The following is a 72089-nucleotide window of genomic DNA, read 5'->3' as shown; positions in this document are numbered from 1 at the left end:
TAGTCTTCCCTGGAGACCAGCTCACCCTCTCTCAGGACTCCTTTGGCCTCTGGGCCCTCCTGGTGCATCTGCCCCAGGCTTGGGGCTGCTGCTACGCCCTCCCCAGACTCCCCTATAAAGGACCTTGCTTGGAAGCTCCTGTCGTCTGACTAATGACTGAGCCACCCACCTCCCATCCTTGTAACGTATCTCCTGCCCCTTTCACCCTGAAGAATTTAGCACCTGACAATCCCTTTGTCCAGCATTATTCTTTTCCTGCTTTGGTGATTTAACATACAAATAATCACGCTACAAATGCCGCATCCTCCCTCCTCCACGGAGCCTTTCCTCTTTCCTAACTTATCATAAGCATAATTTCAAACCTCCCCTATTCTGCCCACCACCTCCTGTATTTCAAGTCCGCTTCCTCAAGCAGCTGGTCTCCGGCAATCTTTCTACCCACCCCCGTGGGCTTGGTACTTGAGTCTACAACCCGGGCCTGTCCCTTACCTCCCCCAGGTCCCCATCTTGATCCCATGTGGACCACTGTGCATACCCCTCACCTGCACCTGCATGCCCTGCCACCGGTCTTCTCCAACCAGACTTGGGCCGACTTGCACAACTGAACAAGTGTAAGGAGAACACACGACTGTGCTGCTTGCTTCAATTTGTGATCAGTAGGCTCCAGGGGGCCTGGGGCGCTGTCAGCACTCACACCTGTGGTGCCTGCTCTCTCCACTGCTAGACACTATGCTGAGGAATCTCGTCTCTAACGTAGGATGGCTGCTCACCAATCCTCATCTCGGCCGACGGCCTTGTTTCTATTCAACTGAGAAAACTGCAATAGTGGGGAAAGAATGTCCACGGCTCCCACCACACATCCGTCTGCCTTCGGCATGTGTGCATGTGATGTTCCCTCCCCTGTCACCGTGATAGCTGCGCTCTAAGGCCAGCCTCCCCTGTGTGTTTGATCCCATCTCTCCTCATCTGCTCAAGGATGACACTTCAGCAGTTGGCCCTTCTCTCTCTTGCAGCTTCAATTTTTCTCACTCTACTGCACCTATTCCATCAGCATGCAAACATACTGTTGTTTTCTTCTGTTTTAAAAATCTCCCAACGATGCTTCCTTCTCTAGCTGTCCCATTTCTCGTTCCCTAGAGCAGAGTTCCTTAAGCAACGTGTCTGTGCCTGCTGTGCGTTTGCATCTCCTCCATCCTCCTATGAAATTGCCCCCAACTCTCACCAACGCTGCTCTAATTCAGGCCACCAGTGTCACCCACGCTGCAAAAGCCAATGTCGGTTTTCAGCCTCAATCCTCTTAATTATCGTCAGTGTGTTACACTGGTTGTCACCTTCTCCTCCTGAAACACTTCCTCATCAGGGCTCCCTGGACCACATGCTACCTGGTTTCCAGCCACATCTTGACCCCCCCTTCTCAGTGTCCGCCTTGGGTCCCTCTCACCTTGCCTCTAAGTGCCAGGGCCCCAGGGCTCAGATTCTAGACCTCTTCTCCGTCTCCTCCCACTGCCTGGGTTGGGTCATCGAGCCTCTGGTTTTCAACACCATCAATGTTGAAAATGTCACCCGGATTTGTAACAGCAGTTCAGGCCCCTGCTCCGAACTCAACTCACACATCACGCTGCCCAGTAGGCATCCCCGCACCGATGTCTAATGGACCTCAGAGATCTAATGTGCACCAAACTGTGCTCCTGATCTTCCGAAACCCGTTCTTCCCACTTTTGTCCCAGGACCAGTTGACGCAAAATCATCCTTTCAATTGAAAAGCTAAAAACACTGGAGTCACCCTTGACCTTTCCCGCCTCCTTGCCCCATGTCCAATCCGTTAGCAAATGCAGTCACAGCCCTTTAACATAGAGGGAAACCACCCATTTCCCCACACATGGCCAGACATTGCTCCAACCCACCAGGCCCACACGGCCCACCCCTCCCTTTCTCTGTGATCGCCCCTGTTCTCAGCCCGTTAACACTGCTCCGGCCACACGGCCACCTCCCTGCTCCTGGGTCACCCACCCCTGGCATTCTCCTGTCTGCAGACCAGGAATGCACCTGCTATCTCCCCTGCCTGAAAGGCCTTGCTCCAAAGCCTGCTCAGCTCCTAGAAGGCTTTGCCTGAATCCCACCATCTGGGAGGACTTCTCCGACGTCCTACCTAAAACGCCCACCCTCTCCACAGTTCCCTCCTCTGCCCTGTCTCCCACCAGGCGCTGCTCCCTCCCTAGCATAAAACTGTGTATTTATTTACTCACCTTGCTTTTTGTCTTGGATGCTGTGCTTTTGTTTCCTGCTACATCCCCAGAGCCCACAACAGTGCCTGACACACAGCAGGTGCACAAAGTAGCGGCTGAATGAAGAAGTGGTGTCCACTGCATATCAACACATCCAGACTAGAGCGCGTGGCTTACACCGCCTCTAGCCCCCGCCCCCACTCCACACACACACACACACACACACACACCTGTTTTGTTGCCCATGATTCCCCAACCAGAGCTGGAAACCTGGCATTCATCCTCGACCCCTCCCTTCCCTGTGACCCCAGACCCCACCTGCACAGGCCTGGCTGCGCCACGTTCAACACACGCCCCAGCCCAGCTCCCGAATCCCCCCCTCCCTCCCTCCCTCCTCCGCACCCCACATCTCCGCTGCACCCACTCCAGTGAAATCCTCTCTGGGGACCACGTCTGGCTGGTCTCTTGGAGCCTCCTGCACCACCACTCCCAGCTCAGCTCTTGCCACTTTGGCCTCCGTCCGTCCCCACCCCTTTCTTGAGCACCTGCCACAGGCCAGCACGCCTTCTCCCAGAATGCCTTTCCTGGCTCTTCGCCCCACCAGCTTTTCTTCCCTCGGGTCTCGGCTGACTCTCCCGAAGGAACCCTCTCTGAGCACCACGACCACGCCAGCTAAGGCAACTCGCACCCACTCACCCACTGTTCCCAGCACCTGTATCACTTCCCTCCAAGCACATATTAACTGCAATCACTTCATTTATCTACATGCGTCCCCACTGAACCTGTGACATCCCTAAAGGCAGAGACAGAATAAGGAATAAGCAAACACTAGGCCCCCAAATGCATGAAGCACTGGGCAGAAGCGAGTTTGGAACTGCGCTGTCCCCCTGCCCCCGAGAACAGCTGTTGTACAGAAGCAGTGATGGGGCCCGGTAAGAGCCCCTAAAGCAGCTGGCCGCAAGACTGGCTTCCTGCTCTTCCCAGCCTGCCCTCGATCTTGCCCTGGAGTAATTTTTCTATCGGTTTCGTGGGAATGAGGGGAGTCCTCTCCATCAGGCAGCACCATCCCAGACAATACCATGTGAAAGGGCTTAAGAAGCAAGAAATAACTCATCCCAAAATATCCTGTACTTGGTTTCCAGCTGCTCTGAACAGCTGGATGCTTTTTCTGAGCCAGATAGCTTCTGTCTCTACGCTAATAAGATGGGGAGAAACCACACACAATGAGATGTGTGAAATAGGGTCACTGTTAATTCCCTTGGGAAGATAAACGCCGTCGGCGTTCTCCAGGCAGGCTTTCAGCAAAAAGTTTTCAACTCTGCGCTGAGCATCGGGCTGGGTACCATGATCAAACACTCATGCCTAAAGTGACCCCCATCCTGGAATTTATAAACTAGATGTGCTGAGAAAAATGACTCACGTTAGACAATTAGCCAACAATATGATGGAACGGAATTAAGCACTAAATAGCGTCATTCAGGTTCAGAGAGGATTGAGGGCTCCTGGAGGAGCTTCAGGCTCTGCTTTGAAGGAAGGGAAAGTTGGAGAAAAGGCAGGCAGTCCGGAGGGGGAAGACATCTGCAAAGGCGCAGAGCTGGGCAGGAGCCTGGGTGATGCGGCTGGCCGGACCGAGTTAGAAGGGAGGATTTAGAACCAGCTACCTGGGTGTGAGTCTCCAGGTACCACGTCCACAGTGACAGACAAAGATATTACCTGCAACCCCTCCTTCCTACCTCCGAGAGCCTAGAGGGAGGGGCCCGAGGGAGGCTGTGCTGGCAGAAAGCACAGCAGGAGATGCAAGGCCCCAGGGGACGGGCCACCAGCCCACCGCTTAGAGGCCAGGCTGAGATTGAGAACCACTCAGCCTGGGAAACCAGTGACGGTGCCTCGGCTTGGATATAACAGAACACACACTTTGTGGAAACACATTTCTTTTCTCGTACTGAATATGAGGCCACATGCTGGCCACAGCAGCTGTTCGCTGGGCAAGTCAAACAGGTCACAAAGGGCATCCCCCCAGGACAGAAAAGGCATCCAGTGCTCCTTCAGGAAGGACAGCTATGATGCCCTAGAGTCACACCTTCCTGCTCATGGCTTTTGTACAGTCTTGTTTCTGGAAACAAAGAGTTTGGTAACTTTCTGTGGCAAAACTTTGTTCCCTCCCAAATACTGCCATCTGTATCTAGAGTGTGAGAAACCCCCAGTCTGTCAAGCGTTTTGCTAGTCTCCACGTAGGAAAGCATGACCTTCCAGAAACGAGGCGTGTTGCAGTCTGGAGCAGGTGGGGTTAACAGGGAACACCCCGCCAGAGCCAGCAGAGCAATGGAAAGTGGCTGGACACCCAGCTCTCCCCTCTTCTGAAGGTGCTCTGGACCCCACAGAAGACTCAGTCCCAACACAGCCTGCTACGTGCTGCGGGGTCCCCACTGTGGGACATGCCAAGTGTGGCCACCCCTAGTGAAGACAGTACTGGATTTGGAAACTCGGATCTGAGCTCAGGGCCCGGCGCACCCCGTGTACCAGCTAACAGCCCCGAACCAGCACTGCGCAACCCCATCCTGGAGGCTAAGTCCTCCCCTGTGAAGGCAGAGGATGGGCTACTTCAGTGTTTCTCACTCTCAGCTCATTGCAGGACCACCTGGGATGCTGTATGAATGCAGGTTCCCAGGTGCTGCAAGACATTCACTGGGCCTCAGGCACAGGCCTGGGGTTGGTATCTTTCACAGGGACCCAGAACGAATCCCACATCTGAGGGACCACCAGTCTCTGAGGCCCCTCCGATCCCAGCACCCCCTGACCTGGTGATGCAGTAGCCCACGCAGGTAAAGGAGAAAAAGCGGTTTCTGTTGTAAAGGCCTCCGGGCCCTTCACAGCCCGTGGCCAAGCAGACTTACTGGATTCTTGTCGCCTTGGGCCACGCGGCCGTGTTGGGGCTGGTGTCCTGCTGTCTCCCGAAGGGTCTGTGAGCAGCTCAAGGGCACAGGACATGCCCTGTTCAGTCTCTCCCGAGGCACCCAGCACAGAGCCCTGTGGGTCAGGCGCACAACGGAATCCTAAGGATGCCTTGCGTCCTTTCTGTTCGTTCCATCGCCTCCTGTAACCCAGAAGACACTTGAATTAGGATCAGAATTGGGAAGACAAATGCTTGCAACTTCAACCTGGGCCTCTGTCCAGGGCCCACAGGGCCGGGGACTCCCGGCGTGCGGGTCACGATTCAGCCCAGCATCCTGAGCCACCTCCTGGGAAGAAAACAGGCATCTCCCCAGCAGAGAGCTGGCTGCAGCGCCCCCCGCCCCCCGGGGCTCCTCTCTGCAGCCCTGTGGTCGTTTCTAGCTCAGCCTCCCCACCAGTCAGCGCTGGTCCTGGGAGAGGAATGTTTACGATTCCCGGCCTGGGGGTAAGAAGCGACTCCAAGCAACCTGCCGCCCAGGGAACTGATCCTACCAGGTTAACTCTCCACCTTCTTAGAGCCGCAGGCACCCCGATGCTTCATGACCTGTGCAACTCCAAGGCAAGGCTCCCTTCTAATGAGCTAAGCGATGTGGGGAGGCCCCCGCTAAGCACCCCAATGATGCCTTTGTCCCAAGAAGGGGGACGCCCTGAACGCCAGGTCTGCCCACGGGGCAAGGCTATGAAGAAGCGGGATGGACAGGGCCGGCGGGGCTTCTGCGCCTGGTGGCGGCCCGCACGGACAGAGGGCTGCCCTCCCTCCTCCCTGTCTCACAATGGACAACTTACAGGAAGTGTCTCCTTTACGTCAAAGGCCCCGCGGCTAGAAGGGTCCCACCCTCTGCCCACTTACGCAACTGCCACCTCAATCATCATACCCTGCTTTCCCACAGAAAAAGTGACATTTTCTGCAAAAAGTCTCCTTTCCTGGGCCTTTGAAACCACCCCAGCAAGCCGAGGCAGAGGGCGCGTGAGTGCGTGTTCCGGACGCGGGGAGCGACGGGAAAAGAACCAGCCCCCACCTCTTCCTCCTTAAATAGCTCCGCCTTCCCCTTCCGGCCAGCAAGCCGTCTGCGTCTGCGGGAAACGGATCTCCGCTAATTAACCCCATTACCTCCGCCTCAGCGAGCAAAGGCGCCTCTGGGAGATAAAACACCGCGATAGTTCGCGAGGCCGGCAACTGGGCCCACCAGGAGGGCACGCTTACCTCACCACGTGCGCCTCACCACATGCGCCTCACCACGTGCGCGGCCCCTATGCCCAGCGACCCGCTGCCCAGTGCGCGCGGGCACGGGCCCGCTTGCTCTGATCTGCATTTCAGCCCCATCTCCCTGCCCTCGGCCCCCTTCTCACTCTTTAATTTGGGCTTTAATTTGTCGCGCTCCCTGTGCTTCTCTCACCAGCCTGTGTCTGTGCACATTTCTGCTTTTTCCTACATTTCTCCATTTTTGTGATCCAGAGGGAGCAGGAGAGGAAGCAGGTGTGTTGGGGGGCTGTGGCGGGTGGGAGGGGCCTCCATGAAGGGCAAACCCAGGGCGAGGGGGCGGGACGAGGAGGTTGCTCACCGCACAGGCTGCGGATTTCAGGGATAGGGCGGCCCCTGTGAGTCTTCGCTGATAGGGGACAGCAAGTAACAGAAGAAAACCAAGGGGAAAATTCTCCCGAAAAACAAACCGCAATGGGCCCTGGGCCCCTGGCAGGAAATGACGGAGGAATGAGATGCCACAACTGCTCGTCCCCAGCCTGCCGCTCATCCACCCCAACTTCTACCCGGTTCCAACTTTCCCTCCTCGCCCCCTCTGACCACACAGGAGCCTGGACAGCTGACCAGAGAGGCCAGTTTCGGGCAAGTCGCATACCTCCCGGGGCCTCTGTTTCTCCTTCTGTAACGTCCCATCTGCACGGAGGGAACTGAGCGGACTCGCTGGATTCAGAGCAACCAGAGTGGGGCGGATCTCGCCGCCTTGAGGAACAGCGAGGGGCGTGGGGAGGTTGGTAGAGAAAGTATTTGGAATCGGAGGTTCTGAACGGGCACAGCTCCCACCGGTAGGGGAGCACGGCAATCTCTGCCCCATCCAGCATCTGCCCACAGCTCCAGTCTTCGAGCCTGTCCACCCCCAGGCCCAGCATCGTCCCTACCGCCCCTACCTTCTTCTGGCTCCGACAGAACCTGCTAAGCTGTCAGATGCTCCTCACCCTCTCCTCCCCTGCTTCCCCAGCCTCTGGCTCTGGCTTCCTAGTCGGAAGGGGTGATTAATGAAAAGGCCACGTGGGCGATGCATTACTAGATTAAACTCAGTAAACAGCAGCACCTGCTAGATTGAAGAATCCTGACCAGCATCTGGGTCACAACTGGGTCCCCACGGGGGTTCAGCTGGCATGAGGAACGGCCCAGGCGGAGGGCAAGGAGCAGCTGAGTCATCAAACCCCAGAAGATTTGAGCCGAACAGGGTTTCAGAGGTCACCTGGTCCATCCCGCTAACTGACTCAAATCCCCCTGCAACACATCACGTCACCAAGACTCCGCCTGGAGCTCCTCGGATGCGGGCGACCTCGTTTCTCCCAAGGTTCTCTACTCCATGGTTGTAATTTGTTAGAAAAATAAACTCAAGCCTGCCTCACTTTAACCACTATCCAGCCCAATTCATTCATTCACTCATTCATTCATTCAGCAATTATGTGCAGATCACCTTGCATGTGCCAGGCACTGGTACACAATGCCAGGCGCTGGTCCATGATGCCAGAGGTGCCGTGGGGAATAAGACATAGTGCGTCCTCCTGCAGAGACACAAACCAGCAAACAGCCCTCACATTCTAGAGCCCGGCTGGATGTGCAGGGACCTGTGGGGACACATAGGAGAGATGCCACCGGGGTGTTTTTGTGGGTTACGGGGGTGCAGGTCAAGAAAGGCTTTCTGGAAGAGGCAGCACCTCAGCTGGAACTGATCTAACAGCAAGTCCAAGGGCGGATAAGTGGTAGGAATGAGGTGGGGAGAGGTCCGGACAAGGGTCCTTCAGGGAACCTGTAAGCTGTAGGAGGTGACCCCGGACAGACGAGGGTGGTGACAGCGGGTGGAGAGGAAGGTGCACTCGAGCCCTTGGGACCAGCTCCCAGGTTTTGTTCCTGGCCTGGGTCCCAAGGCCTGCCCTCTTCTACCCCGATCCCAGCCCTCTGCACGCACGTGACCCCTCCATTCGCCTTGGCTCCAGCCGGGGCCTCACGCCCTCCCACCCAGCCCCACCCCCATCACACGCAGCTGCTCCTCCGTCTGGCGTCAGGTCACCGTTCTCAGTGGCTGCAGGACACCGCAAAGCACCCCTCCCTCCTCAGGGGCAGCCTGTGGGCAGGCGTCCTAGAGGTCTTCCCGAGCCCACCAGCAGGGACTCAGAAATAACACCCCAGGAGCCCTGGTCTTGGCAATGGGAGGCAGGGAAGAGTCCAGCTCCACATGAGAGCTCCCTGGCTCATGACACCCCCCAGGCCTCCTCTTCTCCAAATGCAGCACCTCTGCTCCCCAGCTTCACACCACCCCTTCTCCACTATGATCACCAGCCTCTGAATGAGATTTTAAATAGAAACTACCATTTTTATAAACTATTGTACAGCCCAAAGTGGAGTATTATTCAGTCATGAAAAAGAGTGAAGCACTGATTCATGCTACAGTGTGGATGAACCTTGAAAACATTACGCTAAGGGACAGAAGCCAGACACAAAGGCCACAACTTGTAGCATTCCGTTTAAACGGAACGTCCAGAATAGGCAAACCCATAGAGGCAGGAGGTATATTAGGGGTTGCCAGGGGCTGGGGAAGCAGGGGAGTGACTGCTGACCGGTGTGGGTGTGTCCGGGGTGATGGAATGTTCTGGAACTACATGGAGGGGGTGGTAGCGCAACATTGTGAATGTGCTTAGTGCCACTGAACTGGGCACTTGACTATGATTAAAATGGTAAATGTTATATTTTGTGTTTTTCCACAATGTAAAACCCTACCAGTTGTCTAACACCCTGTGCTGCCCGGCAGGTACCCGCTCACCCCCCGAGCCTGGCGCCCGTCCCCCTGGTCAGACGAGGGAGCTGAGGTTCCGCCCGGCCCAGCCGGAGCAGGACCTGGGGGTGCGCCGGGTCTCCGCACCCCACGCCCACACCCAGGCCGGGGCCAGCCGCCCGAGCAGCTCGGGGAGGGTGGGGTGAAGCGCCGCGGACACGACGCCGGTGAGGACCAAGGTGCGCCGGGGCGGGCCGGGCTGTGCGGCGCGTGTGCGAGGGGGCAGCCTTCGCAGCGGAAACCAGAACCGAGAAGACGACACAGCGCCTCACCTTCTGCGGGCTGGACGCGGGGCCTGGCGCCCCCGAGGCTGTGGAGCCGCAGACACCGCCCCTCTTCCCGCCTTCGGCACCGGGGGCTCCGTTACTAGCTGACGGGCTACAGGCAGCTCTCAGGACCAGCCGGACAGCGGCAGGAGGCGAGCGGAGAGAGAATCACGGAGGACGGAAGTCCCGGACGGAGCAAGACCGCCCGCCAGCCGGAGAGACCAGGAGGCGACGGGCGGCGGGCGGCAGGCGGCAGGCGGGGGGCGGAGCGAAGCAAGTGCGGCCGCGCGGTACCGCCCAGGCTGGGGGTGGGGTCGTGACCCCCGGGACACACAGAGGGGGTTCCCCTGCGCCTGCCGGGGGACCGTGACACGCAGGCCTCAAGTCAACGGGAGTCACGTCCTCAGTCTCTGGGGACCAGGGCAGAGTAATCAGCGAGCACGCGAAGGGCTTTTCTGATTTATTCAACAGCAGGCCGGAACCGGAACCGAGGCTTGGGACCCGTGGGATGTGCTCCTGCAGCCGGAGGGGCCGGACCAACCCAGGCGGTCGTGTCTGGACGCCCGCCCTGCCCCTGTGCTTGGAACTCGGGTCTTGGGGTGAAAGGCAAGGGGTGCGGGGCTGACCCCGGGGGACCACCGGGCAGAGGACAGGCCGCCGTGTGGAGGAGGGAGCGAGGGCGCTGCCCCGCCACTGACCGGCCTGGTTACAGCCTCGCGGGTGTGAAGGGCGGCACAGAACGTGGGGGGCGGTCCATCTCCTCCTCGGCCAGGGAACCTTGGCTTTGGTGAGGGGCCTTTCCCATAACTGTGGCCTGACCTCGGTCTGAGTGACACAGGCTGGGACCTGGGACCCTCTGCTGCAGTGCTTGCACCTGGACACACCTCTCCTGGAGCAACAAAATACACAGAAACTCTATGGGACTAAAGAGACCAAAAAACCCAACTGCCACTCTTGAGGAGCCGGGAGCAAAAGCGGGGTACTGCGCATGCCCCCTGCACTCAGCACCACCAGAGGGGTGGGCGGAACACCCAAGCCACCCCTCCAGCCCCACCCCTGGACACACCCCTACCCCCACCCCTGGACACACCCCTACCCTCACCCCATGTAAGGAACCAGCTCCCCTCCCCCACCGAGGGAGCGAGCAAGCATGGGAGCCTGTTGTTTGTTCTCCCGCCACGCTGCTGCAGCAGGGGCCCCAGTAAAGCCTTGCCTGAATTTCTTGTCTGGCCTCTAGTCAATTTCTATTGACTGGGGAAGGCCTGGAACCCTGGTCGGTATCATGAGGACACCTGTCTCCTGCCCCAAGGAGGCCTACCCTACGGGTCCCACCTACAGAGAGGTTAGCTGAGACACCAAGCCCACACAACAGGAGCGCCAGAGCTAACAGTCAGACGGAGGACAGTCTGACACCTGCAGCCAGGCCTCCCCACCGCACGGCGACGCCTGCAGACTTCTGCCTGAGACCACTCCTGACCACCGGTCCCCGACCGAGTCGGCTTCTCCCCAAACCAGAGTAAAGGAAGAGCCGTGCGCAGCCTGCGAGGCTGGCGTGTGCGGTGGCGTTGGCGGTGTCCACCGGCAAGTTTCTGCCTCAAACTCACAGCTGAGCCCCCATCCCCTGGGCCCAGAGCCACCACCCACTAACACGTTTTGAAAATCTCCTTTGAAAGAAGCCACCCAACAGGAACCACTCATGTCTCTCCTCCAAATTTAGGGACCGTGTGGGTTTTTCAACCAGAAGCTGTGGTTCAAAAACCCGAGTTGCAGGTTTTGAAAGAAGATGCAATGCCAGCTGTCCAGATTTCGTACCCTGAATAGCCTCCCTCAGACAGCGCAGACGTCTGTCTCAGGACTTTGTCAGCTGCCGCTCTGCGGAGAGCACTACCCTGAATCCTAGAAGGTCTCCCCTATCCAGACAGATCCAGGAGGCGTTCAACCAGTCTGTGCCCCACTTTTCCCATCTACAAATGGATGAGAAGAAGCAGACAGGCCACACAAACCCCTGCTCTCTACTCTAGCTGTGCAGGCCTGGTCAAAGCACTCAACTCTCAGAACCTGTTTCCCCATAAAATACAGAAAATAACCATTGTTTACTTTTTCACTTTGTGTCTGCCCAGCATCCTTCCTCCCTTATTCTAGAAACATCATTTTTGCTTTCCTTTTAGGGTCTGAGAGGTCCATTCCTTCCGAAACTTATAGGGCTGGTCTTGTGACCCTGGTCTGACCCATCAACATGCTCCATCCCTCTGGCCAGAGTGACCAGTTCGGGGACAGTCACATGCACAGAGCTCAATTTCAGGACATTTTGCTGGAAATGCTGAGAAGGGAGGTCCTCTCTCTTCTGGGATCATCTGCACTGAGGATGACCTCAGCCTGGGGCTGTGTGAGGCCACCTGAGGGAAGAGCTCATCTGATGGTGAAGCCAACCCGCGTCGGAGCCACGACAGGAGAGGTGGGATAGATGAGGGAAAAGAGACCACGTCCCGAAGGCATCATTTGCATCCCTGGAACCAGCTGTGCTCGATGCCAGTCCTCACTCCACTTTTTGTTACATGAACGGACTGAATTGGGTTTTTGACGCTAAAATAGAAGTGGTGCCTGTATAATGGGATTGCTGTGAGGCTTGGTTGGATAATATAAGCGAAGCAGTTAGCCCAGTGCCCGACACATAGTAAGCCCTCAGTAAATAATGATAGCTTTTATGGGGAGCAAATGAGATGATGGATGTAAAAACACTCAGAAAGGCATAACATGTTCTATAAAAGTCAGGTACCTGTGATGTGTTCTCCTGTTCTCTAGTGACCTACACCTCCCATGAGGCTTTATTGCCCACTCTCTCATTCTCTAAATATTTCACGCGCCCAATGAGACTGTGAGCACCTCTTGGTAGGGACTGAGCTTCATATTCTGTTTTAGCCACCAAAGAGTCTAACACAGTTGTCATACACGCCAGGGCATGGCAGACCAGTCAACATCACAGGCATGAGTGCCTGAGCCCGTGACTCCAAATGCTGCGGGGGGAGCTGACTTCACCCCTCTGGGTCCCAGTTGTCTGCTATGCAAAGTGGGACCAATGCTACCCATCTCATTTAGTTGTCATGAAGATGAAATTCATTAATGAAGCATGTATAACGGTGCCTGTCACATAGTGATCCCTACGAAATGTCTAAGTAAACGCTTCCCAGTTATTTTATTATTGTGGTTCAAAAGCATTTACTGAATATTCAAAGGATATTCAACCCTTTCCTTAATATTGTGATGAAGAAGACAAGCCCCCTGCCTTTGGTATAATAACAGCTATCATTTTTAGGGGCATACTCTCTGCCTACATCTGTTTTTCCTCATGCTCTAATCATGCACTTTAAAGTTGGAAGGAGCCAAATGAGACTTCTCACTTCGCAGATGAGAACAGAGAGGTCCAGAAAGGCTACATGATTTATCCAAGTTGGCACAGCTTGCTAGAAAGCGTGAGGAGGAGAATCTAGATCCCCTGACTCTAGACCCACCATGCCCTACTCACTATACCACACTGCCTAAGGAGATGGTACATGAGCATATGGCCAAAACACATAAATGCAAACAACCGCAGCTTCACAGAGATTCTTTCTTTCCATTAACAAATATTTATTTAGCGCTGAAATATGTACAACTGCCAAAAAATTAGGGAAGTGGACTAGAGCAAAGCAGAACCATTCCCCATCCTGTTGTTCTTGTAAAACAGGTAGGTAGTTACCTTTCACTCATTCATTTGGCAAATATTTACGCATCTACGATTTGCCAGGCATGGGGAATAGATACAGTGTCAACATGAAGAACACAGTTCTTGCCCCCCCAGAGGTTAAAATATCATGGATTCGGTTACATCCTAAGGGCTGAGTGATGTGTATTAATGGTATGAATGAATCATTAAAGGTACCAATAAATCAATGGGTGGCTGATTAAATGGACGGATGGATGGTCTTCTCCAAGGACACACATCTCTGAGCTTTGAGCATAGGACATTGCACAATTGTCTTCCCTCGATTATTTTCCCCAAAAGATTTGACATGGAGCATGAGAGATTGAATTGGGAAACTTAGGGGATGAAAGGAACCTAAGAGATCAGAATACCCAACTCCCTAACTTTATAGATGAGAAAATTGGCACTCACAGAGATGCAGGTCACATTTATGCCCAATTCTGTGACCACCTTTCAAAATACAGCCATCCAGCAGCATGGATTCCTAGTCCTGAAGCAGAAGCACGTCCTGGGAAAGTTACGTTTCATCCCCAGAACTCCTCCTTCACCCGGAGAAGCCATGCTTCAAAAAGGCCTCCTCTAGAATGTGCTTTGCAGGGTTGATCAGGCCTTTGTCCCATCAGGAGAGTAAGTCCTGGCTAAGGACTCAAAGGTCCTCAGAGGGGTCTTAGAGCACCAATTTGTAAGGCTGCTAATGAAGCCCACCTGCTCGTAACAGGAGTCCGCCTCTTCCTGGGATTACTGCTAAGTAATTGTTCTTGAGGGAAACATCTGCTGTTCCTATCCCATCGACGGTCGTCTTCTCTCGTCTGCCTCACCCCTAGTGCTGGTCCCATCACGGCTGGGCTGCTGTGCTGTGTTGCACAGGACGTGGCTCCCGTCCCTACGCTACTCCCCTCCCCCTCTGCCCAGCTTTAGTCTCTGTTGCTTTTTGTCTACTTTTTGTGTTGATCTGGGAAGCATCTGTTCTAACCCAAAAGTACTGGACCTTCTCTCCTAATCTCCTAGACTCTATGGAAACTTCAATACCTGTGGCTCCCTTGCCTGGGCAAACCTCCAAAGTGCACCCGCACTGGCTTTGGAAATTATACTCGTCTTTTTGGTTTTCAGCGAAATCGCCTCATGACCGAAAGAATTGCACACTGAGACTTGAAGGTGATGGTTTTAGCCACAGTAACCACTATCAGACAGGAGGCAAAGGCTCTATGCTTGAAATTTGGTTGCAAACCACCAAGGCTATGTAGGATTCCTGAACGCATTTAACTGCTGGAAGGCAATGAAATCCCTCATACCCTCCCTGTGGAAGCAAAACATCAAATGACACAGGTTAAGAAATGCAAACCCAGCCACCTGCTGTGCTCTTCAAATATTTCTAACGATTTTTCTGATGCTTTGAACTGATTTAACTGAAAGTGCGTTTGGCCCCTAAACACTTATGCCTTTGATTTTTAAACTGGGGTGTAATTTAATTCTTGGAGGCCCAACTCTCCTGTACTTCCCAGTGCAAGGCTGGAGGCCACAAACGTCTGAATCTAGCAATATTTTTTTCCTCAGGACAAAAATTATGGTTTATTTCTGTCCAAAGAACATGACCTAAGTCAGGGAGGACAATGAGCCAAAGTGCAAAGGCCCAGGGACAGAAAGAAATTAGGTTGAACCTGAAGAAACCAGGTATGGGGACGAGGAGGGATTTGACTGCTAAGCAGGAAATGTGTCCTCGTCCAAACCTCTGGGCCCCGCTTTCTGCAAGAGACTCCCGTTCCCAGACCGTGATGGGTAGCCTCAGGGACACTGAGAAAGGTGACAAGACTGGGGATGATTAAGGAAGACGATTAAAAAATTAGCCCACCCCCCTGCACTTGTTTTCATCCTGAACCAGAAGACGAGCTGCCACAACCGGACTGGAGGCATGATCCGACCCACCAGGCGGTGGCCCACTGGGATCAGCACCCCGCAGGGACGGCAGGCACACGCCAGGCTGCTCAGAAGAAATGGAAGCAAATGCTGAGAGAAGAGGGGCCGCCACCTCGAACATGTCACGTCCAGCCTCTGGTGCCAGGATCACTCTATGAGCTCCGTTTATTTGCACTGAAGAGCCAGCACGTTTGTTCTCAAAGCAAGAGCTTCCCTACAACCGCATCCAGAGCCCGTGTCCTTAAACGTTCACAGTATTTTTATCGAACGTTAGGAAAGCCCCTGGTAATTTGCAGCAATTTAGTATGCTTGCTTTGCTTTCAGAAAATCCACAGCAATTCAATAAACACCCAGTCACTGTGGCTGTTAATGCACACACAAGATCTCCCCACAGCTGCCCGCCAGCTGTCACTCCAGCAGGGCCACCGTCACAGCCTCCCCGTTCTCATGACCCTCACCCGACCCTCTCTTCCAGCCACTGCGAAGGTCAGCCCCAGGGAACCGCGTCCTCCACAGCCTGTGCTCCCCACCTCTCCGGGGCGCTGGGCACAGCCGGGCGAGGTGGGCCCGCCGTGAACCCCAACTCGGCCTCGTTCGGCTGTGCGGGGCCATCTGTTGCGTTGTCAGGGCTGCGCGAGGCCCGCGAAGAAGGACCCACCTCTCCATCTGCTCTCGGCAGCACCCGCTGGTTGGGACTTGCCGAGCCTGGTCCCAGAGGCACGTGTACAAAGGCGAAATCTGGGTTCTGCCGCCAAAGCCCGCTTCCTCTGCTAGTTCCCGGAGTTAATCGCTGGTCTTTCAATTGCAGATAACCTCGCCTTTCCCTGTTTTTCCCGCTTGACCTGAGTTTCTGGGTATAACCACGGAGATTCTCCCTGAATACACGTTCTGCTCGTTACTCTTTATCGAAGAAAGCTCTGGAACAAACTCTCCAGCAAGATCCACAGGTGTCATCCTGTCTGTGAGATGACAGTTCTGGTAGAGACCTACCGCTTCTCTGAGTCAAGACACATCTCTCAGGCCTTATCCCCACGTCCTTAGTATTGGACCTGACATACAATAAGCACTTAATAAATATGTATTGACTCTGATAAATGAAAGCCTTCATTGCTGAGCACCACTGTCTAATTACTAAACAGTGGAGCACAAAAGGCTCAGTGGCCTTGCGTCTCGTCCCTTCAGTGAATCCAGACCAAACACGTTCCTGGCGACTCCAAGCAGCCTTTAGTATCTCTCGACTCAGTGAAACTCAGTATTGTCTCCAAAATAAGACTACAGGGGTGGACACTCCCTGAGAGTGGCTGGGCCCATATGAGGCCACATGTCCCCCATCAGGCACCAGTAACAATTACCCCCTGACAGTGGATAGCTGCCCACAGCCACCAGGTGAACAGAAGCAGGCGGCTGGCCGTGGCCACCTCAGACGTCCATCCTCATCGCCGCTTCTGCCAGGTCCCCTCCTCTGACAAACGTGCTACAGCTGAGTCCCGTGCGGGTCCCCCACCTCCAGCACCCCTGAGCGCAGCGGCAATGGCTGGTCCTCACGCACACGCAGAGCCGCGTCCCTGCTCTCAAACGCAGGCGCCCCCCCAGCACTAAAGGTTGGGTAGCACCCTCTGATGGAACCACCCCAACCCGTGGGGCACGTGAACCACAAAGGCTGCTTCGGGGGCACTGCCCTGCGTCCTCCCCATCACAGACCTTCCAGGCTGGGAACCCTTGCAGCCCAAATAGCCATCAGCAAGGAACCAGGTCCCGTTCTGAGCTGTGTCCCGTTGCGGGTGCGGCTGCAGATACACGTTGCGATTGGTGCCTGTGAGGTGCGCCAGTGTCCCGATGGCCCCTACACTGTGCCCACAAGCACAGCCTCCTCCCCCCACACCATCTGCGAGTGACTTTGGCCCCAGTGAGCACCGTGCCAAGAAGCGGATGGGACACGAATTCTAAACGGCGCTTCCTGCATCCACGGCCTAGATCAGAAGTCCATAAAAAGGCACGTTTGATAAATTCATCCAAAAATCACAGGCAACCAGGAACGGGGTGAGGACAAACCCTCACAGACTTCCGGATTCACTAAATATTTAAAGTTGCACACAGATGTAAAGGGCAGGGTTAGTTACTTTGCAGGTTGATCAATCATCAACGCCAGCCCTTGACCAACTCATCTGATTCCCTCTATGGCAACCACACTGCTGCCACCCCGGCTCTTAACACTTTATCTGCACGGCTCCCGGGCACACCAGAGGCTGCATGAGGCGACTCTCCAACGGAACTGCTATTTGCTTTAAGGAATCATTCTGCCCACCCGCATTGTACTCAATTGCCCCCTCCCCCAAATTAGAAGGAATTTCTCTTAAAGAAGAGAAATAGAATAATAACTGTCTACTTCTTTCTTTCTCACTTCAAATAGGAGATTTACTTTCAAAAACCCCATTAACAGTTTGATGTGTTTGTTTGCTGAGAAACTGCTGCCCAGTTAAAAGCACCAGCAGGTCACTCTGGCTTGCAGCTTCCGGCAGCTGGATGGCTTCCCGATAAGGCAGAGCTCCCGTCCCTGCGGCAGTGGTGTGGCTGGAATTGATCCCGGCCGGGCAGCCATTACCTTTCCGCGTGCTGGGTGGCAGGAGGGCTCGCATCACTTGTCAGTCTCCAGGATAACGGTGAATAGCTGTTAAGTGCCTGCAGGGAAGCTGGACACGGTACCAGAGACAAAAACAAGGACACTGCCCTCAAGTCGCTTCCGCCCAGATGGGACAAGGCCATGAATCTGCCCCTGACTTGGACTCCAGCCTCATCTGGTTCTGGCTTCCACTGGGCCGCCAGTTTTCTCCTACAACATCACAGTAGGACTTAACTCGTTTGCTGCGAATGATTATTTGGTTTGGGCTGAAACCTATCTTTACATTGACCTGGGGGAAGAAGTTGGTGGAGAGTTGTTCTGGGCAAATAAGTGGTATAAATAAGAATTGCACAGGAGAACCAAGCTGACGTAATGACTGAGCAGCAGGCGCCCACGTGACGACAAGTCATGTCCTAACCCTACAGTCAAGGTCTGTGAGGCCCTGTGCACGTCCAAGCCCAGAGCGGGAGTCCGTGTTCCCATTTGAGCTGGAAAGGGCATTTTAGATCTAACATGGTGATTTTACAGATATGGAAATTGAGGCCCCGTGAGTAAAAACACTTTCCTAGAATGTCTGTGTTTCATTACCAGCGCTTAATGTCCAATCACAGAAATAAGGCGTTGAGCCTTTGGAAGCCATTGCGAGATGGGTCTCACACACACTCACACTCACACACACACACACCACCACCACCACACCTTTCCCCTGGGCCCATAACTTAAGCAACACCCCCAGCTGTGTGTCGCCTGCCCTAGACGTGCTCACCCTCTGGTGAACGTGATCGGCCCAGAGAGCAATTACAGGAAGGCATGTTCACATGTATGGCGTGGGCTCCGAGGGACTCAGTCCACGTAGAGGCCCCAGGAGGTGACCAGGAACGCTGATGGTGGGAGCCCTCCCGACACAGCTGGCCAGGCCTTGGCCAGACGTCCTGACCACTGCCACCCCGCCGTGACCTTTCCCCTGGACGGCAGAGCTGGCCCTGACCTGGCCCCTCTGCTTCCCTCTTCCCCTCCCCACCCCCCTTCTCACTCATCCTGGGTGAGGAGTCAGAGAACTTTGGAAACAGCAATCGGATGACATCACTCTCCTCCCTAAGTATCAGTGTCCTGCCATCGCCCTTGGAATACCTCCTCACATGGCCTCCAAGGCTCTTCACTTCCTCCCGACGTCCTTGCCTTCCTGGCCTCCCTGGGCTCCAGGCCCCTCTCATTCCTTAAGCACCTGGGGGGTGGGGTTTGGGGCCTTGGCACGGTCTGTTTATTCTGCCCAGAACACTGTCTTCTAAGAACATACATCCGACCACCCTACTACCCCGTCACGCTCCCCTGTGTCATCTTCCTTTGTAGCACACAGCACTCTAAGTTACCTCATGACTTTGCTTATATGTTGTCGTCTGTTCCCTGGAAAGAGCTTCTGGCAGCCTGAGGAAGGGCAGGGAGAGAGCGCGCGGCCCCAGCAGAGTCAGGCTAAGTGCCGAAGCCCACCTTCTCAGACCAGAAATGGCCATCCAGATGGGGGCGGAGGCCCGGGCCCCGCCGCTGCTCCTCCAGGCCGGCTGCCCTCCCATCCCGACCCTTCAGGCGGCCTCATTTTTGGTGGGACCACCTACCCACTGAGGCAGAGGGAGGAGACTCAGGCCTACCCGTTCCATCTCCAGCTTCCCAGCGTCTGGAAAGTTGGGGTCCAGAGGCAACAGGGGCCTGTCTGTGTGGGTCTTCTCAGCGTCTCCCTGAGAGTCTCCACAGCCAAGGTCATGCACGAATGTGGGTGCTGTCAATTCTCATTAATGAACTGAAAATTCGTAAAGATACTCACAAATGAAGTCCACTAAATCAGACGAGTCATTCTGGCCTTCCCTTCAGTTAGGTTAATTTAGGAAGATTTATAATAAGTGGCTTCTCTCATCCTCTGAGTAAATTCCATAATAATTTCTGACTCATTGACTGATGGACTTTGTGCTTCAAGTCAGCACAGATTTGCAGGAACTCTGAAACAACTGAGGCATTGGAGGTGAAGAGAAAAGATGGATGAGAAATTCATGAAGCCCAGTGAAGATCCGTTCACAGAAGTGCACACAAGGCGGGCCCACCGGGCGCTGGGGCTCAGCTGCAGCCCGGACCCCTCGCTTCCCAGCGGCAGAGCAGAGAGCGGCCTCTACGCCAGGCCAGCCGCCCTCACTGCTTCCTGGAGGCCCCTCTGGCTGGCAGGTGGCGGCCTCAGAGTTGGCAGGAACCGCCGTCTGCATTTCCCTTAGCCAGGAATTACAACACACTTTTCTCTTTCTCAAAAAAAGAGGGAGGAGGCCTATTATTTCCTCATTGATCTTTTCTGTTCATCACCCTTAATTCCTCAATTTCAACCCTGCTGCCTTTTACTTGTTTTTGGAGGTTCCTACAAATCTTTGGTGACTCGTGGCACAGGGCAAAGCAGTCAATGATTTCCTCTGGGTTGTTTGGCTTTGTTGTTTAATAGCAAGACTAACTTTCTTACCAAAGAGTGAAGCTTAACCTTTTCTTCTGAACTCTTTAAACAGAATTTTTTTTAATGACATGTTTCACTGATTGAGTCTTTCAGTCAGTCCTTTACCGTGATTCCCTGTGCAGTTACATGATGGGTGGCCTTGGACCCGTCCCGGGGGAAGGGGGGTCGTCTAGGCTGCGTGGACAGTTCTCCATGGGACAGAGAGACGCCCGGGGGCTGCGAGCCGCCAGTCCTCACGCCGGAGCAGAGCGGGATTAAATGAGGACGGAGAGTCCCAGCCTAATTGCAAAGTGACGGCCCTGCTAAGTAGGCCCAGGGCCTGAAACAGGACTCGGTGCAATCTTGAAATCATGTAATTTTTCGCCTCAGTGAGCATGCAAATGTATTAGGGGGGAAAAGGAGAAAGGGGTCTTGATTCAAAGACTTCTGAAAATGACAAGGATGAATGATAAAGGGGCTTAGATGACAGACACAATGGGGTGGTGCCCATCCCCTGTCCTTGCTCAGCACAGTCAGGACTGCAGCTTGGGCCCGACCTGAGAAAGCCACCAAGAGGACAAAGGGGATGCCTGGGGGTCCCGGATGGGGCAGAGCCGCCTACGGAAGCCACTCACCGACCTGCACAAAGCGCTGCTCTGGACAGCCATGGGGCCGGGTGAGTGCGGGGGATGGTGACCAGGGTACAAGCTCCCTGCCCTGAAGGAGGAGAGACAGACAGGAGGCTGGAGCATCCGGAGCTGAGCTCACCGATGTGCATCCCCTGTGCCTCATCATCTCAGAGATCATGCAGGCTGCATCTTCACCTTGGAATTTTCCAGAGTCACAGGCATTCTCAGATAGTTCAGACATGTCCTAACCATGCAGTCAGAAGACACAGGGGTCTGAAAGGAACCAGCCTAAACCAGAAGGGGAAACTTTTCTTAAGAATTTTCTGACAATGTCATAAGAGTCAGAAAAGACACACAGCAGAGTAATCCTCTAACTTTCTAGAATATGCTGTTTGGATCCCCGGAAGGCTAGGGAGCTGCCTGTGCTCCTCACCAGCATCTGCCCCAGTCTCTGCATCCTCCTGAAGATCCAGAAGTGCCCCCTGTCTGTGGACCCCCACCTGAAAAAGCAATGTGCTCAGCACGGGGATGAAGTCACGAGGCGTCCTTCCTTCTGGCGCCTGCAGGTAGAGGTGTCCACAGCACCTGCTTCCTTAATTCCAGAAAACCAGTTCATGCATAACTCCAGGAAGTGGGAAAGGTACCCTCTGGATCCCTACCATAGCATCACTAAGGCAAAGTAACATTCCCAGGACTAATGAGTCTCCAAGGGTACAGTCTGCACACCCTCCCAAGTCCTATGGGAGGCAACCCTCATTCACAGCATGGGAAGACAGGCAGGGCGGGTGGTGTCAGGTGATGCATCGTGAATTCAGATTATAGGAAGGGGAAAAAGCAGCATATCCCTGAGAAAGTGTATCTTTTCCTTCTTACATTCTTTAATTCCAAAGTAATCCCACTCTAATTACATTTATAAATTTAAAACGGTTAATGTGGTGCCATGTTAGACACTCACACCCACCTTAAAACTGCACTTTAATTTCCAACTCAATTGCACGTATAAATGTGAAAACTGAAGACTAGGCAGATGAGAACAATTTCACAGCCTCCCTCACGTGAGCCACTTTGAAAACCACAGTTGCACTTAATTCCTTCAATTGCATGTATAAATTTTTTAAAAGTAATGCCATGCTGGAGAGAAGAGCTTTAATTGAGTGTTAACGAGCTTCCAGATCAGCTTCTAGCCAGCCCCACTGTGCAGCAGGGAGCCTCAGGGGGAGCCCCGGGATACAGAGCCCAAAGCATCTACATAAACCGTAAGCCCTGAGGCCTGGTCTCTTCTTTGAAAGGCTGAGTCAGGTACAGGCCAGTGCACACTGGCCTTAGAGGAGGGCAACGCTGGGCCAAGCCGGGGCCATTCTGTTTAAGGTGGCTGACACCTGCATCCCTTCAGGATTCTAGAACGTCGGGACCAGAGAGAACCTAAGAGGTCACATATTCCTGCTGCCTTATTCTGTAAATGAAGAAATAAGGAAGACTCTGCAGAAGAGGCTGAGTGACTTGATCAAGGCCACACAGTGAGTTAGTGATCAGAATCAGAGCTCAATCTCATGGTTTCTTCGATTTATAATCCACTGCTACACAAGACACTGACATTTTGGATTTTTTTAAAACAGAAGACACACACATGCCACTTGAAGACAAAAAGGCCTATGACATAAACAGGCAGCGCTGCCCCACCCTCCTCAGTGCTAATTCCCGTCCTCTCCTCCCGCCAGGGAGGCCTCCATCCCCCTGCTCCCTGCAAGGGGCTGCCTGATCTCTGAACCCAATGTATAGCCAAAGTCGAACAGTTTCATTCTGAGATCAACTGGAGGACTTTCTTCAAGTTTCCTTCTGTTCCCTGCCTGCCTCTTTTCTCCCAGTTCCTTTCTTAAAGCTTCGTTTGCATTGGTCTCTGTTTTTCATGTTAGGGGCGTCTGTCAGGTGTCTGGTGACCCTTGGGTCTCCCTCCTTTCATAGTTAAGAAAAAGCCCCCTAAAGAGCTGGCTGGAGGTTCGTGCACGTGTGCTGGGCTTGTGCGGTGGTCTTCTGGGCTGTGCACAGCCACGCAAGCCCTCCTTCCTGGCACAGGCTGGACGCGTGGCCTTTGCGTTACCTGTGGCCACGTGACTCATGGTGACCCAGGGCATCGAGCAGAGGTGACCCTGCATCTCCCCCTGTGCCACGCACGTCAAGTAGCAGACCGCCAGAAGCGAGAATGACTCGGCGCGGAAACCCTAGACGATCCGCCAGAAACAGCTGATGTGGGTGAGAAATAAACCTCTGTTAATACAAGCCACTGAGATTCTAGAATTGTCTGTTACTCTAGCTTAACCTATACTCTCCCGAGACACAAAAATGGACACGTGGACTAGGGGGGTGCCACAGCAAACACCTGAAATATGTGGCATCGGCTTAGTGGTCTGGCAGCGAACAAGACTTACCGGGGAGTTAGAGGAAAGGGGAACACCTGGACAACTTTCCCGGGAGACGCCCTGAGAAACAGAAAGCAACTGTAATGATTCATTTAACTCACGTGAGTGGGCCGCGGGTGCCCAGGTGTTTGGTTAAACATCATCCGGGTGTGTCGGCGGCTGTTTGTGGACGAGATGAGCGCGTGAACCGTGCACTGAGAGAAGCACATGCCTTTGCCAACTTGGGTGGGCCTCGTCCAGCCTGCTTGGGGCCTCTGTAGAACCAAAGGCCTAGTAAGGAAGAATTCTTTCTTTCTGTCCAGTTGTGTTAGAGCTGGGACGTGTTCTTCTGCCTTCAGACTCAGATGTGGGCTAGGACTTACACCATTGGCCCTGCTGGTCCTCAGGCCTATATATGTCTAGACACAGCTATAGATACACCTATGTGGGTATCCACTGAGAGAGAGAGTAGATACAGATATAGATGCAGAGACAGAGACAGAGATACACCCTGTTGGCTTGGTGTCCCCAGCACAATACCCTAAAGACGCTGCAGCTCTGGGGAAGCAGAGTACCAGGACTATGCATGTGTTGGTATCGGCTGCATTTGGTATAAAGCTAAATACAAAAGGTAGTGATGAGGGGACTTCCCTGGTGGTCCAGCGGTTAAGACTCTGCACTTCCACTGCAGGGGGCGAGGGTTCGATCCCTGGTAAGGGAACTAAGATTCCACATGACCCTCAGTGCAGCCAAAAAAACAGAAAGGTAGTGATGAGCCCAGAAGAGAGTGTGAGGGCATCCAAGCAGAAATGCAAAGGAACAGAGTCAATAATTTGGGGATTTTCATGGTTAGAAGAGGGAGCTCCTTCTCAAGCTCAAATAGTAATAGAAAAAAGTGAGAAGGTCTGTGCAGAAAAAAAAAAATTAAAGGATGATTATAAATAACCTTGAATTAAGAACCACAAAAGCACAGCCACCAAATCCAGGGCTAAAACTCCTCAATGAACAAAGATGTTCATTTAAACAAAAAAAAAGATATGGTACCCAGGAAATCCTTTCAAATGAAAAAATGACTTAGGGAGGAAGCTGCAGGAATGGCTCTCCTACCAAAACCTGATCAGATTTTCCCAAGATACCTATAATTAAATTGAGAGAGAAGAAGGCAGGACAGCAAGAGAGCAAATAAATGTAGCAAATTTAAGTTTTTCTATAAAATGATTATGTGTGTCTATTTGCATGTGGAGCTACGATCAAATAAGTTATAAGCTGACTACACTTCTGAGAGCTTTACGTTGTCAAAAATACTACAGCCTGCACCGTGACTCTTTCAAACATAAAACGACCCCTGAGCTCCTACCACCTACGGACGGGAAGTAGGATTAAAAAGCCTGCGTGGTTCCGAAGGAAGCATTCTCCCCAACACCCACCTCTCGTGAGGCAAAGGAGGAGAATAAAAAGGTAGCACATTGAAAAAGGCAGCACAGGATGCAGAAGGCAGGGAACAGGGCAGGGGAAGGAACCGAGGGTCATCAAGGAGCACTTCCTTCTCTCAGACCAGGGACCCTACACATGACGGCCCAGGGGGTACCCTCCGTCCTCTTTCTGAACAAGAGTGTTTACTGCAGTCGTTCTGTCCTGTTCCATGAGTATATATCCAGAGGGTGGAGGGGAGGCAAGTGACTTGTTTGTTATGTGGCTTTTTGTTTTGGGGGGGTGGGGGGGCGGTGTTGAATTCCTGGGTCACCGACTTGCTAGGAGCTCCCTATGAACCTGAAACAGGGACTCCTGAGCATCACCCCTGATGAAGAGAATGGTTGTGGGTACTGCTGTTCCAGAGGCTGAGTTGGTGCCATCACTCAGTGGCCCCGGAGAGAGAGCTATTCAAGGAGAGACAGTGGGAAGGGGAACATAGACTCCTCACTTCCGTGGGGAACTTCAGGAATCACTGCAGAACCCACAGCACTGTTTCCATGACGATGGCCCACGTGCCTGATGACGGCTATCCCACTGAGTCTCAGGATGAGGGCAACCTGGAGCAGAGTCCCAAGCCAACCCGTGGGAGACAGGCAGCCCGTGGGGGCTGGGCTTGGACAGGGCTTGATTTGACTTGGGTTGCTCACCATCTGAAAACTTCCTATTAAATGGCAGTCAGTTTTCCCAGAGAGGAATCATCCAATCTCCTGCTAGGAGGACTGGTTGCCTGGTTTGGGGAGAAGCTGGAAGAGCCACTGTTTATTATGCAAACTTTCACGTAGTCCTGCTTTATTTTCAGAACAATGCCTCACCCTTCCTCTGTGAAGGGTAGGGGATGGGGGATAGAGCAGTAGAGCAGGCACCAGGTACAGGCTGGGGGAGTTCATCTGGGGTCGAAAGCTTTTTAGAGGTAGCTTGGCATCCAAGTCTTTTTTCAGTTTGCTTTTTGTTTGCTTCATGACTTGCATACGCATGCCCACACGCACGCACACACACACACACAAGAGCTTAAGTTTTAGCTTATCTATTTTAAGGCAGTTGCCTCTTTCATCTGTTTTCCAGCTCCTAATATTTGTGGTCATCTCTCATATGCTGTTGTCCCTTTTCTTAATCCCTTTGTATTTATTGATTTTTCTCTTTTTTTAATCCTTTACTGCCATTTTAGAGGACGTTGGGGGAGAAGCCAAGATGCAACCATGTGTTCACATCACCAAGTTTAACCAAAAATCCTCTACCAGTTACTAATTCCACTTAAAAGTCACAACACTCCTTGTTGCCATGAGGGAATTAGGCCTATTTATCAGTCAATTTATAAGTATTTACTGAGAAATTCACATACCATATGGAAGATACTGTCGTAGGAACAAGAAAAAGTAGAAGCTAATCTCTCTCTCTCTTTCTGTCTCTGTCTAGAATATAGGAATCACGTATCATTCACATTCATCTTGGTGGTTCCAAAACGATCTCAATGATGCTTATTTAATAATAAGTGTTCATGTATTATCTTGTGAGACAGCCTCAGCACTCAAAGAACCTCAAGTTCATCTAAAGGATAGACACGTTGGTGGATAGACAGATACAGGTAGATAATACAAAGCAGTAAATCCTAAAGGGATAAATACTAATGAAGTCAAGCTGATTTAAAAGTTAAAACAAAAAACAAAGCTCAGAGAGATTAGCAAATCAGCCAGCATCACAAAGTATTATAATTACTATCCTCTTGTGTACTGATACCCAAACTTGATCTAAAAAGGGTTTAAATCACCTAGACCCCAGTAGCTAGTGGCATAATCAGAGCTTTTGGCCAGTACCAGGCACCCAGGCCGGTACCGTTACTGGGCCCAGCACTTCAGTGAGCCCGAGGTTTCCTGGACAAGGGATCTAGGGGAGCCTCGGGAGGGAGCCTGTGACCAGGACAGTGCCTCACCCCTCCCAGAGCAACTCTGCGGGGGCGTCTCAATATTGGGAACTTCAGGAGAGTCGGCTCACGTTGGAAAGAGTATGAGCCCCTGCAGGACCGTGGAGTCGTTACCCCAACCCGCACCCCCGCAGCCATTTCTCCTATTTATTTCTCCTCCTCTCAGGAGCAGGAAGACCTGGGTGATGTGATCTGCAGTACTCTGTGTGCTGTGTAATCTTGAGCGTCCTCTTTGGGTCGTCATTTCCGCGCGCTTTGACCCACAGAGTCCAAGCCCTGTGGCAGCCCCACTTGACAATGAGGAGCCTGAGACAGCTCCGGGGCAGGTGTCCCACATTCCACCCGAGACGGCTGGTCCCAGGTCCCCTGCTTCTCTCACCAACCGTGCTGCCTCCATACACTTCACTTTAAACTATGGGATCTGCTTTCGCTGGTGCCATTTTCTCTTCCATTGTCCCCTGACCCTCGCTCTACTAGGGGCAAGCGCCAAGGAGCGATGGGATGGTCGAAAGGCGGGCGGAGAAAGGGGCAGACGCAGCGCAGCTCCCGAGCGGCTGAGACGCACTCAACCTGAAAGCCCAGGAGGGCTCTGGGGGCAAAGTCAAAAACACCCATCAGATCCGAGAGATGCTCTGACTTCAGATGATGTCAGGAAGATGTCATAGAACCAGAGCCCCTTGGAGAGGCCTCTTGTTTGAGAGGGAAGGGTTTATGGGGGGCGGCAGATCCCTGCCCCATGAAGATGCTCACAGGTGAGAGAGTGGGAAACAAGGGAGAGAGGACGGACAGAGAGAGGGGAACAAGTCGGGCACCCTGCCTTGCAGAGGAGGAAGGGCCACACGGGGCTTGCTGAGATAATTCCCTGGAGAGCGTCAGAGGGTTTGCACAGAGGCTGGTCTGTGAACCCCCATCAGATGGCTCCAGAGTGTGGGGACGGGAAGTAGCCGTAAGCCCTGCCCAGACTCCCAGATGGGCGTGGGAGGGCTGAGTCAGAGCGCTGGCGAGAAGCGGAGTGCGCCAAAATCACAGCCTTCAAGTGAGGTTGCAATTCCCCACTCCAGTGGCCCGATTACCAGGACTTCGATGGCTCATCCACTCATTTTTAAAGTCCCGAGAGTTTCAGGCTTTTACTTCTAATCCTGGTTGGAATTAGCCATTGAAGGTAGATGTGTGAATCAGGCAGGGAAATCAAAGTAAACTTGTGCAAAATGAGAAGGCAAGATCGGAGGCGATCGCCCTGTCCCTCCGCTGTGGCTCAGAAGTCCTTTCGGTTTCATCTTTAAACATCTCTAACCAAACGACTGGCCACATTTTTCTTACAGAGTCTTGAACACCCTGGTTCTTCTAAATCATTGGGGGAGGTTGGACAGGTTCAGTGGACACAAGAAAGGATTAAAGATGTGAGGTAAAACCAGCGGGGAAGTACTGAGGGGCCCTTCCCAGGTGGAAGGAGACAGAAGGATGAAGACCACCGACCCCTAACGAACACTGGCGCCACTCCAGACAGACGGCAGCATCAGGCACTAAACAAGCGTTCGCCTATTCAATCCCCAGGAGAATGCTCTGAAGAAGGTATTCACAGGTGACAAAACAGGCTCAGGGTAGCTCAGTGGCCAAGCAAGATAACGGTTGTAGCAAACCTGGCATTTGAGCCCAATTTTCTCTGATTCCAAAGCTTACAGTATCTCGACACCAGGCTAGAAGAGAAGCACCATGTTCTGTAACTTCAAACCACATCCATGGAAGCAAGCTACTCCATCTCACTGTCTCCCAGGACGCGTTTAAATCGGAGTAAGCCCTAAAACGGAGCCCTAGCCTCTTTTTGCTATTTCATAGTCAAGTATTGGATGGGCAAGTGGGTTAGGGGAGGAGCTCTCTCTCCTCTCTCTCTTTCCTTCTCTCTTTTCTCTCTCTCTCCTTCTCTTTTCTCTTTCTCTCCTTCTCTCTTCTCTCTCTCCCCTTCTCTCTCTCTCTCTCCTCTCCCCCCCCCTCTCCCCCCCTCCCGCTCCCTCCCTCTCTCTCTCTCTCTCTCTCTCTCTCTCTCTCTCTCTCTCTCTCTCTCTCGGTGAGTAAAGTCATTAGATTTCTGCCAACTCACCTCCCCCAGCCCCACCCAGCCCTAACAGGCTCTCCTGCCTTCTGATCTTCTGCAATGTATTCATGTATTCATTTAAAAGTTCTTTCTGTGCTGAAGCCCGTGCTGCTTGTAATTGCTGGCGGCCAAAAGCTGTTCTGTTTTTTCTGGCTGAGTGTACCAGGCAATCATCAGCTGTAATTATTTTGAGTCTTGTTACAGATGGAACTTCGAGGTTTTCAGTCTTAAGCGGAATTCATTATTCAAATGTCTCCAGAGCTGACAGTAAGGGGCAGGGGGCAAGCCTCCTGGTGACCCAGGACAGGACAGAAGGTTCGAGAGAAGAGGGCTGGCCAGGCCATCAGGCTCCGTGGTGGCTACATGTGCCTTTAGCCCCAAATCTGGAAGCCTGAGCCCCCAGGTGCCCAGGCCACCACCTCACCCTCGTGGCCCCAGCTCAGTCCTGTTATCTCTTCCATTTCTTCACCTCAGCGTTTCCAGGCCACTAATGTGACCTCACGCACCTCCCTTCTCCAAACCCAGAAGAAGACCACGTGGGGTGTATCTTTAGCTTCTCAAAGTGCAACCAGAGTCTCCCTCCCTCAGAACCTTCTTTGGATGAACAGTGAGTTTCCTGGGAACAGAGCTTTTTTGAGAAACAGGGCGGTTCCAAAGCTCTGAGCGGGAGAAGCAGTTCGCATGACACCAGCTCCACCGGGGCCGGGCTCCAGTCCAGCGCCGTGGTCTCCCGGCCCCGGGGGCTTCATGGCCGGTCAGAGAGGCGCCGCTGCACCTGGGCAGCCAGCCCCCCAGCTGGAGCTGAGGAGCCCCAGAGGGAGGAGTGGCCGGTGGAGAGGTCAAGGTTGTGTCTCTGGGGACCCTCTGGGGACCAGGTTTGCAGGAGAGCCTGTAGGACCATGCTCTAGAGGAGAGTTTGGGGCAACAGCCGCTGGGAGACAAGCATTTGTCACAACGGCGCCCTCAGCGCGTCCCTCCACCCCCTCCCAAAATGACAGCGACGGCGGTGTGCTCATTGTCTCCCCTCCCGTCCCAGAGGGAGGGCACAGGGCCCAGCGTGGACCCAAGCGACAGGACGCCCAGGGCTCCTGGAGAGGCGGGGTCTGTGACGCAGGGGCACCCGCACCCACACGGCATCACTGCTCAGGCCCCAAACGTGCCTTCAGTCGGCCGTCCCGCTGCTGCTGTGTCCTGCTGCGCTCTTGCCCGTTGGCCCCGTGATTCTCTCTCTCTCTCTCTCTCTCTCTCTCTCTCACACACACACACACACACACACACACACACACACACACACACACACACGTCTCCCGGCCCCTCCTCCGCCTCCATCTCCCTCAGCTTCCCCCCCCCGCCTCCCCCCCCCCCGCCGCCTCCCCCCCCCCGCCTCCCCCCCCCCCCGCCGCCTCCCCCCCCCCGCCGCCTCCCCCCCCCCGCCGCCTCCCTCCCCCTCCCCGCCTCCCTCCCCCTCCCCGCCTCACCCCTTTCTCCCTCCCAGTTCCTCACCTGCTCTTTCACCCACAGCCCTCCGCATAGCACGGGTCCCGCTTCCACACACACACATGCACACCCTCTCGGGCCTCCTTCCCCCCACCGTCAGGGCCACACGGGGTCCTGGGGCAGGCAGCGTGGGGCGAAGGCAGGAGGAAGAAACAGCAGGAGCTGCAGAAACAGACAGCGAGTCAGGCCCGGCTGCAGAGAGGCGGGGCAGCCCCCCCCCCACGGTCCTCCCCCCGGGGACGTCTGCACCGCCCGCCATGTGCCCCTTTAATCTGCCACAACCTTGGGCCCCACCTACTCACCCGGGAAGTATTCGTGCGGCCCTACTGTGCGCTTAGCGCTCGCCAGGCAGGCAAGCAGGCAAGAGGAGTGGCCAAGAGATCGGGAGCTCACCTAGTGGTCTCTCCACAGCCTCACGGGAAATGGGCAGCTGCAAAGGCCGTGCCCGGCAGGCTCTATGTCCCTGTGGTTCAGCCACGGAGTGGGGCCCACGGAGCCCTGTGACCTCAGTTCTAAGTGAAACTAGAAGGTAGAGCTCGTAGTTTTTTGTGTTCCTCTGGTTTTATCAGACGATACTGCAGGTATGAGTAGGGCGCATCTGACAGTGGTGGCCACCTAAGAAAATAGTTCCGTCACCATCCAGAGGAGGAGAGAACCAACACGTGTCACTAACTTAGGTGTCAAGGGCCATCATGGGAATAGTACATACATGACACACTGAATATTTATAACAACATGTCATATAAACACCCCATTAACCCATGAAGAAGCCAGGTCTGAGAGCTGGTGCATGACCTTCTGGTAAGTGGAGGGGGGCAGGGCCTGACCTTGGGTCTTACTGAGGCTAAATCTAGACCAATGGATGGATCTAGACAGCTGATGGCCGATGGCGACATGATCATTCACCTCTGGCCCAGCACCTGACACACGCCCAGCCAGGGGGGACTCAACAAATGCAGCGGCAGGGCTGCTGTGCAACGCGGCTGGCTCCTACTCATTAGAGGGGGTGTCACAGCTGTGTCCAAGTGACAGGAGTCACAGGAAATAGCCAGGCACCTGTGCATGAACACTCATGGCTAAATCCCAAAGTGAAAACACCTGCCACCGAGATCAGAAGATGCTGTGGCTGGAAGGGTCCAGGAGGCTTCCCGCGTGAGACAGGGCGTTGGCTGAGCCCGGAATGAGGATAGGACAGAGGGAGGCGGCACAGCCAGCGCTGGGGTGGGGGTGGGGGGCTGGCACCGTGCGCCCTGGCGGGGTGAGCCACAGCCTGGAGAAGATGGGCCACACGCAGGGGAAGCAGAGCCCCAGCCCTGCAGACCTCAGGGACGACCTGGTCCTGGAACTGGCTTCACTGATGCGCTGCAGGGACTGTCTCTAAGTAGAGGCTGCTGCGTGGCACCAAGAGAGCAGTAGGAAAGAGAATCATGAGGAGATGGTGGCAACAATCCAGGTGTGATGTGATGAGTGCTGGAACTGAAATGGTAATGGGTACAAAACAACTTTCAAAACAGTAGGACTTGAAGACTTCAGGCTATGAAGGAGCAAGAGGAGGAAGTCAGGGAACATGTGACTCTGGACAGTAAGATGCCCAAGGGGGGCTGCAGATGGAGGGAGGCGCCAGAGAGAATAAAGCTGGCGGGTGGGACACCGGGATTCAGACACCGATTTCCACGCATTGGTTGAACATGTCACTCAACACAAAGGACTGTACCTGGCATCTAGCTGGGGAAAGAAAATATATTCATACGAAAACAACCAGAACACAAGCTACATATGGAACAGACCAACAGACAGAAACGCTCTAGTGCAAGCTCCTTAGACAGGTGCTACAACTGCACGTGTAAAGGGAGAGGAGGGAGGTTCAGGAACTTCTCTGTGTTTAAGAATAAGAGAATGAACTGAAGAAATGTTGAGCCATGTTCTTTCCTCTCCTGCCCCTCCCTGGTCCCTCCCCCCGACCTCAACACCACTTCCTCCCTCTCCCTGCCTGGTCTCATGAATTTTCATGCTCACACCGTAAAGTGACCTCCAGGACCTGTGATGGGCTGTGCTTCTGTCTATTCCTACCAAAACCAGTTTTCACAGGATGTTTTGTTATTTAGCTGGGTTGTTATTTCGTCCTGAGTTGGGGGTTGCAGGCAGATATTTCTCCTTTTTGAGCCTGGGGAGGGTTGAAGGGAGGAGGGCCAGAGGGTCAATGAATATAATAGTGAGTATCACCAAACAAACTCAGGTTAGTGAGCTTTTCTAGTATCTTCCCTGGAGATTCTTGACAAGTCAAAGTCATGTCCTCAGGGCTGGCAGGTAGGAGGTCCTGGGGCCAGACACAGGGTCTGCCCTTGGGAAGGGAGCCAGCTCCTGGAGGGGTCACGAGGGAAATGGCAAGACCAGGCTAAGACCAGGCCAAGATCAGGCCAAGATCAGGCCAAGACCAGGCCAAGATCAGGCCAAGACCAGGCAAGCAGTCACAGGCAAGAGTCCAGGACAAAGAGCCCAGCAGACTGGAAGCCAGTGATTGGGAATCAGAGCTGGCCAGACTGGGACCCAGAGAAGCTGGGCTTTAGGGTCAGGGCTAGATTAGAGTCAGGGTTCCTGGAAGTCTGTCCAGTAAGAGCAAGGCCCCACTGCCACACGGGGGCCACAGCAGCGCTCCAGCTCCAGAGAGGAGAGAAGGCCAAGAGGATGGAGAGCCACACGCCCCACACGGGCCAACGAGGAATAAACAATGATTTCCACCTCTCTCGTGACAGTTCCAGACTCTTCGCTATGTCAACTAACCCTAAATACCAGCAATAACAATATTGCTATGAAGTAGTATTATTATCCTCACTCTTCAAGGGAAGAAACTGAGGCTCAGAGAGGCTGTCGTTTTGCCTGGGTTACAGAGAGCAGGGAGCATTTTATGCCGAGAATGGGACTTCTAGAGAAAACGACAAGGACAGGAGGGAAACTACGGGAACTAAAGAAAGGCCTTGCTGCTAGAAATGGAAGCAACACACCAAGTCCACACAAGGACCCTGGGTGGCCCCAGCCAGACCACACGTATTTGATTAGTGGGGCCTGAGAGCAGGGTAGAACTTGGGTTCTGGGGATTCATCTGGGCCTGCACGTGGGGACCAAACCGACCTACTGGGTGTGAAGGGGGAGCCCAGTGGCTGGGAACCAGCTGGGCCACTTCTAGAGCCATAGTTTTCCAAGTCCTGCCTACAAAATTGTGATGGGGTTAAATTAAGTAAGCCTTGAAGGGTTCATCAGCTGACTGATTTGTAAAGTTCTTTGGACCTCCACACAGCTATGGAAAGTTCCAGCAATGGGATCCTATGCTCCAAGGGTCCATGGCTTGACCCAGAACACAAGATAAGATGCCTCAGAATCTGGGGGTGGCTCTGGACAATCAGAGCCGAGAGAGGAAGAGCTTCCTATTCAGCGTCTCCTTGAGGAAAACCCACCAGCCACACGGAACGCCCCGGCGGTGGTCTCCCACTGCGGTGGCTCCAGCAGCTTGCAGTGAGGCCCCCAGGAGAGCCTGGGGTCTCACAGTCTTTGCTACCAGTCTGTAGGTGTGGCTGAATTCTCTGCCCCTAACATCTCCACGGTCTGTGATCCACGGAACCTGTGAGGTGCTGCTGCCCACATGCTGGCAGAGGATTCCCACTCCAAGTGCTTATCAAACGCCCTACTGTGTGCCATGGACTGTGCTGGTCAGAGGGCAGGTAGGTAAGTGACAAAATACGGAAGAGCAGAGAGGGGCTGTGACGTCGTCCCTAAACAGGACTCATGCCCCAGACCTGACTGATCCCCGGCAGCTCTGGAATTCGAAGAGGTGAGCAACCCACATTCACCCCTTTCTTTCCTCATGCAGCTCCAGAAGAGCAGTTGGGTCTGGCAGAATCTCTGCCACTTGCCAGCGCCGACTTTGTCTTACATATGTTTATTTTTTTTAATTTAAAAGCCTCAAAGAAATGCAATTAGAATATTACAATCACTTGTGTTGGGGTATTTGCTTTTTTCAGCCCCTATTTTAAAAACGTGCAACTTTGGAGACGTTTTAGCTCCAAGTGAGCCTTCTGCCTCTCACAAGGTCCAGCGCGTTTGCTTTATGCAAATGCGTTGGTTGGGTTCCTTTAAAAATGATTGTTACTTGGTTTTAACGGGTTTTCTCCCTCACTTCCCTCTGAAACTGGAAAATAATTAATTAGTTGCTGAGGGTTTTTTGTCTTTATGTGTTTTGCTTCCCTTCTAGCCCAGATTGGCCAATCCATTGGGCCGTGCATGACAGAATACGAAATGCACAGAAGCTCCGTTCCTGTAGGATCAGATACTTCGAGACGCCTACAGCTGGCTAAAGGGATGGGCCCAGATTTTCATACTATCTTGGGTTAATTTTTAATCGCTTTTCCAGAATCATCAAAGCACTTCATAGCATTTTATTTACTCTAAAAATATCCATGGAAGACAGCCATGGAGCTGGGACCATACCCAGGGAAGCCGAGCTTTACCATGGAGCTGGGACCATACCCAGGAAGCCGCGCTTTACCATGGAGCTGGGACCATACGCAGGAAGCCGCGCTTTACCATGGAGCTGGGACCATACCCAGGAAGCCGCGCTTTACCATGGAGCTGGGACCATACCCAGGAAGCCGCGCTTTACCATGGAGCTGGGACCATACCCAGGAAGCCGCGCTTTACCATGGAGCTGGGACCATACCCAGGAAGCCGCGCTTTAGTGCAGAAGAACCTCCACTCCAGGCCGCAGGCGAGCCTCCCACCCACACGGGGCCTGGAGAACTCGCATGTGTGGTTGTAGCGGGAGCCGCTGCCCATCTCAGCAGCCAGAGATGAAAAGCTCCTGTGTTTCTGCCTGAAGCTCTCTCTCTATGTCCCTGGAACGCCCTCTTCTCTGATATCCGATAACCTGCTTTGGTTAAAAACAACCAAACAGACATTTGTTGACTTAAGTTTTAGAGAGAAAGCCTTCACTGGAAGGACGCTGGCCTCACCCCCTAAACCAAGGCTTGGGAAGGGCAGGAAGCAGCGCAGTGACTCCTGGTGTGTCTCTGGTGTGGCCCCCGCTCTGACCATCTCTGTGCCCTCACCTTCCCCTCGGTCTGCAAAAGACTGTCTGCCGTAGGCTGCCCTGGCTCCGGTTACACTCAGCAAAGCAGGGCTCTCTGCTTGGCAGCTCCACCAAAAGCAGGTGGAATGGAGAGGGGGCAGTAACTTCCCCACTGGAGGGTTGGTGAGGAGGGGGAAGGATGCTGGTGAGATAAACTCCCACAGAGGAGGATGCCGCCGTGGTGAGGGGTCTTGCCTAAGGCTGCACCTCGCGAGAATCCCGGGAGTCCTCTCTGCCATCCCACTGCCCCATCTCCGCCCCTGCTAGAGGCAACCCTGTGAGTCAGGTCTGACCAGGCGTGTCTCCAAAGACAGTACCCTCCGGGGTTCTCTCACTGCAAATGCATGTCAATGGACAGTGAGGCAGAAAGGGGGGGCGAACGCAAGCTTGTCACAGATGCAGGTTCTCTGCGTCCCACGTTCCCAAACATCACCTGTTTCTGTCCGTTGCTGGTTCTGTGAGGTGTTCATTATTCCTAACTGTCCACACTGCTTGGTTTCTCTTGCAGGAACTGCTTTGCCAGCGAGCTCAGCGTCCAGCAGGGGAGAGTCGGCATCAATTGTCTCCTCTTGCTGGTGCGTGGGTCAGTTTCTCCCTCTTGAATCTCTTTTCCTCTCCATATAATTTCAACTACAAAGAGACTGCCTGAGTCTCCAGGGTGGTCTTCCTGGCTCCATGGGGGGAGGCCTTTCTCCTGTTGCGACCTTGCTCCCTCCTTCCCTCCTGGCTCTCACTGAGGAAGTACAGTCCATGTCCCTGTCATCCTGCATGTTTCTGAGAAAGACCCGGCCCTTCCTTGGAGCTCCCGCCCTGAGTCACCTTTTACAAGGTAAGGCTGAAGGGATCAATCCCTGACTCTCTTCATCAGAAGGAATGGTGATCTTCTACTCTTGCAAAGACAAAAAACATTCCGGGGAAGAGCTCAGCTGCCCCCCAGACAAGTGTCACTCTCCCTGCTGCTCCCCAGTTTCCTACAGTTTCTAAAGTATTGTTCTAGGGAACCAGCCCTGAGGGCTCACACCTGGGCCCAGGCCTCTCTCCCCATCTGCTCCACAATCTCATTCTGTGCGTGCATGAAGTCACACAAAAGTGCAGCTCCTGGAGCCCTCGATGATTCACAGCTGGGAGACACTGGAGATGCCGGATGACACAACTGATGACTGGCTGAAATCATGAGCAAAACTCAGTCATAGAAAACATAACAGATAAAAAAAGGTGAAGTGCCTCACAGGGGTCAAACCAAAAGAAGGAGAGAAAGGGAAAGAAATCCACTGTGTGGGATAAGAGAGACATGTCTTTGAAGCAGTTCTTAGGAGGAAGACTTGGATGTTAGTACAGGATAAAGTGACTCTGAGTAAACAGTATTGTTCAGGTGTCTACTGCTGGGTAACCAACCACCCCAATTCCAGCAGCGTTGTTTGCCGAAATTGACAAGCAGATTATAAAATTTGTATGGAAATGTAAAACATCTAAAAAATACAAAACAACATTTTTGAAAAACAACAAAGTTGGAGTACTCACACTTCTAGATTTCAAAATTTACATAAAGCCACCATTACCAAGACGGCGTGGTCCTGGCATAACGTAGAAATACAGATCAATGGAACAGAAGTAGACAGAAGCAAACCTTATGTTTACAATCAACTGGTTTTGACAATGGGGCCAAGGAAATTCACTGGGGAAAGGATAGTCTGTCCAACAAATGGTGCTGGAACAACTGGATATGAAAAAAAGAATGAATTTAGATCCTTACCTCATACCCCACAAAAAAATTAACTCAAAACAAATTGTTCTACATCACATGCAGGGAATAGTCCTTTTCTGCATGATCTAATGGAGTAGAATGAACAAACACTGGATGTAAACTACAGAGAGAAAAGATTGAGACACAAGACAAGGGGGAATTTTCCAATCAAATAGAGAGATGTTGAAATCTCAATACCTGAGAATATTCAAGATATATTTTGAAAATAATATGCAGAACTCAAATTAATCGTCTTTTTAAAATCTCATTCACTTGCTGCTTTTTTTTTCCCACTTGACCTATCAATTATAAACAAATGTATGTAGAAATCTCCCATCATGAAGGTGGATTAATCAATTTTCTTCCTATGGCTCTATCAATTTTTACTTAACAGATTTTGAAAGATTTTTATAGATGCATACACAGTATTGCCACAGCCTCGTGGTGAAACAAACACTTTTATTATACAGTGATCCTCTCCATTCCTAGAAATGTCCTAAAGTCTGTTTTATCTAATAATAAGATAGCCAGGCTAACTTTATTTGGCCGCATTTGTCCTCACACGTCTTTTCACTTTCCACCTTTGTGTTACCTCATTTGGAGGCAACTTCCACTTAAGGCCAACAATTTTTTCCCAACATTCAGGCTTCTTATGTGAAAGAGTAATCAGGAGCCTAGTCTCCTTTATTTTATTTTTCCAAGAATCCATTACACATCAGTCAAACCCCCCGATCTATTTCCTAAAATAAAATACCTATTTGTCAGTAACAAACTTACGAGATCATAAAGTATTTTAAAGATTCCTTCTCAATCACCAAAAATCAACATGGTTGTAACAAAAGTTTCCTCACATGCAGCAACGTCTCTACCATTCAAACATCTTCCTTACTCGTTTTGCTTCCCTCCCTGCAATTTTCTTCAACATTTTCTCAACATTCTTGAGGACTTGTTTTACAACATGAAGCTAGGTATGAAAGCACTTTGGAAACACGCTGAGAACAAGTGCACAACGGCAGAGAATTGCTCAACTGAGACTCTGAGATGCTTTTCAGCAAAATCCAAGATCACATCCTTCTTGCTAACACTTGTCAAGAGTTTCAAAATCTCTACACATGATTTCACCAATTGTATTTAGAACATAACTTGTTATCTTCCCTGACATCATTTTTGCTAAAATTGAGTTGAGCTTGGTGGGTATAAATATAATTTTTCCCATTACAACATTGGATGGAAAATACTGCACTAGGAAGTATGTATGTTCTGTAAAGATTGGCTAGTAAAAGAACTTCCTACCAGAAAAATCTGAACCAGAGGAAAATTCTGCAGTTATGCCTATATCTGGATATTTCCTAATCCAATGTATCAAGATTTGTCTTGTAAATGGTGTTTAGTCTATTTATATTTATTGTAATCTGATATACTTGAGCCTGTTCCTACCATATTATTTACTTGTTTATCCCAACCTTTTTTATTTTAATCTATTCTTACTTTTTTAAAAAAATTATTTTCCCCAAATTAAACAGGAATTTTAGCTTACTCTTAGGTTCTTTGATGTCCTTCCCAGCACCCATCGTATTTATAGTACTCTAGACTTTCAACTCTGGGTCACCATGAATAAATTTCCTTTTTAAAAAGATAACAAGCTTAGGCATTTTATTACCGTTACTTCTTTTACATAGGTAAAATATTCTGGATTATTCTCTCCTGGTATTTAAGTGTTTCAAACAAAACTGTTCGCAGTGTGGATGTTTGTGTGACAAAGACTATGTCTGAGCATATTTGTATTATACTCTCACATTTGAACAGGAACCTGGCTGGATATAATTCTAGAATAAAGTATTCTTCAATACTTAAAAAACACTTTTTCAGACTTCTGGTTTCCCCTCAGGGAGGTAGAGTTTGGGAAAGAATGACTGTCCCAACCCTACAACAACATAAAAAAAAAAAAAAACCAAAGTGGCACAAATGGCAAGTTCATGGTTTTTCTTGAGCCAGTTGGAGTGCTGAGCTCAAGAGCACGTGCCAACAGGAGATGAGGTACAGGACCTGGCTTAGCTTGACTGGTGGCATCCAGGCTCTAGGAGGGGGTTCAGCTGGGGGGCTGGCAAATTGGTGGCATAGGAGAGGGTAGTAACCCATGATTAAGCCTCCGCAGGGCATGGGCACTGGGGGCCCACACACTATTACAGGCTTTTTCTGTACAAACTCTACTGGGTGCTCACAAACAAGATTGGGAGGTTCCTGGGAGAGTCTCCCGTGGTGCAGAAGTAAAGGATGAGCAGACACTGCAGGAGGGGCAAAGCCCACTGGTATCTCCATCCCCTTCTGGAACAAAAGCCTTAACAGGTGAGGGAAAAGGCAACAAGTGAACTTCACTTGGAGCACTAGTGAAGACCCACTGCGACTGAGAAAAGGAAAAGGGGACAATCCCTCTCCCCCAGGTGAGGGGAGTCACACTGGGGGAGGGGACCAGCACGGAGAAGACCCCCTCCCTGAGACGCAGGGACACAGCACCTCCCAGACAGACGCTTAGTCAGAACAAGAGAGAATGTCCCTATGGCGGGGCCAACAAGCATGGAGTAACAGGTGAATCACAAGACACACACCTTCTCTCAGGTGCAGGTCATGGTGAAGACCTCGAGCCAGAGGGTGGAGCGTACACTGAAAAATATTTTCTGGCAAATTAGCCCCCACCCTAAACTCAGTGTAATACCAGGGAAATACGAAGTGTATAAAACTCACTAAGCATAACCATGGCAATAACAAAGCTCAAATCCAGCCCAGCTCCTAAGTAGATTAACTCAGACTCCTGTGCTAAGGTCTTAGCAGAAGGAAAGATATACACTTTTTTCAGACACAAAAAATATTTACCTCAGTCTCTACTATCTTACACAAGATGTGTGTCTTTCAAGACAAAGTGACAAAGCACATAACGAGGGTAATCATCAGAACCCGGCTCAGGTATGACACTACCTATATGATGGCGAATTTAAAATAGGTATAATTAATATGTTAAGCGTGCTAATGGAAAAGGTAAACCAGATGCAAGAGTTGGTGGGTAATTTCAGCAGAGAAATGAAGCTATAAGAAAGAATGGAATAGCTAGTGGGAAGCAGCCACATAGCACAGGCGGATCAGCTCGGTGCTTTGTGACCACCTAGAGGGGTGGGATAGGGAGGGTGAGAGGGAGATGCAAGAGGGAGGAGATATGGGGATATATGTATATGTATAGTTGATTCACTTTGTTATAAAGCAGAAACTAACACACCATTGTAAAGCAATTATACTCCAATAAAGATGTTAAAAAAAAAAGAAAGAATGGAAATGGTAGAAATGAAAAACACAGTAACAGAGGTTAAAAATGCCTTCAACTGGCTTATCTATATATTCAAAAAGCTGAAGAATAAAACAACTTGAAGATCTCAAGAAATTACTCAAACTGAAGCATACAGCCAAAAAAAACGAAAGAGAAAAACAGAACAGAGAATCCATGAGTTTGGGGACAAATCAAACATCTAACAAACAGGCAACTGGAATGCCAGAAGGAGAAGAAAGAAAGAACAGAACAGAAGAAATATTTGAAGAAATAATTGTCGGGGCTTCCCTGGTGGTGCAGTGGTTAAGAATCCGCCTGCCAGTGCAGGGGACACGGGTTCGAGCCCTGGTCCGGGAAGATCCCACATGCTGCAGGGCAACTAAGCCCATGTACCACAGCTACTGAGCCTGTGCTCTAGAGCCCGAGAGCCATAACTACTGAGCCCGCGTATCACAACTACTGAAGCCCGTGCGCCTAGAGCCCGTGCTCCGCAACAAGAGAAGCCTGCACCCCACAACGAAGAGAAGCCCCTGCTCGCCGCAACTAGAGGAAGCCCACATGCAGCAACAAAGACCCAACGCAGCCAAAAATAAATAAATTAATTAATTTTTAAAAAAATAAAGAATTGTCAAAAATTTTCCAAGATTAATGACAGACACCAAACCACAGATCTAAAGAAGCTCAGAGAACAGCAAGCAGAATAAATACCAAAACAAACAAGCAAATAAAAAGCATACTTAGTCATAGAACAGTCAGACTGCTGAAAACAAAAGACAAAGAGAAAATCTTCAAAGCAGCCAGAGAAAAAATGCACATTGCATATGGGGGAGCAAAGATAAGAATTATATTATGCTTGTCTTCAAATACCATGAAAGCTAGAAAACAATGGAGTAACATTTTCAAAGAGCTAAAAGAAATAAAATTATAAACCAGAATTCTATACCAAGTGAAGTATCTTCCAAAAATAAATGATAAATAAAGACTATCGTAGATAAACAAAAACTGAGAAAATTTACTGTCGGCAGACTACACTACAGGAAATATTAAAGAAAGTTTTTTAATTTTTTTTAATCCATCATTTCTCCCAAGAGTTTCTTTTTCTCCCTTTATTTCTTGTATCCTGTGATCTCCTCTGCATGGCTGGCTTTGTGTAACCCCCAGGGACTGTACTTTCACTCTTCTATTTCTTTTTCCCATCTTTCTCAGCTTTTCTAATTCCTTGTCCTTTCTTCTCAGAAATTTCCTAAATCTGATATTCCCTATCACTAATTCATTCCTCAGCTATATCCTTTTTGCTAAATAACCCATCATTATTCAACCATTATTTTATACCTAGATTTTTACTTTGTCCATTTTATGTTTTCCTGTTCTTGTTTTATGTCTCTTTGCCTCTTTTATAATGTTTATTAGGCTCATTTTTTTTCTTTTCCATTATGGTTTATCACAGGATATTGAATACAGTTCCCTGTGCTATACAGTAGCCCTTGTTGTTTATCCATCCTGTATATAATAGCTAACATCTGCTAGTCCCAAACTCCCAATCCAACCCTCTCCTGCCCCCTCCCCCTTGGCAACCACAAGTCTGTTCTCCATGTCTGTGAGTCTGTTTCTGTTTCATAGATAAGTTCATTTGTGTCATATTTTAGATTCCACATATAAGTGATTAGTATGTTTATTAGGCTCATTTTAAAATCTTGGTCTAAATGTTTTAATACATCTGCTTCTGATGCAATCTGTAATGCACTACACCACCTTTCTTTTGCAGTAACTATACTTCTCAAATGTCTCATGTTTTGGCTAGTGAGCTCCCTAACGGTATCAATGAGAGTGGGAAAGCCAGAGCCCCTGTCAGTATTAGCCTGATTAGCTCAAGTGAAGCCCATATTGGAGAACTTCAGGTACAATGAACTGCAGTCAATCATCCTCTGCTCCACAAACAACCCCCTCATTCAGCATTTTACTTTTTGTCAACCCGAAAGGAACAACAGTAAAAAGAGACACTCCTTAGACAGTAAACAGTTCACCGAGGGGTAGGAGAGAGGGTGGGGAAGGTTAGAGGGAAGCGGTAGGAGGCAGCTGCCCAAGGAGGTGCATGTCCACCTATTCTGTCAGCTCCAAGGAGCACTGGGCCCCCGAGATGCCCTTGTCTATTCTGGAGAACACCTGGGCTGGAGCCTGGGCTACCCAGGGTACAGCACAGGCTCTGCATTTCCTAGGACACAGAAGCTGCCCCAACAATTCTTACCTTCCCATCGCTGTGTCGGCCGTCCTGCCCCGAGACATCACTCCCACCCACTCACAGTTCAAAACCCTCTATAACCCCAAGAATATTCTCAATTCTCTTTGAGTTCCTGTTTTCACTCTAGAGCAAGTTTCTCAACCTCGGCACCACTGACATGGGGGCCAAATCATTCTTTGCTGTGGGGACTGTCCTCTGTATTGTAGGATCCCTGCAGCATCCCAGCTTGCATCCACTACAGGCCACAGGCATCCCCTCCCCAGCTGAGACGTCCAAAAAGGCCTCCAGATACTGCCAAAGGTCCCCTGGGGGGTGGGGCGGGGGCTCATCCTTGGTTGAGACCACTGCCCTTAAGTCCCTCTGGGGTTGGTCTTGGGGCCAGGAGCCTGCGCTCGTACTGGCTGGTGTCTTGGCAGAAACCACCGGAGAGCAGTTTCCGCTTTGTAAGTGCACCTGATGGGGGTCAAGTACCGCTTCTCTTCCTCCTCTGCCTTCCCCCAAAGCAAGAAGGTTAAAAAAAAGTAAAGCCTTAAACTGAACCCACAGTGGTGCTGGGGACAACCAAGGGGAGAAAGTACAGGGAAGGGAACTGACATAAGCCTTTGAGGACGTGCCCTGAGGGCAGGGGGCTCTTCTGCCTGCTGACAGCGCAGGGCCCACCACTCACTGCCCATCAGACTTCCCCATCTCCCAAGACCCGTTGCAGTCACGGGAGCCAAGAAACCCATGCTGGACACTCACGGCATCAGCTGATGGGCCGTCTCAGCTGGGCGACACTCAGGCTCAGCTCCCCTGCATTTAATTGGTATTAAAGATTAAAAAGCAAATTACGAAAGCAATCACACAGATCCACTTGTCTATATCTCGCTACAGCTCCCAAGCAGTTTGATATTTACTGTCAGCTGGCATTTAATTACTTAGGCAGATTTGCAGGCCATAAGTGACAGAATGCTAAAGACTAATTCTTTAAAAGGACGCGTTTCCCATACAAGAACGCTCGGGCTCAGAGGTGACACCATCTCCGCGCCAAGGATCAGTGAGACAGACCTCGGCACAGATTGATCCCTTCCCACCTCCTACCATTCCCTGGTTACTTTAGGTCCTCACACCTGTGGGAGTCAGTGGGGAAATGCATACGAGACACTGACACAGGAAGCATTTCCCCTTGCTGCTTGCCAAATCCAAACCAGTCCCGATGCCAGAGAAAGCGCCCTGAGCCTGGAGAAGGACCTCCCTGGAGGCCCAGCTGCACAGCCACAGACCCACATCTTCCCCGGGTACAAAGGAAGAAACCCAGCAAGAGGCAGTTTGAGGCACATCAGGGCACCTGCTTGATTACACGTTTCTGAAACGTCACTGCACGTGGTGAAAGCCACCTCCCATCTCAGGTCACGGAACCTTTCTAGTCCTGCATTGATTACATCCTGCACCATTTAATAAGTTAGACATCACAAACCAAACTGGGCTTTAGCAGCACAATGCAGAAGAGAGGGCAGTGCAGGTCTAAGGAAATAGGGAAAGATATCAACACAGCAGTTACTTCTCTCTCTAATCTTTCAAGGTCGCTGTCAATACTGCTCAGTGCTGTACAGAAAATACGGAGATCTTAATACAAAGAGCGGAGCTGGTAGCACACTTGTCCCAGCTTTTTTTTAAAATAAAGAATACCAAAATTCTGAAAAAGGGCAAATTTTCAAATAGGAGAAATAAAGTGTCCCTGAATATTCTTAATTTCAACTAGTGATTCATCAAAGTCAAGTACCAATCTGAGTAAATATGCTTTTGTTTTCAGGAATTTTTTTCCTTAAAAAAAAAAAAATTAACTCAAGAAAAAAAAGCATATTTTAAAAAAGGTAGAAGAGCCAAGACTGAAAGCAAAGCCTAACTGTGGAGGAAATGTTTCATTGGGAACTTGTGCTCTGCACCATTAGTTTGTCCTGGTCTCAGCCTCACCCTGCGCTCAAATCTCTAAGCCTTTTCTTTTAGGAAACCAGGTTCTGTTGTGGTCATATCTGAATCTGAACAAGGCCAAACTCTCCAGGCCTGGATGAAATAGCGTGGTTAGGAATTTTATAACCTAGTTTGCCTACAAGCCACCTGGCTTTCCGTGGGGAGAGGCCAATGGGGGTTACTCTGGACGCTCCCCTGTGCGGAGCCGTCCTGGCCCCACACTTGCGGGGAGCGGGGGGCGGGTGTGGCCTGTGCCCTGGGCAGGTGCGTGGCAGGTGCTCAGCTGCACCTGTCAGGGATCAGGTACCCAGATTCACTCCAGCTGCTCTAACTGCCGGGATGGCTCCGGCACGCCTCTTCCCAAACTGCTCTTCCCCAGAAACTTCCACGGGCATGGCCTCCACCAAGACCTAGCAGTCCTAACAGGCGTTTATGTCTAACTGGCTGACTGCCTATTTTAAGAAATTAATCAAAGAGCAAGTATCGTCTATTCTTTATAAATCTCCTTGTGTCCTACAGCACGTGTGCTGGCACAGAGGCGACGACAAGCAGCCCCCTCCATCTCCATCTCCATCTCGGGGGTGCTGTGTGTGGCCCTGAGACCACTGGCCCCGGGGACGAAACTGTCATGTCCTCCTCTCCCACTCATGGTCTGGAGGTAGTTTTCACTCTCAGTCCCAATGCCACCAGGCTGGCATGCTGAAGGCCCATGACATTCAGACCTCCACAAGGAATATGTGCTTTACAGAGAGATCAGCTCGGTGCTTTGTGACCACCTAGAGGGGTGGGATAGGGAGGCTGCGAGGGAGGGAGACGCAAGAGGGAGGAGATATGTGGATATAAGTATATGTATAACTGATTCAGTTTGTTATAAAGCAGAAACTAACACACCATTGTAAAGCAATTATACTCCAATAAAGATGTTAAAAAAAAAAGAATATGTGCTTTAAAAAACATTATTAATAAGCATTCATCTAAAAATAATGTAAAGGGACTTCCCTGGTGGTCCCGTGGTTAAGAATCTGCCTTCCAATGCAGGGGGCGCGGGTTCCACCCCTGGTCGGGGAACTAAGAGCTCACATGCCGTGGGGCAACTAAGCCAGCTCGCCACAACTAGAGAGCCCGCGTGCCGCAACTACAGAGCCCATGCGCTCTAGAGACCACCCGCTACAACTAGAGAGAAGCCCGTGCGCTGCAACGAAAGGTCCCACGTGCACAACGAAGACCCAACACAGCCAAAGAATAATAAAATAAAAATAAATTAAGTAAATAAATAAATAAAATAAAAATAATGTAAAAACCAGAATCTCCATTTTAAAAAATAAAGCAAAAAATACAATCCCAATCACTATTAACATTTGGATGCACTTCCTTCCAATATTTTTAAATAAAATTGTTTACACCACTATAATCATAGGGTATATTTATTTTTGTACTGTGTATTTTTTACTTAACTTTTTGCAAGCATTTCCCCCATTGAAAAGTATTCAAAAGGTCCATTTTAGTTAAAACATAACACTCTTGTAGAATGGAGTCACCCTCATCTACTTAATCATTCCCCTACTGTTGGGCATTCAGGTGGTTCCATTCTTTTCACTATGATGAATAACCTGGAATGAACATCTTTGGACATAAATCTTTGACCTTATCATTGATTACATTCTCAGGTTTCTAAGGGTGGAGTACTGAGTCAAAGGATGAACATGTGAAAGCTCTTAAAATAAGTTGCCAAATTCATATACAGAAAGGTTGCTTCAATTTATACTCCCACCCTTATGTATTATCCTCATGTTTAAAAATCTTTAATAATCTGATAAGCCCCAAATGGTGTGTCATCAAGTATTGATCTGTTTCTTTGTGGTTTCTTCCACCATTCCAACACTGAGAAAGACCGTGCTCATTCAAATGGCAGAAAAATAGCCACCTAAATATCATTCTGTTCTCCAGGCTTTCATTGTCTTACACCGAACTGTACAACCCATTAGAAATTAGTGAATGTGACAAGAGGGCTCTCCCCTTGGGGTGGAGCCCCCTTTGCCAGTTCCTTCCTGCTTCCTCATGGAGAGTTCTCTCCCTCCTGCTCTTCTGCCCATATCCCACCATAAGCAAGTGCCCTGGGTGAATGCTCAGCCCTTCCCTCACCCTCTGCGCTCCTGCCCTCCCATCCAGAGCTCTCAATTCTGGTCTGTTCCTCCACCCGGCAGCTCCACAAGAGCTGGCCCCCAGGGCAGACCTGAGGTGTTCAGTGTTCAGGTCCAGGAAGAGCCCACATGCCGCAGAGCAACAAAGCCCGTGCGCCACAACTACTGAGCCTGCACTCTAGAGCCCGCGAGCCACAACTACTGAGCCCATGTGCCACAACTACTGAAGCCTGTGCACCTAGAGCCCGTGCTCCGCAACAAAAGAAGCCACCGCAATGAGAAGCCCACGCACCGCAACAAAGAGTAGCCCCCGCTCGCCACAACTAGAGAAAGCCCGTGTGCAGCAACGAAGACCCAAAGCAGCCAACAAATAAATAAAAAAATAAATAAATAATTTACAAAAAATAAGAAAAGAAAGTCTTTCCAACAGTTTGCACCACCCAAAAGAAATATACCGAATTATCTTTAGTTACAAACCTTGCTAGACAGTTCAGAGTCCAATGACACAGACTCCTTATTCCCAGGGGTTTATATGCTAGAACAGACTATGGAAAAGTAAACCATGAAAAACACAGATGCTTCACAAAAGCATGATGCTTAAACCCAGAAATTAAGAATAAACCACTAAATAATTACAGTATGCATTCCTTTTACCAATTCAAAGTATTATGACAAAGTTGGAAACAACTTCTTTTTGGTTTATAACATTTGCAGAGCCTTCAACTTGGTCCAGGCTACAGGAAAAAAGCCCAGAATTTTTATAGCATATTCCTTGTAAGGAGTCATCTCTCCACCCCCAGCCCCAAATGTGCTTCTACAATTTTAGCCTTCTGAGCCGCTCTGTCATCACATCCACGTGGGCCAGAACCACCCCAGCTTCCTCAGCCCCCGACACTGGACTGTGTCTGCTGAGGCAGCACCTGCCATGATGCCCCAACCCCCTCTGAGAGCCCCGGGGCTTCCTCCACCCTCCAGGGCTTTGGTGCCCAAAGACAGCTCCCAACCCAGCATCTTCCTCAGGATCCTGCCGAGACTGGACCCACGCTGGCTGCATCTCACGGTGCCCTCACTGTAGGGCAAAGCACATGCCCCGTGCTCTACCCCTGCCCTTCGAGTTGCCCCAGGACCCCAGCCTCCTGCCCAGTGTTCAGCTTTGGTGCTGAACACCCCCCTTCAGCTCCCACAGTCTGTCTGCTCCCCTTTCCCCGGGCTCCGATTTCCCCTCCAAGCCTTGCATGCCCTGAGGCAGAGGGACGCTGACTCAGCCCTTCACGGGGACTGAGTGGAAGCTGGCCCCTGACTTTGCCCCACGACTCCTTCTCTTTGGAACTCATGCCGCTCAATTATAGCGTTTTCTTTTGCACCCCGCACCGCCAAATAAGACATTGCTGTCAGGACCTCTGGCTCCCCGATTTCTTTCCATCCAGCACCTGCCTGAGCACAGCAGCACCTGGGTTCTGTCCATATCGCCCCCCGCCCCATGCTCCCCGCCTGTCCCTGAGCTCGCGGGTTTACACTCACAGTTGTCAGTTACCCAGTGACAGAGCCTCTGGTCCCCAACATTCTCCAGAGCTCCAGGCCTGCATCTTTGCCAGGGATCCTCTGTGAACATTCTAAGGTCCTTAATTCAAAGATTCCAAAGCCAAATGCTTTCATTTCCCCTGCTCCTCTGGTGACACGGTGACACTCTTGCTCCTTCACCGTGGCCGGACGCAAGTGTTACTGTCATAGTAACAACAACAGCAAGTGACGGCCCTGTGACTCGGGCACTTACTCTGGGGCCTGGCCCAGGGCTGGGCTCTTTACACGGATCAGCTCGTTCAGCTCCTAGAGCCACCGGCCAGGTCACCGTTTCTACAACCTCGAGAGCTGAAGCTTAGACAGGCCGAGCTCCTGGTCCAGGTGACATGTGGACTAAGCACAGGCTCTAGGCGCCTCACCTCTGCAGGCGCTGGGCCCCCGCCCCTCTCCCAGCGCCCCGAGAGTAGAGGGTGTGGGCACGCAGACAACTCCAGTGCCCAGCCCCCCCGCAGATGATTTACAACAGTCATGACAAGTCTCTCTCTTGCGGCGTTCGGTTCAGGGGTGGGCCTTGCTACGGGTTGGATTGAGTTCCCCTAAAAGATACATTGAAATCCTAACTCCCAGTAGCTCAGAATGTGACCTTAATTTGAGTTAGGGTTTTCACAGAAGTAATCGAATTAAAACAAGGTCATTAGGGTGGCCCTTAACCCAATATGACTGGTGTCCTGATTACAAGGGTAAATTTGGGCACAGAGACATGAGCACAGGGGAGGTGCCATGTGAAGCCTGGAGAGATGCTGCCACGAGAGAAGGACTCACTGGAAAGGAAGCCAGGGGAGAGGCCTGGACAGAGCCTTCCCTGGAGCCTTCAGGGGGAGCTGCCCATACCTTGACTTCAGGCTCTTGGTCTCCAGAACCGTGCGGCAAAAATGTCCGTTGTTCTAAGCCCCCCAGTTGTGGTCGGCTTGGACAGCAGCCCTAGGATGCGCATTCCGTTGTCCTCAGCCAGCTTGGGCAGAGGACACTAGCGGGGGCTTCTCAGGAAATCTGGAAGAAGCCCCTCCACTTCCCCTGCTGGCTGTGAGAAAGAAGCACGCTGCCACAGTTGATGCTCCGGACCCTCGTACAAGCCTCAGGGGAGGCAACACAAGGATGGGCAGGTCCAGGAGGGGTGCTGAGGGGGGCAGGGTCCCCTAACCCCTGTGACAGACTCTGCAGCAGCAAGCATACCATTCCCGTTCTTGGAGGGCTTGGGGGGCGGTGACGTCTCCTGCCCGAGAACCCACAATTAACGTGTAGCAGAAGTGAGAGTTGAACCCAAGCCCACCCAAGCCCAAAACCAGTGCTCTGACCCACCACGCGGTGTGGGCTCCACTTAACAGAAGTGGTGTTTGGCGTCCGGGCTGCTCAAGGCTGTGGATCTTCTCTGGTCTTGCTACCCCCTCATCCTCCTCTCTCCATACTCTAGTTCATTCCTGGCTTGTTCCCATAACCTGGACTCTAATGCAAATATGCCTTTTCCTTCTTAATCCTGCACTTCCCTCCAGACAGCTACCACTGGCCTCTGGCCCCACTCCCCTCTGGCCGCTCCTGAGCACCAGCACATCTGGGCAGGCCCCAATCCTTTGTTCCCACCCACTGGGGTCTCAGCCCAGGCTGAGCCCCTTCCTCGCCCCCTACCAGGCCCACCCCAAGAGAGAAGGAATAAGAAATCCCCTCCTACCCCAACTGCGCTGTGCTTCATCGTGTAGTTATCCTCAGGTTTGCTCCCACCCTGGACTGCGGCCACCCGGACGGCAGGGCCGCGCTGTCTCTGAGTCTTTCAGTCCTGACGTGGATGGTAAGCCACGTGAAAATCAAGGCCACATCTCAGCACTTCACCTCATCGCACACGTTCCACTCATTCAGCAAATATTTGAACCCTACTGTGTTCGACAGGATAGCAAATGTCCCGGTCCACGCAGAGCTACCTGTGTAGAGGAGAATGCAGACGAGTGACAGAGAGAGACAGAGAACACCAGGCTTAATTAAGGAAAGAGAAATGGTTCCATATGTTTGGTACATGGAGTCGTAAGAGGTGAAATTGGAGACATGAGTGAGCATCACAGACACTTCACAAGTCAGGTTAATCACCTGGCATGTAACCTGTGTCAAACCCTTCCACATTTGCACTAAAACACATGTGAATGGAGTTTAGTTTCACCACCAGAAGGGGAACAAGCCGCCCAAAGACACTGGTGGTAGCTGAGTAAGTTACAGGGCAGATGCTGACTTTACATCAGGGCTCGGCCTCCTTCCCAGCCCCATTCTTTTCCTGCGAGTCTGCTGGCACTGCTGATCTGGGGGGAAAGATAAAAATCTGACTCTGCAGAAGTTGTTTCCTCTCAGCTCCACTGGGCTTGGCCCCGGCCCTGCTGAGCTGTAGGGCGCTGGGCTGTGAGACCAGCGGGAAGTGACTCCTTTGATGTTTTCAAAGGTTGGACCACTTCGCTCCCCTTCTGGAATGTCACTCAGCTAAGGCAAGGAACGTTTCAGCTGCTGGGAGAGCCAATTAGAGCCAATTATAACCCAACTAACCTCCCACGACACCAAAATTCCTTGTAGAACTTGTCTGCTTCTTGCAAAAATAGTGTGCATCTGGGCCTGACTCCAGCATAGAATGTGCCCCAGGACAGAAGCCACTGGTGCCTCTGCATTCGTCCACCCCAGCTGCATGTGACAATTCACTGGGCAAGTTTTAATCACTGAGACCTAGACCCCATGCCCAGAGAGTCAGGTTCAACTGGTCTGAGTTGGGGGTCCAGGCATCAGTATTTTTTAAAATATCCCCAGGGTTGAAAAACAGTGGGGTGTGTGAATTTACCCACAGAGACAGCTGGGGTCTCTGAAACCCGACTTCCGCCCCTCCTTCTTCATTATAGATACATTTTTCTGAATTAGTTGGCACCTGCTTCTTCTAACAGTAGATCCTTATTTTATATTTTTTATTATTCACTCTTATGATTTTTATCATTGTCTTTTTCAGATATGTTCTACATATATATGCATTTTCATTTGATTTTATTCTTTCTTAACTAAATATATTTTGGATATCTTGAACTAAGCAAGTGAACAAAGTAAAAGTTTTTTGAAAACTTTTTTCCAGGGTAGTTTTGAAAATTATTTCTTTTTATCTGGTTAACAGAAAACTGAGTCCATAGCATCTGGAAATGAATTGGCATCTTTTACAATTATAAGCATGTGCTTGCTATGCATATAAATATTTTCCTGTATTTATCTACAAACAGATATCCTCATTTCTCATACATACACGAACACATGACAAACACACAATCCCCCATAGCACAAAGTCTCATACAAACCGGACATCCAACAGGAAGTAATTCTTAAAGGAAGAAATAAATGAATACATACATGGATGGATGCATAGAAGCTGAAACTAAAAGATAAAAAACTTGTACTGGGGCTTCCCTGGTGGCGCAGTGGTTAAGAATCCGCCTGCCAATGCAGGGGACGTGGGTTCGAGCCCTGGTCCAGGAAGACCCCACATGCCACGGAGCAGCTAAGCCCATGCGCCGCAACTACTGAGCCTGTGCTCTAGAGCCTGCGAGCCACAACTACTGAGCCTGTGAGCCACTACTGAAGCCCGCGCACCTAGAGCCCGTGCTCCGCAACAAGAGAAGCCACTGCAATGAGAAGCCCGCGCACTGCAAGAAGAGTAGCCCCCGCTCGCTGCAACTAGAGAAAGCCCACACGCAGCAACGAAGAACCAACGCAGCCAAAAATAAAACAAATAAAATACATTAATAATAAAAAACTTGTATTTACATATACAGATATATAGATACCTAGCTTATATGTAAATACAACCTTATTTCCTATTGGTGTAGGATGAGGACATCTGTTATAAATTTCAAATTCAATTCATATATGTAAATAACTGATGGATGCATATAGCAGGATGTGCTATAAATGTAATGTTAATATACCACATTGTGCCTTTAATAATGATTATGTAAACAAAACATTATTTTCTTAATTATTAAGTAGGTATTTCCAAGATGAATCATAAAATGTAAAGGGATTCATTAGACGCCATGATGAAAAGTGGAAAAAACAATTGTCACCTTCAGAACAAATGAGTTCCAGATCATGAGAATAGTGCCAAATAACATCAGAGACAATTGAGTCCCTTAATTTTCTTTCTCTCTTTTTTTTTTTTTTTTGAGTTTTGCTGTACTGTGGACAGAAGAAATTTTTGTCATCACTACCATTCAAAGGTTTTGATTTGGTTTGTAGCAGCAGAACTTTCTTTAACCGAAACCTCAAGCAGAAAACCGCTGTCTGTGGAACTCAGCTGCCCTGTCTGAGAATGCAGTGGGCCCAGAGCCCATGGCACCAGCTTCCCTCCCTGCCAGAGAGGCACAGCTCAGGGACCAGCAACCTCTCCAAGTGACTCTCAGGCCTGGCTGCACAGTAGAATTACCTGGCAGGGCTTTTTTTAAAATATCAACTCCAGACCCCACCCCAGAGATTCTAGTTTAATGGGGCTGAAATGGGGTCTGAGCACTGGTATTTTTCCAAAGCTCCCCTGGTGATTCTAAAGGCAGCCATGGTTGGAAGCCACCATCTAGAACAACTCCCCTAATACAAGGACAGAACGAAAGCCCAGGGATGTGCAGTGACACAGCAAAGACACCATAGTCAGGGTTGTGTCAAGCCTGGAACCTCGTGTTCCTGAACTCCCGTCCAGGGCAGTACCTACTCAGAAGCGCTTCTCTCTGAGCAGATGGGTGGATGACCCCCAGGAGGGTAGCTGTTACCACCGCGGTTAGGAGGGGAGGCCCACGTGATCCCCAGTGACAGGTATCCACTTCTCCTCCGAGACAGGTGGTCAAGAGCAGCAGAGACTGATCATTCAAAGTCCTGATCAGGAAGGAGGGCTGGAGGGACAACGGTGAGGAGGCGCAGATTTAAGGAGGTGGTCTCAGGAGAAAAGAGCAACGTGATTAACAGTAACAGCTACGATGGGCTGTTTCACACGCACTCTCTCCTTCAGCCTCCCCAACAAGCCCATGAGGTTGATAACCGTTTGGACGAGGAACCTTCAAGTCTTAGCTCTTGAAGAGGCTTAATAATTTGCCCAAGGCCACAGAGCTTTAATCTGCTGAGCTGGGTCTGTCTGATTCCAGGGCCTGAGTATTTAACCACTAAAGTATAAAATGGAAAACATCAAACAACTCATGTGCCTTGATCTTAGGGCACAATCCTTGAACCCATGGTCCTGAGGGGATATTCCCATCTTCCCTTCATAAAATCCAGAGCCAAAAAATAAAACCCGTATTTCTTTCAATTCAAGAAAGTATTAAACTGATAAATTATGAATAAAAAATCTGGAGCCAAGTTACACAGTCTCACGTCCAGAAAGCCCATCTCCTGGCTACAAAGGCCCTGCAAGCTGTAAACAAAGCATTACTGTAAATGAGTCACATTAGCTCGCTTTGTTTTGTGTATTTATTTCTTTATTATTTGCTCTCGTTATCTAGAAATCTATATTTTAACCCTAATTGTCTCCCTGCGGGAATGATTAAGGCATGAGTCTGAGATTTGCATTGCAAACACCATGAGGCCCTCAACGGGAGCAGATGAATTCTGAACTTGGCATCTACCAGCATTTATTGCTTCATTTTTGTCTTCCCAGCTTCATTTTGGGCCATATTTGTTCATATATTTTTCAAGTTCTGAAAGGATGGGAGCGGATGGAGTTCAGGACCATGATCTCAGAGCTACATGGCCTCTACCCAGTAGATCAGAATTGAACTTTTATTGCCGAAACCGTCTCTTTGACTAAAAAAACCCATGGATCAGTGCCTTATGTACATTTTACTAATGAATATGTATAGGACCACCCACCACGTGTACAGTTTCATACAAGCTACTCTATTTAGACAATGGTTATTTGGGAAAACCAGAAAGGGCCTTAGAAAAAGGAATGCTGTAAGTGGGATGTGTTTTTATCCCTTCCAGGGGAGGTGAGAAGGCTTCAGTGGATATCTGCACTTTTTCAGTTTTGTTGTCTTAAAACTTTTATTTATTTTAGCAGTAGTTATAATCTAGCCAGGTAAATATATCACCATCAAGTCCATTTTACTTTTTTCCTCACTGGAATAGCCTCATAAAAGACAACAAAAGCCTACAGAAAATGCAAAGAGGGAGCAAGGTTATCAATGCAGTGTGTTTGAAAATAAAATGGTACAATCAGGTACAAAAAACAGTCTGCATTCGAGTTAATAAAAATCAATCTAGAGGAAAGCAACCTGCATTTCGGTGTCTAAGTAATCTCACCTCTTAATAGTAATAAAACCATCAACTTATAGGGCTCTTTCTTCAGATCTCTAAGACTTTGCCAACTCAGAGCTGGTGGGGTTTTCTGCCCAGAGCCGTCCAGCTAACCTCCATCAGTAAAGGTGGCCTCTGCTACACAGCAGATTCCAGCCATCGCCACTCCGCAGTGACTTGCCAGGTGGCAATGTTGACAAGCAAGTATCGTGCCAACTGTGAAGTCAAATATAATTCAGAGGAGATGGAAATTTTGTAGACAAGTGTTAGCGTTAGGTAGTATTTTGTTGCAAATAATGAAATGCACTTAATAAATGGTGACTACACCATATGAACAAGTGACTCTAAATACCAAATGAAAAGTAATAAATTTGACCTCTTTTTATTGAACTACCATATGTTCATGTCTCTAAAAAGCCATGGATTGCAACACGTGCCAACAATTTAATAACTTTCCAGGGGAAAAAGGAAAGTACTACCACTGAATATATATATATCAGTTATAAGAAACCCATGGATTTTAGAAATATTCAAACACGGGGGAAATGTGTCTCAGAAGAGGGAAAACACAGCAAGTTTAAACTCAATTTGAAGAGCTCTTGTATATTCATTATCTAATGTAATCTTACCACAATTTCACAAGGTAGCTACGATTATTATTCCCATTTTACAGACTAAAAAAGCCAAGCTTCCAAGACGTTAATGAATTTGCTCAAGATCCTGCAGCTACTAACCCAGGACGCTAACTCTTTGGTTCTAAATTCTGTGTTCTTTCCACCACCCCATGTTACCTTTCTGTCTTAAACTAGTAGAACCTTTTAATCTAAAATATCTTGCTGATCACTAGCAAGGAAAGATAATTTTTAAAAAGACTGCTACAGCAGATTCTTCCTAACTGCTCCTGAGATTCCTTCACTCTTAGCTAAGATTGACTTCATACCAACTGTAATCGAGTTGGTACAAGTCAAGTTCTGTAATCATTGTGAGTTGATGGGTCAAACAGAAATACAGCTGTCCCCCAAAGATGCAGCTTCCCAAGAGCAGATCTGCATCACTGAAAGGTCTAATAGATCCTGGAGTAAATGGCTCGACACTGGTCACTTCATTACCTCTCTCTGGGGAAAGGACACCTGCTTTTGCAGATTGAAACTTTGAATCGGCTACATTAATTACCATTGGTCTATTGTGAATCTTCACTTCTTTCTAAATCCTTGGCCGAGCACGTGTGCAGTGCCCATGAACTTTCACTAACTGGGTGCGCAGTCAACTACTCCTACAGCATCTCAGTGACCAGGCGGGGTTTGCAAGCGGCTTTCTCCATTACCTAGCCTGCTGGAAGCGGATTCCGTTGTAGGGGGTTGGCTACCCCTGGATATGACTTGCATGCCCCTAGGAGTGCATCAGATCTAGAGCTGGAGGACACCAGCCTGATGAAGTCCTGTTCCATGGAGGCAGCGTCCAGGCCTTGGGGGTGGGAAGTGCAGCGGCAGGAGACACCTGGCATCCACCAGGTTCTTGCCAGCCAGCATGGCGGCTGCGGCGTGTGTGGCCAGAGGAGCAGGGGTGTGCCTTTGTCAACACAATCAATGCCACAACCTTCGAGAGAGGAAAGCGTGCCCCATCTGCTCATACCCTCAGACCCACAGGAAGAGCCCTCAAGGCTGCTTTGTTGATCAATGTTTCCCACCTTAAACACAAGGCAAGTGTGTTTTGGACTCCATCCTCAATCTCACTGTGGCGATACTGTTCCGAAGGCGATAGAAATGAGCAGGGAGTTTCTATTTTTGTCCCAACAAATACCAACAAGTAAGTAGAACATTTGTTTATGTTTATCTGTGAAAGATTCCCCCAAACTACACATTAAGTAGTGATTATTTCAGAGTTTTGATTTGCTGTTAGCTTTCAGGGGCTGGCTCTGTGATTTAGACCTAATTCTCTTACTAAGTCACTTAGCATTTAGAGAAGTAGAACATTATGAGAGAGCGAACAGTTTAGCAAAAAGGCAAGAGAACGAGGCCAGAGAGACGAGCTGACGGTAAATCTGGAACCTAGTGGAGATCCCAAGGGCAACATCAAAGTGACCTCCCCTGCGTACTAACCAGGCCCTTTGGGAATCGAGTGGGCCCTTTGAACGGCCTCAAGAGAAGACAACACAGAAAATGGAGACAGCATTTCAAATGCAAGAGAAAACTTACTCTACCTCCTCTTTCAATGTACTTTGGAAACAAAATGAGATACTTATGAAACAAATCAGAAAATCGAGCTGGTCATTAAGAAAATGCTCTAACTCTAAAGAAAATCCAAACTGGTTACTTGGAGAGAAACCCCCTTTTCTAAAAGCCATTTAGAGTGGGCCCTACGGTGTCACCCTCAGCCCCGTGCAGAGGCCAAGGAATGCACAGGTGATTACCTCAGCAGCCCCCGTCGCCCAAGGAGGCTCAGATTTTACTCTTCCCACTGTTGTAGAAAGGGAGCAGATGTCCCCTTGGCAATTTTTCTCCAAAGGACCTCGGAAAGTAACAGCTGCTACAGGCTTCAGCCATGCCTTCCAGGCGCTTCTGAAGATGAGGGAATTTCCTTCCTTCCTCCGCGCCCTCCCCAAGTCTCCACCCACAGAGCCTGGTCTGTTCCAGCACAGAGCGCAGGACAGATCTGATATACATAAATCAACATATTACTCATTTTCTAGCACTGCCTTTGACAGCTGTTACATGAGCACATTGTTAGAAACTGTCAAGCAGTGATACACAGTGCCTTTCACAACATATGTTGACTTTTATCTAATGTGGTTCCATAATTAGCCCCAGGGAAAGCAAATCCGGGCATCCACCTGGCTGTGTGATCTCAGCTAACCTTTGCTTTCTTCTGAGGAAAGTTAGCAGGATGGGGGCAGAGACCCAGGCAGCTGGGCCCCAGGACTCAGAGAAAACCAGTAAGGGTGTGAACTGGGCAGGGCTGGTACACTTCTCACAGCGTCCTGCCCTCTGCCCCACTCCAGGGGAAGTATGTCAGCAATCAGAGGCCGAGGAGTCTGGGCGTCATTCCTGGAAACAGCTCCCTGGAACCTGGGCCATTCAACATGAAAGAACTTGAAAGGAAAAGCGAAGCATTGCTTCAAATGTTACCATTGGTTCTCCTCCGAGATTCTCTTTCAGAAAAAGACAAAACTTGCAAACTGAACGTGGCAATAAAAGCACATTTCCACTGAACTTTAGAGTTCAGCAAGTTACTTAGCAAGGTCATTTAGCAAGGTCACTTAGCAAGGTGGTGTAACAGGCAGAATACAGGCTTGAGATAAGAAGGCTCCAGCTCCTTCACTTACCATCAGAGGAACATTTAGAAACCTTGGAATTTGCCAGGGCCTCCACTTCCTCAGCTTCGAATGGGGATAAGGGCAGCAGGTGCTGCCACTGAAGCCTGGAGTTGTTCCCCACGGCTCCTCCAGCACCATGGACAGTGCCTGGATCAAGAAATACTTTTAGTGAATGAATTCATACACAGCGTATTCTAATGAAGACAAAATGAGATGTGGAAACTTGTTGAAGACAGAAAATCTGTGTCCAAACGTGAGTTATCTGATTTAACTTTCAATGTCTGGTTTGGGAGCCAAGTCAGAGAGCTCTGGTTATCTTAGAAGCGATGGACCAGAATAGATCTGACACAATCTGAAATGCATGAACAGGACTAAAGGCATAAGAGCTTTCTGAATATTTATTTTAAATATTTGAAGACAACTAGCGTTCCCCACATAGACACACCCCAAGTTAAAAGGAAAAAAATCCCAGAAAAGAGAAATTCCCAAGAGGGTCTTCTCCAGAAAACACTGTACCTCCATCCTGGTCTCATCAGTTAGACATCCTGTCCATCCAAAAGCATCAGTTCTGCCTTCTTCCATCCACAAGCATCACCTCTGGCACTGCAGCGTCAGAGCAACTGCAGGAATTCACAAGGAATGCATGCTGCTAGTCTGCGGGTCAAGCACCCTGGGAAGCAATGAAGACAGGATGCTGTCCTTGACCTCAAGGAGTTAATGGATCAATGGAAGAGAGAATCCAATAAAGTGGCAGTATAGTAAGAGCTACACACAGAAGTACAGGGTGAAAGAGAAAAGGGCCAAAGGCAGAATCCCAAAGAACAGACATTTAGGATATAGGTGAAAATGAGAATCCAAACTAAGAAGAAAACTAGGAAATAAATATGTCATAAAAACTGATAGAGAAGAAAATTTCAAGAATAATTCCTTGCTTAACAGTATTAGATGCCACGTAAAGTTCAAATAACACAGGAATTGAGAAAGATTCAGCAGATTCACTAACTAGCAATAAGTATATAATTTTATTGAGACATGAACATTTAAGTAGCATTATAATGAAGGATCTGACTAGGGGTCAAATGGTAAAAATTATAAATGATATAGCAACTCAAAAGACAGAAGAGGGCTTCCCTGGTGGCGCAGTGGTTGAGAGTCTGCCTGCCAATGCAGGGGACACGGGTTTGAGCCCTGGTCCGGGAAGATCCCACATGCCGCGGAGCAGCTGGGCCCGTGAGCCACAATTACTGAGCCTGCGCATCTGGAGGCTGTGCTCCGCAACAAGAGAGGCCGTGATAGTGAGAGGCCCGTGCACAGCGATGAAGAGTGGCCCCCGCTCGCCGCAACTGGAGAAAGCCCTCGCGCGAAACGAAGACCCAACACAGTCAAAAATAAATAAATAAATAAATAAAATTTAAAAAAAAAAAGAGGAAAAGATCTCTTGGGACAGAGAGGTTAAAGGGTGATTCATCTAGAAAGTCTGAATTGAAGTGGGCCTTGAAAGCTTACTAAAATTTGGAAGAGAAAGAAGGTGGGACTAGGCTATACAACTAGGGGCAGTGGTCTGAGTAGAGCACTGGGTTGTGTATGTTCCAGTCCTGTGCAAGGGCCGGAAGAGAGGGTCTGTGGGAGATGAGGCTGGGAATGAGTCTGGAGTCAGACTCCCAAAGATGGGAGAAAGGCCTTAGACACCAGATTCCCAGCTGATCCCACAGGCTTTGGGGCAGAGCTAACATGATGAACTCAAGAGACTGGAAAAGAGGAATTAACAACAGTGTATTGGGTAGATTAGAGAGGGGAGAAGAGGCTAGCTGGAGGAAGAGAATGGCAAATATAAACAGTTACTCTTCTCCATAAAAGCAGCATTTTAATCATAAAAGGAATAAGAAAGCACTTGCCCCTCTAACATGGCACAGAGCAGATCTCCTTGTCCCTTGAGTCAGTGTGCTAGATGTCCTTAGAGCTTGAGAACATGGGCTCTCAAGCCACGCAAAGCTGGTTCCAAGACCAAAGCAGTGGTTCCTACAGGACCCTGCCAGGTCGCTTACCTCCTTGGAGCTTCAGGCTCCTCATGTGTAAAATGGAGAAATTTGTAGGACCTATTATAAAGGGTTTAAGTATATTAAAAGAGGTTTGTGTGTAAATGGCTGACAAAGAATAAGCACTAAAAAAGTCTTATCATACAATATTTTTATTAAAGAATATTGCTCAACCAGGTCAGAGAAATATCTGCAAATGAGAAGCATATGAAATATTTTATCTTATAACTGAAAGTTTATATCTTTCAACTCCCTTCACCCATTTTGCCTATTCCCAACCCCTGCTCCTCTGATAACCACCAATCTCTTCTCTGTGTCTATGTGCTTGGCTTGTTTGTTTGTTTGTTTTGTTTTGTTTTGTCTAGATTCCACATATAAGTGGAATCATACAGTATTTGTCTTTCTCTATCTGACTTATTTCACTTGTCACAATGCCCTCAAGATCCATCCATGTTGTCACAAACAGCAAGATTCCATTCTTTTTTATGGCTGAATAATATTCCATTGATAGATAGATAGATAGACAGATCGATCTCACATATTCTTTATCCGTTGGCATAAAAACAGGCACATAGATCAATGGAACAGAATAGAAAAGCCAGAAATAAACCCATACATATATGGTCAGTTAATCTACGACAAAAGAGGCAAAAATATACAATGGGAAAAGGACAGTCTCTTCAATAAATGGGAAAACTGGGCAGCCACATGCAAAAGAATGAAGCTAGACTACTATCTTAGACTATACACAAAAATTAACTCAAAATGGATTAAAGGCTTGAATGTAAGACCTGATACCCTAAAACTCCTAGAAGAAAACATAGGCAGTAAACTCTTTGATATCAAACTCGGCAATGATTTTTTTGGATCTGACTCCAAAAGCAAAGGCAACAAAAGCAAAAACAAACAAGTGGGACTACATCAAACTGAAAAGATTCTGCACAGCAAAGGAAACCATCAACAAAATGAAAAGACAACCTACTGAATGGGAGAAAATATTTGCAAATTACATATCCAATAAGGGGTTAATATCCAAAATATATAAAGAACTCATACAACTCAATAGCAAAAAAAAAAAAAAACAGTCTGATTAAAAAATGGGCCGAGGATATGAACAGACATTTTTCCAAAGAAGACATACAGATGGCCAACAAGCAAATGAAAAGATGCTCAACATCGCTAAACATCAGGGAAATGCAAATCAAAAGCACAAGAAGATATCACCTCACACCTGTCAGAATGGCTATTATCAAAAAGACAACAGATAACAAATGTTGGCGAGGATGTGGAGAAAAGGGAACTCTTGTGCCCCGTTGGTGGGAATGTAAACTGGTGCAGCCACAGTGGTAAACAGTACGGATGCTCCTCAAAAAATTAAAAATCGAATTACAATATGATCCAGCAATACCATTTCTCAGTATTTATCCAAAGGAAACAAAAACACTGATTCAAAAAGATATCTGCACCCCCATGTTCACTGCAGCATTATGGACAAGAGCCAAGCTATAGAAGCAACCTAAGTGCCACACTGACTTTTAGTTAATCAAAAGGGATCTTATCCAAGTGGGCCTGCCTAATCAGAGGCTCCTTTGGAAGAAGGTAAGTGTCAGAGGCATCCTCCCATTGGCCTTGAAGACACAGGCTCCACGAGTCCTACAGCTTCGAAGAAATGAATTCTACAAACAACCGGGGGAGCTTGGAAGAGAACCCAAGAGTCACATGAGCCCCAAACCAGGCTAACACATTGATTACAGCCTAGTGGGACCCTGAGCAGAGGACCCAGTAATCGGTGCCCAGACTCTGGCTCATGAGAACTGTACTGTAATGAATTTAAGTTGTTTTAAGCCACCAAGTTTGCGGCAATTTGTCATGCAGCAATAGAAAATTAGTATACCAAGCACTGGTAAAGACGCAGAGAATTAGGAAATTGTACCTACTGTTTATGGAAGTGCACTTGGATCCCATTTGGAAAGCAGTTTGACATTATCTAGGAAGATTGAAGACACGTGCGCTGTGTCCATTCAATTTTGTGCTTTGGTACCTACCCTACATAACCTCCTGCCAGGTGTGCAGGTACCAGAATGTCCACAGAAGTGTGGTTTAAATATCCAGACAGTAAAAACAACCTAAATTAAATGTCCATCATCATGAGAACAAATAAATCATGGTATAAAATGGAATACTAATCAGCAATGAAACTGAACACACTACAGTTATATGATAAATAATATGGATGAATTTCAAAAACATAATATTGAGTAAAGGAGCAAGACGCACAAGGGTACACACTCCATTTCCATAAGGTTTGCAAGCAGGCAAAACCAGACACTTCCTATCCAGGCATAGAAAGAGAGAGGCATTAACTAGTATTTTTAGAGGCAAGGAAATAATTTTCATGAACATCAGGATAACGATTATCTTCCCCTGGGGGAAGAAGGCATTGTGTATGGGAACGGGAGAACGGGGGTTTTCTGGGGTACTGGCAATGTCCGTCTTTCCTTTTACACTGGTGTTTGCTTTATAATTTTTAAAACTGTACACACACATTATACGTGCTCCTCTACGTGAAGGATACATCTCACAACAAAAAGAGAGGGCCTGAAGGCTTGAATGGTGTATCTTATCACCATTCATGATAATGGCTTATCAGTTATCTGCCAGAAAGTCCTGGAAACATCGATTTGGAGGCTCCTCTGACTGGGGGAACCCAGACAGCCTGCTCTGAGCTTGGGGCTGACGGCTCAATGTGCCTCCCCCGCCCCGCCCCACCCTGCGGAGCCGTCAGCCTCATGACACCTGTGCCAGGCTCGGCAGCTGCGGCTGGCAGGAAGAAGCCGTCAGGAGCAGTCACCGGCAGCAGACTAATAATAAGATCCATTTCTTTGAGACTCCCAGGACACAGCCAGCGAGACGGGAGAATGCTAATGCTGCCCGCTAGCGCTCTGGGAGCTGGTTACTTATTTTTATTTTTTAAGGTCAATTGTTTCAGGTCGGCACACTTATTAGAGAAGGGATCCGTGGAAAAACAGCGTGTGCCTCTGTTCTCAGAGTAAAAGGGAAAACCAGACAAAAGGAAGACATTCATTCACTAAGCAGGTCTGAATCCTCTTTTCTAGAGCCTGCCTGAAGTGGCCGAGAGCAGAATCAAGACCCGGGGCTGCTCCCGAGCTCAGAGGACGGAGAGCCTGAGTCATAAGACTGCACTGATGACCTGGGTTTCCCCGGTTCTCTCTTTGCTCCAGCCGTTCCTGAACCTTCTTTCTCTCTTCATCATCATCACCATCACTGGATTAGTTTCCTATTTCGTGTAACAAATTACCACACTAAGTGGCTTAAAACCACCTAGACTTAGTATCTCAAAGTCTCTGAAGAGAGAAGTCTGGGCCTGGTGTGGCTGGGTTCTCCACTCAGGGTCCAACAACGTGAAATCCAGGTATTTCCCAGGCTGTGGTTCTCACCTGGGGCAGAGGAGAATCTGCTACCGACTCAGGCTGTTGGCAGAGTTCAAGTCCTTGTAGTTGTAGGACTGAGGTTCCCATTTCCTTGCGAGCTGTCATGCTCCCAGAGGCCATCCACATTCCTTATCAAGTGTCCCCCTCCATCTTCAAAGTCAGCAACAGAGAATTTCTTCTGTGTCCAATTCCCCTGTGCGTCTGCTTCAAATCTCTGGCTTCCTCTATAAGTCTCAGGTGGTTAGGTCAGACTCACCTGGATAACCCCCCTATCTTAAGGTCAACTGATTTGGGCCTTAATTACATTTGCAACCCTTCACAGCAGTATCTAGACTCATGTTTGAATAACCTGGGAGGTGTATCGGTACACCAGAGGCCAGGAATATCAGGAGGTCACCTTAGAATTCTGTCCACCACAGTCATCAATTACTCCCATTGTTATTCTGCACAAAGAACTCATAGGGACGTGCCCGCAGAGATGGGGTGTCCAGGAATGCTCCAGCCCCAGGGACATCGAGTTCCTGGTACCTGCCTCCACCGCTGCTCTCCTCTCTCCTCACCCCCACTTTTCTGCTAAGATCTTTACACACCTCCACCCAGACTTCTTCAGATCCTGCCAAGCCATTAGCACTTGAAAAATTCATGGGACTAGGGCCCAAGTGGTGGTTCAGAGCACGGAGGCACCCAGCATTCCTCACCAGTGGGTCGCACAGTGGCCCATGTGGTCACTACCCCATGTTGGCCCCATGGCCACATCTGACCATCTGACCATTCCTGTGGTCCCTTTGGTCTCCTCAATGCCTCGCACCCAGCTCATCCCAGGTGAGCTCGTCATCTGACCACAAACCCTCTCCCCCTCCTCTTGTCTCTGTCTCACGCTGGCCCTACCATATGCCCTAGACACTCCCACACACAGACATACAACTCACTTTCTGTTCACCTTTGAAACTCTGCTCTCATAACAAAGACTGTTGATAATAAATAGGCTCTCATTCTAATTTGATTCCTTTGTAAGCAGTCTGATTTCTCTGAGATGAGAAGTTTAAACTATATATTTTTCTTTTTGTCCTTGATATGTTGCTATTTCACTGTGAGGTCTCTCGATGTGGATTCATATTTGTATGTATTCTGCTCTGTTCTGGAACATACGTTCAGTGTGAAGGTTCATTTGTTTCTTTAATTTTAGAAGAAATATCACTATCTCTTCAAATCTTGCCTCTCTGCCACGTTCTGCCTTGTAGCTTGTATCCCATTCATCCCTCTTCGATTCACTTATTTTTAGTTAATAAACTATTTTTAGAGCAGTTTCAGGTTCATAGAAAAACTGAGCTGAAAGTACAGAGATTCCCATATGTTCCCTCCCTCCCAGCCCCGGCACACACAACCTCCCTTACTACCAACACCCCCCCCACCCCCCCACCAGATGGTGCGTTGGTTACAATCAATGAATCTACATGACACGTCATTATCACCCCAAATCCATAGTTTACATTAGGGTTCACTCTTGGTGGTGTACATTTTATGGGTTTTGGTAAATGTATGATGACATGTAGCCATCTTTATAGTATCATACAGAGTAGTTTCCCTGTCCTAAAAATCCTCTGTGTTTCACCTATTCATCCCTCACTCCCCCTAGCCTCTGGCAACCACTGATCTTTTTACCATCTCCATAGTTTTGCCTTGTTTGGAAAGTCACGAAGTTGGAATCACACAATACGTGGCCTTTTCAGATTGGCTTTTTTCACTTAGTAATATGACTTTAAGTTCCTCCATGTTTTTTCATAGCTTAATAGCTCATTTATTTTTGGAGCTGAGTAATATTCCATTGTCTGGATGTATCATAGTTTATGTATTCATTCATCTACTGAAGGACATCTTGGCTGCCTCTATATAAAATTGCCATAAATATCCATAGCATGTGTCTGTGTGGACATAATTTTCCATTCTTTTCGGTAAATACCAAGGAGTGTGATTGCTGGATGGTATGGTAAGACCATGTTTAGTTTTGTAAGAAACTTCCAAAACACAATCCAAAGTGGCTGCACCATTTTGCATTCCCACCAGTACTGAATGAAAATTCCTGTTGCTTATCAGATGTGTCTTCTGAAAATATTTTATCGCAGTCTGTGGCTTGTCTTCGCATCCTCTTGACATTGTCTTTCACAGAGCAGAAGTTTTTAATTATACTGAAGTCCAGCTTATCAATTATCTCTTTTGTGGACTGTGCCTTGAGTGTTGTACATAAAATGTCATCTCCATACCCAAGGTCACACCCAAGGTCATCTAGATTCCCTCCTATGTATCTTCTAGGAGTTTTACAGTTTGTTTTACATTTAAGTCTCTGATCTATTCTGAATTAATTTTTGTGAAGGGTACAAGGCCTGTGTCTAGATTCATTTTTTGCATGTGGATGTCCAGCTGTTCCAGCACATTTGTTGAAAAGACTGTCTTTGCTCCACTGTATTGCCTTTTACTCCTTCGTCAATGATCATTTGCTTATCTTTTTTTATACAGCAGGTTCTTATTAGTTATCCATTTTATACATATTAGTGTATATATGTCAATCCCAGTCTCCCAATTCATCCCACCACCACCACCGCCCCCCGCCACTTTCCCCCCTTGGTGTCCATACATTTGTTCTCTACATCTGTGTCTCTATTTCTGCTCTGCAAACCAGTTCATCTGCACCATTTTTCTAGGTTCCACATACATGCGTGAACATATGATATTTGGTTTTCCCTTTCTGACTTACTTCACTCTGTATGACAGTCTCTAGATCCATCCACATCTCTACAAATGACCCAATTTCGTTCCTTTTTATGGCTGAGTCATATCTGCTTATGTTTATGTGGGTCTGTTTCTGGGCTCTCTATTCTGTTCATTGCTTTATTTGTCTATTTTTTCACCAATACTGTCTTAATTAATGTAGCTTTATAGTAAGTCTTAAAATTGGGTAGTGTCAGTCCTCCAAATTCGTTCCTTCTCCTTCAAGATTGTGCCGGTTGTTCTGGGTCTTTTGCCTCTCCAAATAAACTATAGAATCAGTTTGTTGATATCCACAAAATAACTTACTAGCATTTTGATTGAGATTTCACTGAATCTATAGATCAAGTTGGGAAGAACTGACATCTCGACAATCCTGAGTCTTCCTACTTGTAAACTTGGAATCTCTCTCCATTTACTTATTTCCTCTTTGATATCGTTCATCAGAGTTTTGCAGTTTTCCCCATATAGGTCCTATATATTTTGTTTTAGATTTATACCTAAGTACTTCACTTTGGGGGGTGCTAATGTAAATAGTAATATGTTTTTAACTTCAAATTCCACTGGTTCATTGTTGGATTCACCTTTCTACTTGCTGAAATACATCCTGTAATATATTTTTGTGATGGCCTATGGGTGGAAAACTCTATTGTCTGAAAATGCTGTTGTGTTTTTCCTAGCACTTGAATACTATTTGAAGTGAGGCTAAAACTCTTGAGTTGACAGTTATTTTTTCTTTAGCACTTTGAAGACAATAAACTACTGTCTTTCAGCTTCTATTGTATAGGAGACACTGGTGGTGTCCAGCCACACCCCCACTACATGGGCTGCACTTCTTTCCCCAGCTGCTGTGAGGACTGGATGCCAGCGGCTCACAGCTGCACCCTTCTCAAGGGATATGCCCTGGGATGGGAAGAACGCGCTCACCCTGAAGTGAGAGGAAGGCTACGCTGCCTCCACCCCTCACTACCCCATCCCACCCCATTCCCTAGCACCCCATCCAGTGACTGACTAATGTAGGAAGAGAAAAGTTTAGCTCGGACTTCCCTGGTGGCACAGTGGTTAAGAATCGCCTGGCAATGCAGGGGACATGGGTTTGAGCCCTGGTCCAGGAAGATCCCACATGCCGCGGAGCAACTAAGCCCGTGCGCCACAACTACCAAGCCTGCGCTCTACAGCCCATGAGCCACAACTACTGAGCCCATGTGCCACAACTACTGAGCCTGTGCTCTAGAGCCTGCGAGTCACAACTACTGAAGCCCACGCGCCACAACTACTGAGGCCCACGCACCTAGAGCCCATGCTCCGCAACAAGAGAAGCCACTGCAACGAGAAGCCCGCGCACTGCAACGAAGAGTAGCCCCCGCTCACCGCAACTAGAGAACGCTGGCGCCCAGCAACAAAGTCCCAATGCAGCCAAATATAACTAAATAAATTTTTTAAAAAAAGAAAGTTTTGGCTCTGTTGTCCCAAGGTAGGAAAACTCCAGGTGTCGTTCATAGATTCTCACAGGGTCAGGCTGAGACTCGCCTTCAGCTCTTGTCTAGCGGCTACTTCTCTAGCAGCTAGACTCTACACGGTTCCCTTGCCCCACCTTGCTCCCTCACTATCTTTCAGGTTTACCCTTCAATAAAAGTCTCCATCTCAGGCTCTTCCAGGGAACCAGACCTAAGACATATTTTAACTGACAATAATAATTAGAATAATGGCTAAAAATTATCAAGCACTTAATGGAGGCCAGGCACTGATAAGTCCTTTATCCGTATTATCTCATTTAATTCTCACAATGATCCTATGGGATATGAACACTATTATTTCCACTTGTGTTAGTTTGCTGTGGCAGCTGTAACAAATCACTGCAAACTGGATGGCTTACAACCACAGAAATTTATCATCTCCCAGTTCTGGATGCCAGAAGTCTTAACTAAAGGTGTTGGCAAGGCCACATTCCCTCTGGAGGCTCTAGGGGAGAAACTGTCCTTTGCCTCTGGGGGCTGTCTGCTTTCCTTGACTTCTGGCTACGTCTTTCCAATCTTTGCCTCCATGGTTACACTGCCTCCTTCTGTTCTGTGTGTCTGTCTCATAAAGATTCGTATGATTGTACTTAGGGCCCAGCTGGATAATACATGATAAGCTTCTTCTCCCAAGATCATTAACTTAATAATACCTTTTGCCATGTAAGGTAATGCTCACTCTTTTGCCATGTAAATCGTAGGTTCTGGGGATTAGGAAGCGAACATATCTTTTTTGGATGCTACCATCAGCACACTACAACAGTTTATGGATGATGGGAAAGACGGCAAAGGCAAAAGTAAAAAGTAAGCTAAGCAGAAATCACAAATTAAGATGGAAGAAATGCATCAGTAAAAACAGTAAAATTAAATGGCCAGAGCATCTCAGAATAGAATGGAAACAAAATATAGCTAAGTGTGGTTTAGAGGACACACACCAAAATTATAAGACTGAAGAAGGTTGAAGGGAGAAAGATTAAAGAGGATACACCAAAAAGCACTATTTCAAAGAAAGCTGGAGTGGCTATAGTCATGATAGACAAAAATCGACCTTAAGGCAGACAGCATTCATAAGAGTTAGTTGGAAGCATTAGTCATGATTGGTTAGGTTAGGCTGCAGTAACAAACAACCCAAAAGATCTCAGCAACTCACTCAAAAAAGGTCTATTTCCCACTCAGCAACATACCCATCACTGGTGGAGCTGCTCTGCTTTATAACGCATTCACCCTTGGACCCTGGCTGTTGGGTTCATCTCTATCCAAAACTTTGCTGGTCCCATGATAGAAGGAAAGAAAAAGACATCATGAACCATGTGCTGGCTTTTAAATCTTCTATTTGAATGTGGTGCTTCTCACTTCCACTCAACTTCACTGCCCCAACCAAGTTACACAAGTAAACTTTACGACAAGGGAAGAGAAGTAGAATCTTGCCTTAGTGGGAGGAGTGAATATTTTAATAATAATACAGTCTACCGTAATGGGCCACTGCAGAATGCTCAACAAAACAATTCACCAGGAAGTTATAAAAATTGTTATTTTATGTAAATGATGATTTTGCTGCAAAATATATCTTACACTGACAAAATTACATTAAGAAATGAATATTTTACAATCATACTTGCATATTTCAGAATATTTCTATCCAAAATAAAGCAAGTAGATAAAGTTAAGATATTAAAGACTCACTCAACAAAGCACGCAAGGTTGATCAGACAGACATGAATATGAAATGCTGCACCAACAAATGAAGAACATCCATGGAGCATTCATGAAAATTGAACTTCAACTAGTGCAGAAACATCTCAGAAATTTTAGAAGTATTAATATCATAGAACAAATTTTCTGACAAATTGTATTTATATGAAAAAGAACAATAAAGAGATAGACCAATGCAGTCCCAGAAATAAATATGTTAGAAATCTCAATGCATTCTTAAATAACCCCTTGGATATAGTAAATCACTACTTAAGTAACAAAATATTTAGAATTGAGCAATAAAAATATAGTATATTAAAACTTATACAGCTTTAAGTACAACTGTAACTGTAGTTAAAGTTGTACTTAGAGGTAAATGTATAGCCTTAAAATACATTTACTAGAAAATAAAGATTGAGTTGTATCTGAATATTAAGAATGTAGAAAATAACAAGGTAATACACAAAGCTTTTTTGAAAAACAAAATAATAAAAACTAAGAACAAAATTAATAAACAGAAAACAAAAAATTGGAACCAATAAGAAAGTTCAGCAAGTTTGTTACAGATGTAATTAATTTCTAAAAGTCAGTTGTGGCCCTATGTATAAGTAAAGGTAGCCTTAAAATAATATTTAAAAAAATTTTTAAGTATATACAAATAATAGAAAATAATAATGGTATAGAGAAATAATAATAACAAAAGCTATATATTACATTTCTAAAAAAATAATAAAATGTTATTGAAAGATGTTAAAGGAAGCATAAATGAAGAGGTATGTCATAAGTGGGAAGATAATATTATGAAACTGATCTTTCTCTTCAAACTAATCTAAATATTTTATGTAATTTCAATAAACTCAAACAAGGATCTTAGAGGACTACAACAAGCTGATTCTAAAATGTGTATAGAAAATAAAAAGATGAGGAGGACCTTCAAGATGGTGCAGGAGTAAGACGTGGAGATCACCTTCCTCCCCACAAATACATCAAAAATACATCTACATGTGGGACAACTCCTACAGAACACCTACTGAATACTGGCAGAAGACCTCAGACTTCCTAAAAGACAAGAAACTCCCCACATACCTGGCTGTGTGACTGATAGGGTCTTAGTGCTCAGGCTGGGTGTCAGGCCTGAGCCTCTGAGGTGGGAGAGCCGAGTTCAGGACATTGGACCACCAGAGACCTCCTGGCCCCATGTAATATCAATCGGCGAGAGCTCTCTGAGAGATCTCTGTCTCAATGCTAAGATCCAGCTCAACTCAACAACCAGCAAGTTCCAGTGCTGGACACCCCATGCCAAACAACTAGTAAGACAGGAACACAACCCCATCCATTAGCCTAAAATCATACTAAGTTCACAGACACCCCAAAACACACCACCAGACGCGGTTCTGCCCACCAAAAGACGAGATCCAGCCTCAACCACCAGAACATACGCACAAGTCCCCTCCACCAGGAAGCCTACAAAAACCACTGAACCAACCTTACCCACTGGGGGCAGACACCAAAAACAACGGTAACTACGAACCTGCAGCCTGCAAAAAGGAGACCCCAAACACAGTAGGTTGAGCAAAATTAGAAGACAGGGAAATACACAGCAGATGAAGGAGCAAGGTAAAAACCCACCAGACCAAACAAATGAAGAGGAAATAGGCAGTCTACCTGAAACAGAATTGAGAGTAATGATAGTAAAGATGATCCAAAATCTTGGAAATAGAATGGAAAAAATACAAGAAACATTTAACAGGGACCTAGAAGAACTAAAGAGCAAACAAACAATGCTAAACAACACAACAAATGAAATTAAAACTTCTCTAGAAGGAATCAATAGCAGAATAACTGGGGCAGAAGAACGGATATGTGAGGTGGAAGATAAAAAAGTGGAAATAACTACTGCAGAGCAGAATAAAAAAGAATGAAAAGAATTGAGGACAGTCTCAGAGACCTCTGGGACAACATTAAATGCACCAACATTCAAATTATAGGGGTTCCAGAAGAAGAAGAGAAAAAGAAAGGGACTGAGAAAATATTTGAAGAGATTATAGTTGAAAACTTCCTTAATTTGGGAAAGGAAATAGTCAGTCAAGCCCAGGAAGCACAGAGAGTCCCATACAGGATAAATCCAATGAGAAATATGCCAAGACACATATTAATCAAACGATTAAAAATTAAATACAAAGAAAAAATATTAAAAGCCTCAAGGGAAAAACAACAAATAACATACAAAGGAATCCCCATAAGGTTAACAGCTGATCTTTCAGCAGAAACTCTGCAAGCCAGGAAGGAATGGTAGACATATTTAAAGTGAGGAAAAGGAATAACCTACAACCAAGATTAGTCTACCCAGCAAGGATCTCATTCAGATTCGATGGAGAAATTAAAACCTTTACAGACAAGCAAAAGCTAAGAGAATTCAGCACCACCAAACCAGCTTTACAACAAATGCTAAAGGAACCTCTCTAGGCAGGAAACACAAGAGAGGGAAAAGACCTACAATAACAAACCCAAAACAATTAAGAAAATGGTAATAGGAACATACATATCGATAATTACCTTAAATGTAAATGGATTAAATGCTCCAACCAAAAGACATAGACTGGCTGAATGGATACAAAAACAAGACACGTATACATGCTGTCTACAAGAGACCCACTTCAGACCTAGGGACACATACAGACTGAAAGTGAGGGGATGGAAAAAGATATTCCATGCA

The sequence above is a fragment of the Eubalaena glacialis genome, chromosome 10, assembly GCF_028564815.1.
Source record: "Eubalaena glacialis isolate mEubGla1 chromosome 10, mEubGla1.1.hap2.+ XY, whole genome shotgun sequence".
Lineage (NCBI taxonomy): Eukaryota > Metazoa > Chordata > Mammalia > Artiodactyla > Balaenidae > Eubalaena > Eubalaena glacialis.
This window is presented reverse-complemented; position numbering follows the sequence as displayed.